Source organism: Haemaphysalis longicornis, unplaced genomic scaffold (genome assembly GCF_048455015.1).
Source record: "Haemaphysalis longicornis isolate Haplotype H1 unplaced genomic scaffold, Haemaphysalis longicornis Haplotype H1 scaffold_2, whole genome shotgun sequence".
NCBI lineage: Eukaryota > Metazoa > Arthropoda > Arachnida > Ixodida > Ixodidae > Haemaphysalis > Haemaphysalis longicornis.
Genome location: NW_027526295.1, coordinates 76,709,629 through 76,781,717, shown reverse-complemented (window position 1 = coordinate 76,781,717; position 72,089 = coordinate 76,709,629). Strand labels below are relative to the sequence as shown.

Genomic DNA, 72,089 nt, shown 5'->3' with positions numbered 1-72,089 from the left:
GGAAGATTCGGCTCGCACTTGGTTCGAGAACCACGAGAGCTCCTTGACAAACTGGGCTCAGTTCAAAAGCGAGTTCACTAAGACCTTCACTACCGTCGTGCGGAAAGAAAGAGCCGCCCTTTTGTTGGAAACGCGCACGCAACACCCCAATGAAGGCGTCTTGATCTTCGTTGAGGAGATGAAGCAGCTATTTCGCCGCGCGGATCCCGAAATGACGGAAGAAAAGAAGTTGCGTTTCTTAATGCGCGGAGTGAAGGAGGAACTGTTTGCCGGACTTGTCCGAAATCCGCCCAAAACCGTCGCCGAATTCGTGACCGAAGCCAGCACCATTGAGAAAGCCCTCGAAATGCGTGCTAAGCAGTATGACCGCAACTTTGTTGGCGCGGCCAATGCGAACGACTTTGGCAGCACGCGGATCCCGGCCGACAGCCTACGCGAGACTATCCGCGCAATAGTGAGAGAGGAGCTGCGGAAACTTCTCCCAACGCCGCCGCAGCCCCAAGTCGCTTCCCTCACCGACGTGATTAGAGAAGAAGTGCAACAAGCGTTGGGAACTTCTACGCCATCCGAGGTACCCCGAGAGCCACAAGCTATGACATACTCCGCGGCTGTTCGTCGACCCCGCCCTGCTCCAACACGCCGTCAAGAGGCCCCGCCGTACCGCCGCCCACTGTCACCCGCCCGACCCCCGGTAGCCCGAAACCAGACGCCGAGGAAGACGGACGTATGGCGAACTCCCGATAACCGTCCTCTGTGCTACCACTGCGGAGAGGCCGACCACATTTACCGTCGCTGCCCATACAAGAGACTCGGACTGCGTGGTTTCTCCAACGACGCACCTCGCCCTCTCCCTGGCCAACGACCACGTGAGATCGACGAGTATCTATCTGAAACCAGCCGTGGCCCAGCGCGTTTCAACCGTTCGCCGTCGCCCTACCCCTACCAATCGCCGAACCGCCGTAGCAACGCTGACTTCGCCCGTGGAAGGTCCCCCAGCCCACGCGGGGGAAACTAAAGGCGGCAACTTCTGGAGGTGAAGTTGCTCTACGGCGAAAAACTAGAAACCCTCCAACGACGCGAGGACGCGCTGAAGACAGTGATTCACGACATGCCCTCATCCCGACGACCCGACCTAACCCTGAAGAGACTCCCGAACACGACGACAGCTACACGGCGCGACGCGTACCCGACCTGACCGAGACGTCCGTTGAGAAGACGACGACAACGACGATGCACAGTGCCCGACCATCAACACGTACAAGCAGAGATACGACGCCCCGACGAACCCGGAACTCGAGGACGACTGCATCTGACGTCAAGGTGTCCATCGACGGCTTTGACGTAGTCGACCTCGTAGACACGGGAGCTGACTATTCGGTAATGAGCGGACCATTTGCGTCTAAACTGAAGAAAGTTATGACCAGATGGGACGGTCCGCACATACGCACAGCAGGAGGCCACCTCGTGACGCCAAGTGGAACGTGCACATCGCGCGCAACCATAGATGGCACAACGTACCCTGCGGCGTTCGTAGTTCTGCCTAACTGCTCCCGCGACGTGATTCTCGGAATGGACTTTTTGACGGACAACGGCGCAATAATTGATCTGCAGACCAAGTCGATAACATTTTCCTCCAATCACTCCACGACGCCGCAGCCGAACCCCGATCACCGTGCTGCTGTCAGGATCGCCGACGATCACATCACCCTGCCACCCCGCGCAAGCTTGATGATCGCCGTCTACTGTGAGGATGCTGCTTCTGACATCGACGCTATCGTAGACAGTGATCGAAGGTTGCTTCTCGACCGCGGTGTCTCCGTCGCAAGAGGCATTGCGCACTTTAAGCAACGCCAATCTCACGTTTTGGTCACTAATTTCACCGAAGAGTACCAGCATTTAAACAAGGGAGCTGCAATTGCGTTCCTCAAAGAAACGCAAGAAGCAAGTGATGTGATCGCAGTCGCCGACTTTGAACGCACACACGTAGAAACATTCAAGCTCCCGCAGCCATTCGACGTGAATCGGGCGCTACCGCAAGAACAACGGAAAAAATTATTGGCTTTGCTGCGTCGCTATAGCGAATGTTTTTCGTCGAGCGCAAAACTACGTCAGACCCCTCTAGCGAAGCACCGAATAATAACCGAAGATGGAGCCCGACCTACCCGACAGTCACCGTACCGCGTCTCTTCACACGAACGGGAAGCCATCCGGACTCAAGTCGACGACATGCTGAGCGATGACATTATACAGCCATCGAAAAGCCCCTGGGCTGCGCCCGTCGTACTCGTAAAGAAAAAAGACGGCACATTAAGGTTTTGCGTTGACTACCGGCGACTGAACAAAATCACGAAAAAGGACGTGTACCCCCTCCCCCGAATCGACGACGCCCTCGACCACCTCTGCCACGCGAAGTACTTCTCATCGATGGACCTGAAGACCGGCTACTGGCAAATAGAAGTGGACGAGAGAGACCGAGAGAAGACTGCATTTATAACCCCAGACGGCCTATACGAGTTCAAGGTGATGCCGTTTGGGCTGTGCACAGCACCAGCGACGTTTCAAAGAGTCATGGACACTGTGCTAGCTGGCCTTAAGTGGCACACCTGCCTCGTATACCTCGACGACGTAGTGGTATTCGCCCGGACTTTCGACGAACACCTTGCAAGGTTGGAGTCTGTACTCGAGGCCATTCGTACGTCGGGGTTGACGCTGAAGCCTGAAAAGTGCCGTTTCGCATACGAGGAACTCAAGTTCTTGGGCCACGTCGTCAACGCCGCGGGAGTCCTACCTGACCCGGCAAAAACTTCAGCTATCGCGAACTTCCCTAGGCCGAAAGACAAGAAGGGCGTGCGAAGATTTCTCGGGCTGTGCGCATACTACCGGCGCTTCGTCGCAAACTTTGCACGCATTGCAGAGCCACTCACGCGCTTGACGAAAGACAGCACCCCTTTCAGCTGGGGAAACGACCAAGAAAAAGCATTCTCCGAGCTGCAAAAACGCCTGCAAAGCCCGCCCGTGCTCGCTCATTTCGACGAAAATGCCGAAACGGAAATGCACACGGACGCCAGTGATGTAGGCTTGGGTGCCGTCCTTGTCCAAAAGCAAAGCGGCTGCGAAAGGGTAATCGCCTATGCCAGCCGTGGTCTGTCGAAGGAGGAGAAAAACTATTCTTCCTCTGAGAAAGAGTGCCTGGCTATTATATGGGCGATTTCAAAATTTCGCCCATACGTGTATGGAAGGCCATTCAAGGTTGTAACAGACCACCATGCGTTGTGTTGGCTCGCCAATTTGAAGGACCCCTCTGGCCGTCTTGGGCGGTGGAGCTTGCGCCTGCAGGAGTTCGACGTTACAGTCGTTTATAAATCCGGCAGGAAACACTCCGACGCCGACTGCCTGTCCCGCGCCCCCGTCGACCCACCACCAGAAGACTCTGATGAAGACAGCGCGTTCTTCGGGATCGTGACGGAGAGCGACCTAGCCGCCCAGCAGCGTGCCGACCCCGACTTACGCGTCATAATCGAGTACCTCGAGGGATGCAACGTTGCCGTTCCTAGGACCTTCAAACGCAGCTTACCAGCATTCAGCCTGAGAAACTCCGTCCTCGTGAAGAAGAATTTCAGCCCCGGAACAAGAGCGAATTACCTTCTCGTCATCCCCGCGGACCTTCGTGACGAAATTTTGGAAGCGTGCCACGACGACCCGTCTTCCGGACATCTCGGCACAGCCCGCACTATTGGAAAAATCAAGGCGAGGTACTACTGGCCCGGCCTTACCTCTGACGTCACCCACTACGTCCGGAGCTGCCGTGACTGCCAGCGACGAAAAACGCCGCCGACAAGACCCGCCGGACTTCTGCAACCGATCGCCGTCCCATCGAGACCATTTCAACAGATTGGAATGGACCTTTTAGGCCCGTTCCCTACGTCACGATCACAGAACAAGTGGATTGTCGTAGCGACAGACTACATGACGCGCTACGCAGAGACCGCCGCTCTTCCGAGGGGGACTGCACAAGAAGTGGCAAAGTTCTTTATAAGCCAAGTTGTGCTGCGACATGGAGCCCCGGAAGTCCTAATCACAGACCGCGGAACGGCATTTACTGCGGAGCTGATGCAAGGAGTATTGCGCTACAGCAACACGGATCACCGAAGAACGACGGCGTACCACCCCCAAACGAACGGACTAACAGAACGTCTGAACAAGACAATTGCAGATATGCTGTCAATGTACGTTGACGTTGAACATAAGACTTGGGACGAAGTGCTCCCGTATGTCACGTTTGCGTACAACACGGCTATCCAGGAGACGACGCAGCTGACGCCGTTCGAGCTTGTCTACGGTAGAAGGCCGACTACGATGCTCGACGCCATGCTTCCGCACGTAGAAGACGACGACCTCAACGCCGACGTCCACGGATATCTTCAACGTGCGGAGGAGGCCCGCCAGCTCGCTCGAGTTCGTATAACGGAGCAGCAGCTGGTGGATGCGGGCCGCTACAACCTCCGACGCCGAGACGCCGAGTACCAACCAGGGGATCGTGTGTGGGTTTGGACTCCCATTCGACGACGCGGACTCAGTGAGAAGCTCCTGCGACGCTATTTCGGACCCTACCAGATTCTACGACGTGTTGGCCAACTTACCTACGAAGTGATCCCTGATGGTGACTCCGGCACATCACGACAACGCAGGCGGCCTGAAGTCGTCCACGTGGTTCGCCTAAAACCTTTCTACGGACGATGACGAACTTTTATTTTCATTTGTTCGGACTGTCGCTTATATTAGCATCGGGTCGATGCACTCTTAGAGGGGGGGTAATGCCGCGAACCATACATTGGGTTTGCTTATTTGTGTTTTGCTTTTACCGCCCGGCTGCGCCGGTCTGCGTTATCTCTGCGCCAAGGGAAGCGCGTGTTCCATTCTTTCTTTCTGTGCCGCATGCGTTATCTGTTGTGATGGGGAGAGCGTTCCGATCTAACGTGAACGGCCCAGAATGATCTTCCTGGATCTACTATGTTCTCGATGCGAATCGACGTTTCGAGAACCACGCGCGCCGAAAGATAAAAGGCCTGCAGTGCGGACGCCGGGGCATTCGATTCGACGACACTCGCCTGTGCAAGTCACTTTGTTGACCGCTGCTTCGCCGCCTCTGTATTCTTTTGAGTTGTTAGGGGAGCAGAAGTTCGCTCCAATAAACGTGTTTCTCATTCAACACAACTGCATCGTCCTTGTCTTCGTGACAATATACATATACATATACATATATATATATATATATATATATATATATATATATATATATATATATATATATATATATGCCGACTGCAACAGGCATGCTGCAGGTTATAATGAGCCACTGCAACTCAGATCGCGTGGGATGATGTAAGTGAAAACCCAAGCGTAACACTTTAACGCAACTATTCCGTCGGATACTTTGTTTCTAACTGCACTGTTACACCATTTTAGTCTTATTTATAATACAGGTGTTTACTTAGTTCAGCAGCATGGAAGAGCGCTTAGTGCGTAAGAAATATTTTCCGCAGCAATCAGGCACGTCAAAGCATCATCCCCGAATACGAGCGACTTGGATCGCGGCTCATAGGTACAGTGGTGATCTCGCTAAGGGTGAACAGCGGAGCGCGTGGCCGCCGGTACTATCAGATCAGCCTACCGTTCCCAGCGCAAACCATCACGCACGCGCTGTGCGGGCCGGGCGATATTTTGCGTTCAGCGCGCACATCGCGTCTTCGGAGCGTCTGCTCGTCGTCTGCTATATTGCATCTCGTGTGGTAATGGTACCTTGCTTTGATCCGCGATTCCTGGGTTCTTGCATGAAAACGCCCAAATATAAAAATATAAAGGATGATTTTTTTCTCGCATATATTGAATGAAGGCCGTAGCGCCTGCGTCAACTCGCAAGCCTTGAATTGCGTGCTCCTATGTGCATTTAAATGACTTTATGTAAGCACTTGCAAAAATAACGTGCTGTTGAAATCTGCGTGATAATTTGATGGAGTCTGGTTGAAACAAGTGGGCGAGTTACGCTGCTGTGCCGAAATTGGATCTAAAGAGTGAATTACGACTCACACGGTAAGATTTTTCATGTGGATTCTAGTTTCCACTCATTCTCACAGTGTAGCTCCACCGCTACACGCGCGATAAACATAGCAGACGACGCGCAGACACTCCGATGACGCTGTGCGCGCAATGAAAGCATAGTCTTGCTCTGCACGCGCAGAGCATGCGTGATGGTTCACGCTGGGTATCGCAGGCTGCTCTGATAGTACCGGTGGCCACTCACTCCCGTGTTCACCCTTAGCGAGATGACCACTGTACCTCAGAAGTTTACATACGGTACTTTTGTGACAAAGAACTTCGCTACTCAGAAGAAAATTTAAAAGAATGTCTAAGTAATTGTATAATCAATTCAAAGAACAATTCTGCGCAAAGTAAACAAATGAAGGAGCATTGAGGAACTACCCACAAGAAATATTTACAGGAAAAATTGCTTGAAAAGTATGCGGATTTGTAAGTAGGCGTTAAAAAATTACAATAGGAGCTCAGAAGCTGTCTTTAAAAAAAATGAATCCTATAGTTCCTTTCATTTTTCTTTTGTTGTTTTTTTCTGTTCTCACTCGTTTCATTTTTCCCCTGACGTAGCATGTCAGGCTGTTTGCTGGACTGACCTCGTTGGTATATTAAAATATTATCTCTCTCTCTCTCTCTCTCTCTCTCTCTGAGCAATATCAAATCAAAACAAAAACGAAATAAACAAGTAATGCATATGTTCATGCACCGAAAACTCCTTAACACCGTAATTTTTGTCTTCTGGACCAATATTTTGGACCGCAGTGGCTGCGGAATCCCGATGGAGGTTCACCGTGGGGTCAGTCACCTGACTTCCCAGAATTTCTCTGGACGCAAGGGAAGTGGGGGAGGGGCGGGCTTGGCTCTTGCTTGCGCCGGATGTTGCCTAAAACGCTCGCCCTAAGATCGGGCTACCGCGACAATTCGTGCAGCTAATTGCACGCTGCAGCCTCAGCTAGCCAAGGCAACCTATTCGGGGCCCAAGGCTCGTTTTTTTTTTCTCTCAGAATGCGCCGAAGCACAAGCGAGCACGTGAGCGACGACGGGACGGGAATCGCGAGGATGCAAATAAAAAATAATTCCCTGCGAGACGAAGAATATTTAGTAGTTATGTATTTTTGTGTACGATGCGCAGCCTCAGCGGCTTCGACGAAGAGGGATTCGTTCCTTGGTAGTCAATCCCAGTTCTTCCCCCCTTGTTTGTTATTTTGCACGAATGTAAGTAAGTGCACACAAAATTCTTTAATATCGCTCTTTGCAGAGACTCTGGTGACGGCGCGCGGAATTCGTCCGAAGCCGCGAGACGGTGATCGGCTGCCGGGTCGTTCCGCCGGGGACGGCTAGTGGCAACCGTACGGCCTCGAAGAAACAACAGGAAAATAGTATAGTAATCGACAAGGCCGTAAAATAAACGAAAAATATATGCCAAATAATCTTCATATTCTCTCAACATTTTTGAAACCACAGAAACTGCGGCTAATTAAAAAGATGTGGACCCCATCGGTGTGTGCCTTTGAAAAAAGCGCCAGTCTTTTTGAAACACCCATGCGTACATGGGTTTTAAATTATTGTGTACTGAAATGAAGTTGCCACAATTAACAGCGTTTTGCTGGAAGGGCAGTGCTTTTCTAGGCTTTTTGTATAACCTTGTGATCTCCTCCTTCGGATAGGTTAACATTTGCGAATAGTGTGTCAACCTATCTCGGCGTATGAGTTGTTAAAATGGCTCAATCCGGGTGTAGGCTCATTCGGCACATGTCGTTCAGTCATAGCCCGGTTCGTAACAGCTAGGCCGTTTGCTCCCATAGAATCATTCTTCATAGGACATTTTCTCACTTAAGAAAGTTCGTGATAGGAATGCTAAAACAAAATGTGCGGTGTGTTTTTAGACGTAGGTGGTGACAAGACCTCCCTCATTATTGTTTCTACATGTTTCGTAATTGTTGCTGAGTAAGAAAGTGTAATTATAAGTAACTTGCTCATGTTGTTCTCACAAGTTACGTGTTTCTCGCAATATTGTTTTCAATGTGGAGTTAAGAAGTTTTGTTCTATGTAAGATAGGAAAGGCACAGCGTATTAAACCAAAAAATTGATTGCAACCATCACCTGCAAAAAAAGTAAAAGGGAAGACCCACCCACCAACTGCGCAAGGGTCACCCTGGTACAAATTATTAGTATTGAAGCCACCAACAGCCCACCATCCCCTCCCCCCGCCATTTCGACTTCCGCCTGAAGCGAAACTTCCAAAAATGTCAAAGAACGAGAAGATCGGTGCTGCCAGTTTCCCTAATTCAGGACCACTTGGAATCACATGCCTCTTTGATCAGTTTTCCAATGATGACTCAGCTTATACCCCTGTCACACGGGCACTGTCTATCGCAATTGAAGTGAATCGCGATCCAGTTTTCGAGCGCGCTCGACGCACTGCCGCTGCTCGCGATCGAGAAGTTGCACCGGTTGCACTCATCTACGCCAGATGGCGCTTACAACGTACTTGCGGCCGGCGTCTGGTCACTTCGCACGGTCGTAAGTATACGTAACTATGTAAATGTTACCGCACGCTTATTGGGGTCAAGTTATTTGACAGAATTTGTGGCGTTAGTTGAAGTTGTCACCTTTTGTGCCATTACTGATCGGGGACGAGAGTATCGTCACTTTCGTTCGATCACACTTGGAATCCTCGATCGCGCTTGAGGAACAAGGACTGAGTTCGAGAGGAATCGAGCCGGATCGCAATTGAAACTCCCGTGTAGCAGCGTTCTATCCGGATTGCGCTCGATCCGGATCGACTCAATCACGATTGAAAGTGCCCGTGTGACAGGGGTATTAGACGAGTGGGCCTGCTCCCATTGAAGGTGCCCAGGTCCGCCGCAATCCGCGCTTTCCAAACCCTACAGGTGGCGCTGTGGAAAACTGCAATGGCGGACGGGACGGTGATCGGGCCCCCGTAGAAGCATGGTCGTCAGCATCAGTAGCGGCCTGAAAGCCCGTAGTCCGGCTAGAAACAATTACTTTCTTGAAAAAGAAACAGAGGCATACGTTGCTGAATGCGAGACAACATTCGGTTCGTCTCGGGTGTACGGTGCGGTATAAAAAGCGCCGCGTGCGAGGCAAACCGCTGCGCACGGCTCAGGCCGCATGCATGGTAGTGGTTTGAGAACAATCCCACCTCGCTGCGCAAACTGCTATAGAATGTGCAACGCTACGTTTTGGGAAATTATTGCAGTGCACGTTATACTTCAGGTGAGTTTACCTTTTTCGTGTGAGTATGCTGAGAAGCCCATGCGCACCATATATGTGCGTGTAGCGGTGTTGTGCTTGGGTTTAGTAAAGCCTTGTGGTCCCTTTGGGCAGTAAAACCGCGAAGACGAGGCTTCCATTACGTCGCGTCAAGTGGCAGACAGATGAACATGTCAGCATTATATGAGAAAATATACATTCAAGCCTACGTATTTACCCGTGCGTGTCCTACACTGGCGTGCGATATTGAAGCAAACATTACAAACATTAATTTACAGTTGCGGTTTTGGCTTGTGATAATTGAAGAGAAATCTCCTGGATGAAATCACGTTATGCTGATTTGACTACCGGTAAGAAGTCCGTCGATGCTTTCACGAAAACCAAAACGGGAGTTACCATGCAAATGCATTCAAGAGCTCGCATTTAAACTACCAGACGCAAAGTCATTGTTATTGCTAAAAACTTGCTTCAACATATTTATACTATCCCGTCATTAATTAATAAGCGCATCACCACATTTGCTTCTCGCCTTCAAGTCGAAAATATTTTTGTCTGTTTCTTTACTGAAATAAAACCAAGAGGATTGGACAGCCTCTACTGCTTATATGTTTGAAAGCAGTGGAATTGAGTCAATTTAACAACACATAAGCTAAGCTCGGTTGACATTTAAGCGGCGATGAACGTAAATGGTACCGGAAAAGGCGATCACAAGGTTTTCAAAGAGCCTACAAAAGCGTCGCCCAGCAAAGCGCTATTAACTGCGGCAGCCCAAAAGACGCGTTTTTTCCCGCAGCAGTTACCAATGAGGTTCAAAACTTTTGTATTTACCCGAAGCTTTTACAGTTTCAAAAAAATTGGGAGAATACGAACGCTTGTTATTTCCAGATTATTTATGCGGCATTTTAGATTTGTAAACTTGCGATTACTATTTTCCTTTCGTTTTCCGACGCAACGCAGGCGATGAGGCGCGCCGTAGTGGAAGGCTCCGGATTAATTTCGACCACCAGGGGACCTTTAACGTGAGCCGAGATCTCGTACACACGGGCATTTTTGCTTCTCGCCTCCATCAGAAAAGCGGAGATCATTAGTGATGCTGGCGCGAATGTTGCTACGTGGCCCAATCACCCTCTCGTCCGCCATACTGTTTTCCTGAGAGACAACTGTACGGACTGGAAAGAGCGGATACTTCAAACGGGTGTAGGGCCGTCCGTCACGTGGCGATTCGTCATAGGCCGGTTCGTAGCAGGCCGTGTGGTCACATAGGCTCTTTCTTCAGAGGCCCGTTTGTCACTTAGAAAAGTTCGTCACAGGAACAGTAAAACAAAATTTGCGGTGTTTTATTGTTACACGTAAGGGGTGATAAGGCATCACTCATTATCGCTTGTGTGTGTAGTAGCAAATGGTCCCGAAACAAATGGTCGCAACTGGAAAGTAGGAAGAAATGGTCCCAGGTACCTCTTCAGGCAAAATGATTTTATAAAACTCGCGAGGGTTCTCTGTCGAAATTGTCGCGTCTTGCTGGAGTACAGTTTATAATATATTTAGTTTTTTTTTATATTTTTTTCTTTGTTTTTCAGATTCGTTAAACCGGTTATCTCAATGGACCTTAATCTAGTATCGCTCCCTCTAGCAGCGGCCACGGCGCACTAAAAATGGCAGTAAGGCATACCCTCGATATGGTTTGGCTTTCGGAGAACTCGTGCACAAACTATCCTGGTCCTGCTGCAGTCCCCCCAGCACCCACACCTTCCCGGTTGGTTTCACATGAATGTCAAGGTATCAGGCTAGAAAAGTTCTCGTGGCTAATCAACAGTGTTCTAAGCGCCCCTTCTCTCTTTTTTTTTTCATTTTCGTTACCAACTGGCAGGTTGGTTAGCACGTCTTTTCTCTTTTTCTTGGAAAGTCATTATTGTGTGCACGTACGAACCCACCACGAGGTGCCCAAAGGGCAAAAAATGAAAACGTGCAGGGATAGTGTGTATAGCCACTCCCTAAGCAGAAAACTCAGGGGCGCCCTTTTGTTTATTTTGCCCGAGGCGCCTGCCAAGAATGGAGGACCGGCAGCCCGCACATGCGCAGATTGCTACTGGAAAAAGGTCCATTTACGCTATTGTAACAATTAAACGCGGTATTTCGGGCAACCATGCATTTTTGTGCTAGTGCAGGGCATTACACGGTTGGCCCGTTTGGGGAATTTTTTTATTCGTACTTCCTCCGTTTTTCTCCGGACTTTTTTTGTTTTTGTCTTCGCGTTTTTTATACGTTGAAGACGAATATTTTTATTTATTTCTTCTTTCTCACTCTTCCGTTGTTGAATTTTCGTAATGTTTTTATTTTTTTGTTTTCGACTTTTTCGTTTATCAAAATATTGTTATTTCAATTGTCTGTCTTGTCACGCTATAACCAATGACTGTGCTACTAGAAAACACGGGGAGAAAAAAGAAGCCAGGTGGGAAACATGCGGCTCCATCCATGATTTACAGAATACATAGAGGCATGCCTCAGAAAGAAGCGCCATTAGTTTCTTGTGAGCAAACTCTTCAGGGGTGCGTGCGTAGTGATTTCTCTGCCCCCTCCCTCCTCTCGGAAGTTTTTAGTCACCGTAACTATTTCACGCACGGCCAGCCTTCCCGTTTAAACTTAGAATTTCTTAGTCCGGCCGTGTTCCAGGAAGCCGCACCTGTTCCGGGACGCCGCTAGTAAGCGAGGTTGGTGACAGGCACAGTCCCGAGACATGTGGACGTCTGATCGCGAGCATCAGCTAAGCCCCTGGTCAAGCCAGGCTGTCGCGACCGTGAGCACCATGGCAAATTTCGTCTAAAGAGGGCAATGAGGGCAATCTCAAGCAAAAAAATAGGTTACCGAAGCGAGTGCACTTACATCCACTACATGAGAAAATTATGGCAGCCCGTTAGTGTATTCGCTTCAAACACCGGCCCACGGCTTCCCAGTACACGCTGATTTTAATTGAAATGTATTTCACTGGTTTTCCTGGTATTCGGAATAACAAAAAAAAAGTCGAGCAAAGGAAGACGTGAGGACGTATATGTGCGAGAAAAAATTTTTATACCGCATTTCACTGAAGGAGATTCAGCCTCAGCAAATATATTATAATGCCGCGAACCATACATTGGGTTTGTTTATTTGTGTTTTGCTTTTACCGCCCGGCTGTGCCGGTCTGTGTTATCTCTGCGCCAAGGGAAGCGCGTGTTCCATTCTTTCTTTCTGTGCCGCATGTGTTATCTGTTGTGATAGGGAGAGCATTCCGATCTAACGTGAACAGCCCAGAATAATCTTCTTGGATCTACTATGTTCTCGATGCGAATCGACGTTTCGAGAACCACGCGCGCCAAAAGATAAAAAGCCTGCAGTGCGGATGCCGGGGCATTCGATTGGACGACACTCGCCTGTGCAAGTCACTTTGTTGACCGCTGCTTCGCCGCCTCTGTATTCTTTTGAGTTGTTAGGGGAGCACAAGTTCGCTCCAATAAACGTGTTTCTCATTCAACACAACTGCATCGTCCTTGTCTTCGTGACAATATATCAACAGATGCAAAATACATTGGGCACGAATATAGACATATAAACATAAATACATTGACCCCCTTCCTTCCCTCTTACAGGCTCTCACGCATAGGAGCAGTAGTGGTTGGACCATTTCTTCCTAGTTTGAAGTTGGGACCATTTGTTCCGGGACCCACCATTTGTACATGTTGCGTAATGGTAGCTGACTAAGACAGTGCAATTATAACTAATTTGCACTCGTGGTTCTCGGAAAACACGTGGTCGTCACAATTCTTTTTCAGCAACATGGAGTTAAGAAGTTTTGTACTGTACTTTTCCATACCCGTGTGAAATATTTCTTTTGTAAGTAGTAACAAAAGAAATAGAGAGGGAGTTAAACCAAAATAGTAATTTCAGCCACCACTTGCGAAAAAAGCAAAAGGAAAAGTTCGCGCACGAACTGAAAAGGGTCAACATGGGACGAACTATCAAGGTCAAAGACTAACAACCCCCTCCTGCCTTCTCGGCCTTCGCCAAAGTAAAACTTCCAGACGAAACTTCCAGGAAGGAGAAAGTCGGTGCTACAACTTTCCTCATTACGGGACCACTTATAACCAGATGCCAATTTGACCAGTTCTCCCATGATGAATAGGCTGTGACGAGTGGGCCTGTTCCCATGGAGGGTGCCCAAGCCGGCCCGCAACACTGAAAAGGGGGGCTGGCGTTCTTTGTGGCCCGTCTTCTAAAAACTTTATTACACCCTTAGAAAAAGACTTTAGTCGTTTGACGAAAGGAATTTTTGAGACTACCCATGTTTCACCATTGAAAATCTTTAGCATATAAACGAGATTATTTCTTATATTTAAAGAAAACGACCCTGCCATTTTCGCCTGCAGCCTGAAGCTACCTCCACGCCTCACTTTTCTGTCTAGTGTTGCTGAACTCGCATTTATATTCTAGATAAACCCAAGTCACCCTACTTGCCCACTCTGGCTTGTACATGTACGGCCGAAAAGAGAGAAAAAAGGGAAGCATGATGATGATGATGACGATGTTTGGATTTTAATGGGGCAAGGCCAACTAAGGGCAAACAGCGCCAAACAATAGTGATTACATCAGAGCGACATGAAAGTAAAAGCAGAACATTTCAGTAAAAATAAAGTAAAACATCACCTAATGAAGATGAATGGTGTAAAGGGCAGGTTGTCAAGATGCAAGATAAGAAATGAGGAGGAGGAGGCAAAAACTACTTGTCCCATCCGTTGAGTGCAGTAACTCTGGACCAGTAGGGTTGTCCTCAGTTCAGGACTCCCTGGCTGTAGGCGGCCTTCCGTGCCCTATTCACCAGCCGAAGCTGAAAGCTTGGGTCGGAGCTGGTCAGTGCCGCTGCCCTCTGTGAAGGGGTAGGGTTGGGATTGGGAGGGAGGTCCCGTGTGTCCGTGCATTCCCACACTATGTGGTATAGTGTTCCTGATGTGGTGCAGAAGATGGAGTTAGGGAAGAATTGGGTGGGCAATATTTTGCGCCAGAGCGTGTTGTGGGGGAAGGTATTAGTTTGTATCTGGCGAAGTATAACTCCTTCCTCTTTGGTGAGATGCTTATGTGGGGAGAAAACTGTTGGCGGGATAGTCGGTAGTGAGAGAGGATGTCGTTGTATGTTAGCAGGGGTTGGGGCGTATAGTTAAGGGGGGGGCGGGGGGTTTGCATAGGGTTGTGGCTGTTCGCAATGGCCTGGTGTACTGCTTCTCGAGCCGCGGTACGCACCGCTCCATTGCCAATTATGCCTGAATGACTTAGTGCCCAGATATTGCAGAGGTCAGGTAGATGAGTCTCGGTTTTGAGAATATTAAGGACTGCTGGGGAGAGAGTGCCTCACACGAAGTTGCGGCAAGCCTCCTGAGAATCGGTCAGTATGGTAACTTAGTCGCTCTGTGTTGTGGTGGCTGCCATGGCTATTGCTGCTTCCACTGCAATAGCGGTGTCCGTGGTGAGGACAGTGGCTGTGGCTACGGTCTGAAGTGCGTTATTCACAACCGAAATCGCATAGGCGTTTTTGTGTACGTAGGGAGAGGCATCTGTGTACACCACATCCTTTTGATTTTGAAATTGTGCCTGAAGATGTGAAAATTTTTCGTCGGTAAGAAACTCAAAAACACGTTTGATTGAAAACATGGGCTCGTCTCCTAAGAAGTGTGACGGGTGTGGAATATGGTAGCATTTCGGCTGGCGTACCCGCAAATTTTCCCGCCATTTTTTCGAGGAGCTACCTTGGTTGCCAGACCAGGAATGCCCTCCACGCTAAAAGAACGACGGTGGGTGTTTGCCAGTTTATGTGACACCTTCGCCTAATGTACACTTTTTTCTCTTAGTTTGGTTCCTTCGCTCCCCCCCCCCCCCCCCTTCTTTCTCTCATCCCGTCACTGCCGATTGCTCCCCGGCCGACTCGCCGCGCGGAATACGCGGCCGGTTGAGGCGAGCGTGCGCGCGGCATTCGCTGTGTGTATTGGGTTTTTTGTTGTTTGTTTTATTTTCATCACATTCCCGGACAGGAAATAGGCACGCGCGCCCGTTCCAGCAGCCGGTGCGTTGATTCGCTCGCCGTAAAGCCGTAAAGCCCGCGGATCTTTCCGTTCGCTCTGGTTACAAACCCCTGCGTGCTCGCGCCGCAGCTCGGCCTTTTTTTTCACTTTGTCGCCAGGGGAGGCAATTCAAACATGTTCGGGGCCGTAAAGGGCGCGGATCTTTCAGTCCACTATGGTTAGAAACCCCAGCGCGCTCGCGCTCGGGACCGAGTTCTATAAATCTTTTTTTTTTGCTTCGTCCCCAGGTGAGGTAGCGCGCTCTGACTGCCAATAAATACGTATTTTAATACCTATTTCAATATCGGCGCCTATGTGAACACTATTTTGTTTCAAGTTTCTGTTTCGGGGGTGGTTTGAGATTGTAATTTACGTTATTGTGCGACATAGATAGTTCGGAATTGTTAACCACTTCGTTAACTATTAACTAATCAGAACTCTATTAACCCTTACAACTATTAGCTAAGTTTCTTTTACTGTAAGCATCGAGTATATTACAGTTAGAACTATAATAGGCTGCTCGCAACAAAATGCAGTTTGCGGAGAGAATTTATACGGAGAGGAGAGCATTACGGGTGCTTCCGGCACAGCGAGCGCTACTCCGCCATCGAGCATTTTGGTAGCCCCAAAAAGGTCTGTTTGTGGAGGGACGTTTCACGACCCGATCGCAAATCCCACCATAAATTCTGCTGGGAAATAAGGTGGGCATCCTGGGAAATCAGGTGGGCATGGTGATCAATACTGGAAACTTACCTGGGCAACGTTTTTAAAGCTGGGAGTAGGTGGGAATAATGGCGGTAGGTTAGGTGGGCACCTCGGCTATCCTGGGCAATACTGGTGGCCTTACTGGTCAACGTGACCCACCACAACCATGCTGGCGTTAATAGTGTTGACTGATCGTCTGCGATGGGGACGCCCTTTTTTCTCCTTGGCAATGCCCACCGTCGTTTGCCGTTGAAATGCGCTAACAGTGAATAGCGCCATGAGCGTTCGAAAAAAGCGGTATAGACATCGACAGCGCCCATGCAATTTGTTGTGAGCGGAGCATGTTTATATTCGCACGTAAAGTATTTGGAAGCTTAGTCAGTGATATACCTCCAGGCCTAGAAAGGAAGCTTCACTTGAGTAAGCCGACCTGCGTGCGCACAGGCGTGCATAACGCGAACTTATCTAATATATGAACTACAAGATGATATGCCGGCCTCTGCATGTATATGAAAAGATGCAACACTACGAAGCCAGCGAGAGAACCGCCACCGTCGTTCCTAGCCGTTGTCGCCTGCAGCCCCCGTCACGCCATGAAATAGCTCATGGAACACGTACTGTTTGCTTACAGAACAGGCTCTCAACTCCTGCTGGATGTAAGTGGCACCTGACCTTACCGTTCACCGACAGCTTAGGCGTCCATGACAATGCTAGAGTTTTATTTATTTTTAACGCGTTTTGAACGGCGCGCGTCACTCGACTCAGTTGGCCGCCGGCAGGGGGGCAGCGCGACACAGACGACGGCGGCGACGTTTCGGCGGCTCGCTCGGCTCCCACCGTCATGGCTGCGTGCAGTGGTTCTACGATTCGGTAAATGCTCAGCGGCGCGAAATTTCTGGTTACGTGATGACTATGGATTTATTTACCGGACGAACAAGTATGGCTGGGCAGTTAAGGTAAGTGAAACGTCGTTTACTAGTCCAGTGTATTTAACGGAGCACTGTTGTCGAGCCGGTGCCGGCCCTTAGGACTGACGTTCTGTGTGTGCAACGTATCGCTCGCGTTGGTGTGCGATATCTATCATATCGGCGTTACGCAGATTTGGCATTTGACAAGCGACCTTTCCGTCTTGTCACGTATGTAAGCAGCACTTGCTCCAAAGCTTGCGCCTTGGGTTGTGCGAAGTAGAATCATGTCATTAGTCAAACTGACCGCACCGAAAACGCTACCGCCTTGTTCTTCGCTATAAGCCACCCAAAAATACCAAAAAATAATGCGTAGCTGTGTAATCGGCTGAGTACTCTCTTTAGGAGAACTGTACACTAACAAAAAAAAAGGTAAAACGCGGGGTGTGCCTTGAATTCAGTCTAGAGCAGGGTATCGGAGTATATTTAGGGCCCCCTAGCACGCTCCGCACTATGAATGTTTCAGTATTAATGTGTTCAATTATGAGCGTGAATAGTGTTGTGCGTCCGTCAGCCGCCTCGGGAATATGCATTTATACGAATTTTTATGCGACCACGTTGAAACATTGCGCGTATCGTGCCTCGTCTAGACGTTGGCGTGCTACGGACGGATAAACGGCGTTGTTGTAACCAGGTGGCCGCTGCCTTGCGCGCGCTGTAGAGGTCGAAGCTTTTTGTAAGTGGCAGTAAAATGTGCGTTCAGACTCTCCATGTCGAAAGGGGTTTGCCTTCTGGTTCTCCCATGCCCATCCAAAGTATCATATTCCCCGCGAGGCACTCCTTTCATTTCATTCCTAATTGTGAAAAGTTACCTTGCAGAAGCGCAAGTGCTTCAAAAGAGCATGATGATGATGATGGTTGGATGTTAATGGCGCAAGGCCAACTAGGGCAAAGAGCGCCAAAACAGTGGTTAAATATGAGAGGTGAGAACTTAGACACTGATATCACTAAGCAAGAACAAAAGTAAAATCAATAAAAGACAGTGAGGATGGCTGGTGTAAAGGGCCAGGTTGTGATGGTGCGTGGCATGAAATAAAGCTTTAAAAAACTACGCGTGATAGGAAATGAGATGTAAAAACTTGATGTCACTGAGGAACTTAAAAGTGCGTTGCACAGGAATCACGGGATCATCCGCTAGAAAGAGTGCTGGGTGTAGTGGAATGTGTTGTCTGTAGAGTTGAGGGAAGTGCTTGCGTCTTGTTGTCTGGAGTGCTTTGCATGTAATGAGGATGTGAAGTACGGATAGGCCCTCCCCACACCTGCTACACAGGGGTCTTGGAGATCCGGTGAGCAGATGGGAGTGTGTCGCGTGTGTGTGGCCTATCCGTAATCTACCTAGGGCAACTTCGATGAATCTGTTGTGTGAGTCACTAGTGTATTGTCCTAAGTGTGGCTTTACTATGTGTAACTTGTTGTCTGTCTGTGTATTCCAGTCGGCTTGCCATGTTTTGCGAAGGTGTTGTCGGATGTGTGGCTTGAGGTCAGTGTAGGGTATTGTTGTTATGTCCACTGTGCTTGCAAGTGCAGCAGTGGCGGCCATTTCATCAGCGGTCTCATTCCCCGCGATTCCAGCATGGCCTGGAACCCAGCACAGGATTACTTGAAAATTATTTGCATATATAGATATTATGAAATTAAAGACAAGATTGACAATGTGGTTTTTCTTGGGTCTCTGTGAAGACAATGCACGTACAATGCTCAAAGAGTCTGTGAAGATGACGGACTTAGGAATTCGTTTTTTAAGAATGTGCTGAACGATGAGTAAAATGCCATATGCTTCTGCAGAGAAAATAGTGGTGTGTACACTCATGGTTCTGCAAGCAATAAAGTTGGGGCCATGAGCGGCGCACGACACTGTAATTGAAGTTTTCGAGGCATCGCTATAGAATTCGGCACATTTATATTTATCCTGAAGCGACAAGAAATGCTGCAGAATCGCAGCTCTCGGAACCCTGTTTTTATCTATTTTCATAAATGAAACATCACAACAAACAGGCTGCAGTTGCCATGGTGGTATAACGTCAGAAAATGATGAAGATGTACAGACATCTAAAAACCCAACGGAAAGACCTGAAGCTTCCTCTCTCACCCTCAGAGAGTAGGGCAAAGGAACAGATGGACGATTTGAGAATAGCTGGGTTGTAGATGTATCGTTGAGGACAGGTTTAAAAGGATGGTTATTGAATGATGAGACCTTAAAAGCATATAATAAATCTATGTACATTCGTTGATGTTCCAGGCACCATTTGTTACTTTCAGCGTACAGACTCTGGGCCGGGCTAGTGCGGAAAGCCCCACACGCAAGGCGCAGGCCCAAATGGAGAACTGGGTCAAGCATTTTTAGTGCTGTTTTTGATGCCGACCCATACACAACACTACCGTAGTCTAGCCGAGACCCGACTAAGGCGGTAAAAACGCGAAGAAGGAGTTCTTTGTCTGCACCATAGGACTGGTGGGAGAGGACTTTGAGAATGTTTAGTGTTTTCAGGCATTTATGTTTAAGTTGTTTGATTTGTGAAATGAACGTTTTTCATCAAATATGACACCTAAAAACTTGTGCTCCTTTTTTACAGGGATAGAAGCGCGATGAAGGGTGATCTCCGGGTCTGCCTTAGTCCCGCGCTTGCGAGAGAACACAACACAAGTACTCTTTCCAGGGTTCAGTTTAAAACCGTTTGTGTCCGCCCAGCCAGCAAGTTGGTTCACCCAAAGCTGGACTTGTCTTTCCCAAACTGAAAAGTTCCAGGACTTGAAAGATATTTGAATGTCATCTACATATATAGAACAAGAAATGGTTGGTGGCAATGCCTTCCCAAGTGAGTTCATCTTAACAATAAACAGTGTGCAGCTCAAGACACCGCCTTGAGGGACGCCATTTTCCTGCACGTATACATTCGAAAGGGCACTGCCAACCCTCACTCGAAAGGTCCTTTCCGACATGTAGCTACTGAGCGTGTTCAGCATGTTGCCGGAAACACCAAACGACTTGAGGTCACACAAGATGCCGTACCGCCAGGCCGTGTCATAGGCCTTCTCCATATCGAAGAAGACTATTATACAATACTGCTTATGAATGAAGGCATCTTTTATATATGTTTCCAATGCAACCAGTTGATCATTGGTGGATCTCCCAGCCCTGAAGCCAGCCTGGCAGCTGTCGAGAAGACCATTGTACTCTAAGAAGTACATGAGTCTCCTATTGATCATCTTCTCGAACAGCTTACACAGGCAGCTTGTGAGGGCGATGGGACGATAACTTGCGGGAGAGGAAGGGTCCTTCCCTTCTTTCAGAAAGGCCACTACAATGGCCTCCCTCCATGACCCTGGGAGGTGCCCCGAAAGAAATATTTTGTTGTAGAGGTGAAGGAGGGTTTCAAGTGTGTCTGTGTGCAAGTGTTGAATCATAGTGTATGTAATGTTGTCTGCGCCTGGAGCTGAAGGTTTACAAGTACTAAGTGCGATCTTCAGCTCATGCAGTGAGAAGGGGGTGTTATAAGATGAGGTCGACTTATTACTGTCTCGTAAGGACTTCTTCTCACAGGATGTTTTGTGTTTTATGAAAGTGTTGGTGTAGTGCGCTGAACTGGACACATGTTGGAAGTGTTGTGCGAGCGCGTCAGCCTGGTCTTCCAGTGTGTCCCCTGTTGTACTAACCAGGGGCAGGCTGTGTGTCTGTTGTCCTTTTAGTTTATGTATTCGTGTCCATACTTTTCGCGTTTCAGTGTAGGAGTTGATGGAAGTGAGGAAGGTGCGCCAACTCTCCCTTTTCGCCTCACGGCGCACTCGCTTCCCAAAAGCCTTGGCCCGTTTAAACGAAATGAGATTATCTGATGTGGGGTACCGGCGAAGGACACCCCACGCCTTGTTCTGGGCCTCTCGCGCCCGCCTACAGTCCTCATTCCACCACGGCCTCCTTTGGTTGCGCGGAGCGCTGGAGGCGTGGGGAATGGATTTTTCGGCAGCGTCGCGGATCTGTGCCGTGATAAGTTGGGATGCTTCCTCCACGTGTAGGTGTTCTATGGTTGTGTGGTGTAGTTTAGATGTTTCTGTGAATATACTCCAGTTTGCTTTTGATTCATTAAACCTGTAATGGGAAGATGGACTGCATGGGCCTTTACCTATATATGTTAGGGAAGTGGGGAAATGATCACTACCATATGGGTCTGTGCCCACACCCCACTCAAGACATGGAAAGAGAACTGCGGAACCAATAGCCAAGTCGAGATGTGAGTATGTATTATGTCCTAAGTTATGGTATGTAGGCTGCTTTTTGTTGAAAAGGCATGCTCCTGAAGATGTAAGAAATTTCTCTATCAGGCGACCTCGGGCATCCGTTCTGGAGGAGCCCCAAAGAGAGTTGTGTGCATTAAGGTCGCCTGTTAGGATGTACGGTTCGGGCAGCTGGTCGACCAGCGCCTCGAAGTCAGAGCTGGAAAGTGCATAATCAGGACGAATGTAAATTGAGCATACCGTTACCAACCTATTAAAAATTATTGTGCGTATTGCTACAGCCTCAAGGACGGTGTTGAGAGTGATAGGGTGGCATGCTAGGGATTTCCCGGCTATTATGGCTACACCGCCCGAAGAGTGTGTGCAGCCAACCCTATCCTTTCTGAATACCGTGTACCTATTTAAGAAATTTGTGTGATTGGGATTCAAATGCGTCTCCTGAAGACACATCACACTTGGCTGGTTCGAATGCAATATCTCATGGACATCATCAAGATTTTTAATGAGGCCTCTACAGTTCCATTGACTAATATTTTCTCTTCCCATTATGGAGATTTAGAAGCTACTGAAGTATGTGTGTATTTGTGTTCATGTGTCTTTCGGGGCTGTTACTCTAGGATTTGGCTTTTTGGGCCTTTCTGCTGCTGGCTTGGGCGTCGGAGGCCGCTCCTTGCGCTGCGTTGCAGGCAGGAACGGCCCGACATCCATCTCGTCGTCGGATGTCCGAGGGGTGCCCGACGGACCGGGCCCCCCAGACTTGGCCCCCATTCGGGAGCCCTTCGTTTGAGCCGCCACCGCCGCGGGCGTCGGGGACGCCAAAAGTGGCACGGGCGGTGCGGTGGCGGTGGGAGCCGATGCGGGGCCCGTGGTGTCCATCACCTCGGTAGCCTCCAACGCACTGGAGGACGGGGAGGCGGAGGCGGGAGCGGCACCGGTCCCTACAGAAGAGGTTGTCACCACAACCGCTGCTGCCTCAGCAAGCGGCGTGGTGGCAGGTTGGGCTGCCTGAGGCACCGCAGGGGGGGGGCGGGGGAGGGACCAGGTCAGACTCGCTGAACTGGGTCCCTGTAGACACCAGACGCCGCTCCGCCCCCCGGCGAGCCGCGTCGGCGTACCTCCCCAGGGGGAAAGAGGCGAACCTCTTTCGCGCCTCTGGGAAGGTGATGTTCTCAGTTATCTTGATGTTGATGATCTTTTTCTCTGTGTGAAATTTTTCACATTTGCGGGAGTACGCTGCATGCGGCCCCCCGCAGTTCACACACGTGAGGGTGTTGGATGGGCAGTTGTCACTGGGGTGATCGTACGCGGCGCATTTTGCACAAGTCATTCGGCCACGGCAAGAGTTTGTACTGTGCCCGAACCGCTGGCACTTGAAGCAGCGGCGCGGGTTCGGAATGTAAGGTCGAATGGAGCATCGGATGAAGCCTGCATTTATATATTGTGGAAGTGCCGAGCGGTCAAAGGTCAGGATGATGTGTTTGGTGGGGATTATCTTGTCGTCCCTGCGCATCGTGATGCGCCGCACAGCTGTGACGCCCTGATCCTTTAAACCTTCGAGAAGGTCGGCATCTGTTTCCGTCAGGAGATCTGTCTCAGAAATCACACCCTGAGAGCTGTTCAGGCTCCTGTGTGGCGTGACCCTGATGTCGAGATCATGGATGCGGGTTTGTGCAAGAAGAGTGCGGGCTTGTTGTTCAACATTGACTTCTACCAGGATTTCTCCGGTCCTGAGCTTTTTAGCTTGATATTTGCCACCTATGGTGCTTTGCAGAAATTTAGAGATCAAGAATACGGACATGGATGCGACAGGTCGTGCTGAGTCAGCAGACTCAATCACAAGAAAGCGAGCATAGTTATTTGCGGTTGTTGACAAGACAGTTGTTGAAAGAGGTGGGTACGAAACTTCGGTGCGGCCCCTTTTCGGGGGCCGATCACGTTTGGGGGGGGGTTTGGAAAATGCCATATGACACATTGGAAAGCAGGGAGACGGGGGTACTTTCTCCTTTGACCTTACCCTGGTAGCCAAAGAGGTCCCGGAGCTCCCTGCCTGGTGAACAGACAGGGAGCCCATCCGCCGGAGCTTGACCTGGGCTCCGACGGCCACCGTTCACGGCTTCTAACCCTCCACCTATAAACACATTGCCACGGTTGGATCCAGCGTATGTTTGGGGGCTCGGGGTCCGCGGTATTGCCAGTACCGTCACCCAAGATTGCTCAAGGTGCCCCGTGCGGGGCTTCAAAAGAGCATGCCTGTTTTATCTACGCTGGCTTTTTCGGTAGTGATCCGCGGCCATTGCAGTTCTTCTGATAGATACAAAAAAAAAAAAAAACAGTAGTGTCGATATTTCAGTGCATTTTTACGAAACCAGGGTGGTTTAAATTGGGAGGATCCCTCAAATTCGCGCATCCCGTAGTCTGTGTGCAGATTCAGTGCGTGGAACCCCCAAACTAAAAAAGGGGTTCTCAGTTCTTTTTCATGTAAATAAATGAGCAGCTGCTAAATGTCTTGTGCATTCCATCTGGGAACGTTTTACCTTCAGACAAACTTCCCTGATATGTCAAGTCCAAGTTTTGCACCCCTGTATACAACACTTGTGTGAACAGACCACATTCCCGCATGCCTCTACACATCTTTCGAGTGGCGTAGCTTCTGAATGCACAGAGCGTCTATATTTCAAAATAAATGTTTGCCTTATCATTTTATTTTTTGTGCTATTATTGCGGTAAATGTTACTGTTCTTACCAATAATTCTCAGAGAAAAATTAGAAGGATCATTTGAAATATTGATTGCTGATATTCATGCCTCGTGGTTTTTGTCAGTTACGGCATGTTTACGCTCAGCCTAATGTTGTATAGGAGTGATTTTCATAATCTACCCTACAGTGGGCAAGGCAGCCTGGTGATCTCTGTGATTCTGCATTTGGGTGCACCAGGTTCGAGGAAAAATGACTGCGTCTGGCATGTTGGTTGATAAAATCTGCATTTTGCAGGCCATTGGCCGCTTGCAGGCAGAGAAGTTGCTTTGAAGATAAAGAACGGGCACGACGTACTCCCAGTCAATGGACGAGACTTCTCGTGGGACGTTGAGTGTGTTCGGGCCTAGTATAGTAAAAAAATGGTGACCACATTGCTTTTCCGCAGTTGTGAATTGTCTTGCATTATGTTCCTTCTTCAATTTCAGTAAGCTGAATTGGCCTATTTGAGTTTAAGGATTGTTTTAAAAAGCATTTGAGCCTTAGCAGTGTTACTACTTTGCTTATAATGTTGTGACACAGATAAGGTTGACCGATCAGATGGCTAGGTAACATAACGAAGTCTAATTTCCAAACTTGCACCATCTTTGCACGCATCTAGATAAGTTATCACTGCTTTCATCATATTGCTGCCTAGAACTGTTTCAGTTTGTAATTAAACGTAACGAGGCTTGGTGTTGGCTTTCGGCTAGCGTGATGGTGTCTGCTTATTTACTTCGGGGTTTGTTCTTATGTTTTGGCACATCTTACAGCTTTTTAAACCTGCAACACCGGTTGAGCAAAATAGTGAGCTTGATGTGCTCAATTTATTATTAGTTTTCTTACCCTGTGAACAGTTTTGTTCCACCATGAACATGCACATAATTTAACTGCATTTTGAAGCAGAAATATAAGATGTTACAAGTGTCAAGTAAAAAAAGATGGAGGTAGTCTTGTAATAGTTGGCTTTATCCAAAAAACGAGGAGGAGAGCCGTCACGATACCACAGCCCGAATTGGGAGGCTAAGAGGTGTTGACGTACCTAACTAGCTTGTAATTAATATGGAGCTATAACTGCAAATTAGTTTTATGCATGACTAGGATGGCATGCACTTAATGATGGCTAAACGAAGTTATCTTTAACCTTTTTCTTCATGTGAGTGACCGCAAGCCTTTGAACTATAGAGAACAAGTTGCCAGTGGGTTATTCAGGATTAAGTGTTGCAGGTTTCAGGTTTCACATTTGAGCTGATGGGAACTGAGGGGCTGTTGGCCATGGCACGTTTTTTTATTTTTTCAAAGCAAGGCTTCTTTGGGCTTCATAATCACCCACGGCAACTTAAATTACTAATGTGGATGTGTGCCCCCTCTCATTGAATGGTTAGTCTAGCAGCAGACATCACATCTGGAAGTGCGGTGAAGCATGATGATGGTGATGAACAGTAAAAAAGGAAAAAAAAAACATCAGATGGCCCACCATATTTTCTTTTTTCTACCGGGCCTCTCTTCATTAATGATCTCCACGTGTGCTCTGCTGGTTCGTTATGTCAGGGTGACGTGGGCATCGAAACAAACATGCTTATTCTCATCTTAGTGCTTAGAAAGCTTTTATTGCTTTCCAGCTCTGCACTTTTTCCTCCCACTTGTTTGGCAGTTCCAGTTAATTAGTACATGTGGACATAAAAAAAAGCTGGCGAAGAATCGGACAAACATATTTGACGCTGATCACGCTGCAAGCAAATGGCTACCAATGATGGAGTAGAGGAGAATAACCTTTGCCGGCTGCAGGCTAGTCTCGAGAATGTGCACCTGCTTCCAGGGCTTTCTCGTAAAACAAATTGGTGGCAGATGTGCGGTGACAGTAGAATATGCTACTAAGATCCACTGCACTTCTGTCCTGATAATTAGTGCCTTCTGGTGCACAATGCAACAATTATTGCCCATAATAGCATTGCTTGGAGCAGCCAGCTAACCACACGGCTGACCATTTTTCTTAGGAACCCACGTGGACTTTCAATGCATTACATTGGGCCTTTATGTTTGCATTTGAACTGTTTCAGTATATTGAGCCTGATCCTCATTTGTATCTGCTTTTAGCAGTTGCAGTGCCGGTGCGACCACCACCAGGTTCGCTTGCTGGAGGAAAGGTGTTGCTGGAGCTGTGGTGTCCCCTCTTCCCTTCCTCCCTGAGCCAGTTTTGAAAATGTTTGCAGCTGTAGATGGGCAGGTAAGCAGAATTTTTTCCCTTGTCGTTGCTGTACACTAATGAATCATAAGGAGCCAAAAAACCAGAATTTAGCCTGCAATTTAAATCTCGGCAGCACTTTTCTTTTAACTTACCACTTCAGCTGGATGCATGCACAGCACTCAAGAGCAAAGTTCTATGAACAGTTATTTCTTAGAAAATATTGGTTCTTAAAGTACAACTGCACTTGAATTTTTGGCCATGCAAGAATGCTGTCTAATAGTCGACATAAAAAAACGGTAGCGTCAGCAACTGGTTTAAAACCTGATTGCACACAGCACAGACGGTCCAATAAATTGGGGTTTGGGTTTTGGGAACCGATGCTGAGAACGGCAGCCGCTCCCGACAGCCTGCAGATACGTGCCGGAAGTGGCTTGTTTCGCACTTTTCTTTCTATGGAAGAACAATACTTTGTCGTGGCTAATTATGTCGTGAAAAAGCAGTGAAAAACGTGTACAGTAAGAAGTGTAACGTGTTCCTACCACACAAGTCGCAGTAGACAATGTGGCCTCTCTACTAGCCTTGGCGCTTCGAGTTTACGAATAGTGGCCTGATTGCAGCAGCTATTTGTAAAAGATGAATGACCTGGTTTCAACAGTGTACGCATAAAAATAACCCGCACGAAGCAGTGATACAGCACTCCAGAGTTTTACCGTCGCACATTTCAATAGCTGTCCTGCAATAAGCTATTCTATTAACACTGTTTTCTCAGTTGCATGTGCTCGGTTATGGCTTACTTGAAAAGCATTAAACAAAAATTTTGGGTAGATTAGAATTTATTTTAAGAAGCAGATTTGGTTGTTGCGGATGCGGCTTGCTACATTATTGTGTACGCGTAGGCCCGGCCAGAACTGGAAGCGCTGAAGACCAACCGCCCAGGTGGGCAGTCGTGTTTGATCAGCCATTTCATACTCGTGGTGATGATGGCACTGATGATGATGATGGTGCTGGTACAAGACTTCCCCCCTGGTGCGCAGTGTGATAAATAGAAATGAAAGCATGTTATGGTCAATCTGCCAGTATATACTCATAGACACTGGAATGCTGGACTACGGACTGGCTTTCATGCAGCATTTTTCTCCCATGCGCGCTGTTTGAACAGTGCAACTGTTGTAGCTGGCTGTAATGTGTGGCGCTAATGCGTTTAAAATACCCAAAAAATGCCGAGTGCTCGTGAGCGTGTGCCTCGAGTAACCGCCAACTGACCCCTGCATGCAGAGTGCCTTTAGCAAAAAAAAAAAAAGCAAAATGTTGGAGGAGTGCCTCGGGTTGCCTAGCGACCAGCAACGCCACAGTTGCTAAACACCTGCTCTATGAAACCTCGACGCAAATCGAGGAAAGCAGCGCATGCGTCGTGCATGTAAGCGCACCACTGCGCCCCAGCTGTTGTCAAGTGGCGCATGCAGTGCTCGTCAAAAGGACCACGACGATATTTTTGCATATGATGACTACTACTACCACAGTGCAAAGCATCGCGGAACATGTAAACAGACAATTTCAAACTTGTACAAACGTGTGCTGCTGGGTTCTGCAGCGTTTGCGTAGAAAGAAATCCTGCAGCTTCACACACTTCAATCCTTGCATGACTTAGTGCAGTGAAAGAAGCCAAATGTTGGTGAAACATTAACATTAATCAACTTAATTAGCATCCCAGACACCAGACCACACAGCCAAATGGTTGAGAGCAAAGGAGTTCAAAAAGTTCTTTAGCAAACGATTGTCCCTCTGTGCTCTCCATTACCCTTCGAGCTGCATTAATTGATTGTATGGTGTATTCGCCGACGCTACAAAGGCGATGAGGCACACTGTAGTGGAGGGCTCAAGATTAATTTTGACCACCTGGGGATCTTTAATGTGTGCCAAAATCTTGGAACATGCACGCACTTATGCTTTTCACCTCCAATTAAAAAAGTGGCCACCGCACACATTGGGCTTCATTGCAAAGTTGGTTGGCACGCATACGTTGTACATTCTTTCATCACTGAGTGGTCATTCTTCTTTTGGGGTCTAACGACGACACCGAGCAAAAAAAAATTGCTTCCAATCCACGCTTTAAAGGTGGTTGGAAAGCAAAGCTGTAAACGACACCCACAATTGCCCATGCCGTTTGTTGAATTCACAAACGTGGCAGTGCAAAGAGTGAAACCACATATTCTGCCAGCCATTATCTGGAATTCACGGGGGCGGCGTCCCGATTGCACCAGCGTTGGCCATGGCCGGGCTAGAGCGCCGGACGCCGCCGCTGTATCCCGGCCGTGCGTCAGCAAAAAGAAAATGGTGACGAGCGTTTTTCTAAGGGTGAGACAGCGGAACCTCGTCATTCTGATGAGCTAGCTAGGGGCTACACCACCGCACGACTCAAGCGCAGACACCGAAGCAATTCGGCATGTGAGCTTAGTGATTCCCATTTATACCGATAACTAGTTAGCTTAGTAAGGTTGAGAATTGCGAGAAAGCTGAGGGAACTTTTATAATCGCTATTTATCAGATCCTGTTGATTCTTTTGCCTTCTGTAATGCCTGTTAAAACATAACCAAATTTGTATTCAGTAATTTAGAAAACAGAGTCCCATTTGTGGCAAGCACTGCGCAAAAGGTAGCGTTTCTCTAGTGACCAGATGTCTGTAAAGGGGTCTGTACATTTTGTTTTCCTGCCCTCCAAACCAATCCTAAACATATCTTTGGTGTATGGCCACTTAATTCTGTCGGATCTGGGTTACCCAGGAGGTGCTGTAGAGCAAGTTAGAAACGTCGTGTGAAGGAAGCGTGCAATGTACGCGAAGCTGCACAAGAACAGGCCCAAACAACCGTCGCTAAAGCAAATGACAAAGCCAGCGGAATGGTTTAGCCAACGTGCCCGCCAGGGTGCACAGCTCCGAAAGCAACTCCTGCGTTTGGGGAACGCTGGGTAATAGCGCCCTTTGCCGCTCCATCTACACAGTGCTCCATGAGTGAAAAGAGCCCTCCTCTTCCTCCTCAGCCACGTTGGGAGTTTCTTGTTGTGCACTCCACGAAGAAACCGTTGGCTGGTAGAGGCAGAAAGCTTTCTTTTAAAACTTGTCCGCATTTCAAAACAACGACACATAATACTTGGCCGAGTTTCCAAGCATAACCAGGCATAATCTTAGTTGAACCAAAATTAAGCTAGGTGGGGCGGCCGGCTTTGCTCTTTGCCCATCTACGCGCCACTAGGGTAAAATTGGCCGGGAATCCAACCCATGCCCTTGTGCTCGGCAGCGCAACGCCTTAGCCACTGAGCCACTGCGGCGGGTGTGTGTTATCTTTTGGCCTACCAAAACTTCAATAGTATAGCAGCGCAGTGGTTCGCGGTGGTTCGCTTGCGAAACAGTGGGGACCCCACGATTGAGCATATGTTGATCGGTGTCATTATGTCAAACAGTTTGTACTTGTATGTACAAGTCTTTGAACAGTTATATGCTGCCTTAGGTAGGCCTTCTTATCTCTTGTCGTAGCTGGCATGTTGTGCGGAAAGAAGGTGTTAAAATATGCACTATGCAGAGAAACTAAACATACATGTAATGCAGCGAGGCCACCTTTTTGCATATCAAGAAAGTTCTGGCAAAATCGAGAAAACAGTGGCAGGGGAAAAGTTTTGAAAGAGGCTTCACGGACCCCTGAAGTGCTCTCGCGGACCCCCATTTGAGAACCAGTCGTATAGCATGTTGCAGAGCACGACAACATTTATTTGATCAAATCTTTGGATTTATGTGACCAGTAAAGTTTGGTTACATTATTTAGCTTTCTAATAAAGTAAGGTACAACCTCAACACAGGATATAGTACTTTATACCTGATTCAAAGAGCGCAAGTTGATCAGTTGGGATTTTAAAATTAATTGCTTTGTTTTCTAATTGCAAGTGCAGATTGGTCCAAATGTGGATGTGCCTGACGAAAAATGGACGTGGCTGATGCGGAACACATCCTATGGAGACTTCTGCCTCGATCTGGCAACCCTACAGAAGCGGCGGTACAGGATGGACGGGGCAGACCTTCTACAGCATGGCATGGGCGATAGAGAAGACAGCATCTTTCATCAATGTGGAACTTGAAAAAGTATGTGAACATCTATATTATCGTGCGCTTTTTAAAAAAATAGGTCAAGATTATATTGTCAATTCATGTAATATTTAGAGCATATAAGATGTTTCCAACTGGCTGACACGCCGGTTTTGAGTTGGTATTTTTACTGGGGAATAGGTATTAATTACAGAAAAAGAACCTGTTCCCAGCTCTTCAACTTGAGTTCAGGCTGAGGGGTAGTTTCTAGTTAAAAAATGGGAGGGGACTTCAGACATTTGTGATTGTGGGAAACAACACGCTGGAAAAGAACAGGACAACAAAAAGGGGAAGAACACTAGTCCTGACTCGAACTAGTGTTTATTAGGCAACAGAAAGAATGCGCATATACATGCAACTACGCACCTGCACAGAGGGAGAAGAAAAGACGGATGCAGCTTTGCATAGGATAATGCGCTAAAAAGACAAGAAGTTGGAAGAAAAGGGGTGTGGAGAGGGGCTGACAAGTCAAGTGAGCATATGGCCAACTAGCTTGGCTTTTTTTTTTGTGGGACGTAATCGAGGTCTGGCTTACGCAGTCACCTTTATAGACCATAATTGCCTGGCTCTCCCTGGGCGCAGCATTTTTCCGTGATCAATGTGCTGCCATGCAAGCACTTTGTGGGGGAATGTGGGCACGCCAGCTGCCGCCCCCGCAGCGTGGCATCGCTCGCATCGTGGACTGCATATCGTGCGTCTCGTGCGGCTTGAAAATTGGTAAGCGCCTTCCCATTTGATGTATCATGCCACAGTTAGCTTGTTCACCAGAGAGCACTTTCAAGGGAAACGAGAACTAATTCTTATGTGAGGCTTGACCATGCTGCACAGACTGTGAATGCAGTGTGTGGCATGTTGTTTTCGACAAAATCATGACTTGTGTGGCTCTATTTTGTAGTGCCAGACTTCTTGATGCCCACTGTTGTACCCGGGTTATTACAGCCGCTTGCTTTCTTTTTAAATCCCACCTCCAAGTCACCATGCCTTGCGTGAAATACACCATGTATGGAAGCTACCCGTTCAAGCATGACTGCGCTGCTGTTGACTGCACTAACAACCAACACAACTGCAAAGTCTTCATGCAAGAACTAATCCACAGAAATAGGCGTATAGATATCGTACGATGGTGCAAACACACAGAAGCATAAGGAAGAAAAGACACAGAGCTTGCATGTTTTTTCTTCCTTCTGTCTGTGTGTTTGCACTGTTGTACGAAATGAACTTAGCCAACTCCCCCAATTTAATACTTTACTCAAGCGTATACATGTGCGAAGTCTATAAATTTTCTGGAGGCTTGCAGCGCTGCGCAAATGGGTCTTCATGTTGAACCGAAAGTACTTCCTATCCAGCAGCTTGGCACGAGCAGCAAAAAAGAAAAGGTGTGGCACGCCAGTTTAGAAAGCCCGTTTATTGACCTAAATGCAGTTGCTGTCAGAAACTCAGTTTTTCTAGAAGTTAGCTGTGTTTATTTTACGAGGCCAAGGTCTGCGAAAATCAACCCTTTGCTTGCGTTGCAGCACGGGTATGTGAGAAGGGCGAGTGTGCAGCTAATCCCTCGAGTATGGCAAAGTCACCTACAACAATTGACCACAAAAGGGTAGTGCAGCAAAATAGATCCTCACAGGCCACAATTTGAGCGAGAATGATTGACAGCGCGCTTGTAAATACCCAAAGTCAGCAATGGACGTCAAGGGGGTCAGTAACAGGTTTCTAGAAGAAACATGCAGCCACACTTTTTTGCTCTTTGTGCCAAACTGCTTGATTCAGTGTTTTCAGTTCAGCGTGATGACCCATTTGCACAGCACCGTGAGCCCCAGGAAAATTTATAGGGTGACTAGACTTCATGTAGGAGTAAAGCAGTGAATGACACACTTGGAGTGAAGTAAGGAAAAATACGCAAGCGATGTGTGTCTTTCTATTATGCTTCTGTGGGTTTGTCTCATTGTATATCTATACGCCTATTTCTTCAGGATATTTTTGCACTAATATTTTGTGCTTGCATTGCTTGTTAGTGCAGTCAACAGCGGCGCTGTCACACTTGAATGGATGGCCTCTGTGCATGTGAATTTCTGTCTGAGCACGGGACTTGAACGTGGGAATTAAAAAGACGGCAAGTAGCTGTAAACACCTGGGTATAACAATGCACATTAGAAAGACTGGCACTACAAATTGTGGGCTAACGTACGGGATAGCAGAGGACCCCGGCTAGCTTCGCTAGAGAAAGTGCTACGAGCCGTACACTAGCCCTGAGGAATCCGAAGACTCGCGCACGGGTTCGGGTTCGGCGCATCGCATGGGGTCACGAAGAGGTCATGGCTCACGCGATGCGCCGGCCGCCCAAAACGGCGGCTCCTGGTTCGCGAAAGCATGTGCAGAAGAAGCGTAGGGAAACACAGGTCCCCACAAAATCGAACCACATAGTTCGTGATTTTGACGAGAACGCGCAACACCCTTCATTCACGACATGCGACACGCTGTGACACACTGCATCTGTGTGCAGCGTGGTCAAGCCTGGCATAAGAATTAGTTCTCGTTTTCCTTGAATGTGCTTTCAGGCAGTAAGCTGTGGCATGATGACACATCAAATGAAAAGGCATTTTCACGCCATATGAGACGCACAAAATGCATTCCAACGTGAGCGGTGGCATTCGGCTGGGGCAGCGGCTGGTCTGCCCGCAGTACCCACAGGAAGCAGCCGGACGGTGCAGCCCAAGGAGTGCCGGAATATTTTGATTTATAAACTGTAATGTTTAAGGCTTCTACTATATTCCTAAGCATCCGATTTCTATGCTCGAAGAGCCCCTCATTATCACCGAATCGAGGTTTGCATGCACACTTTTCTTCACTGTGCGGGTAAATTTGCATACGTGTGATGTTTTATCGTCTGTGGGTGCTCTTTTCAGCAGCTCCCATATGCCCCACGTACACTGTTATGCAAGAGAGCAGTATCTGGTAAACGACACGCATTTTACAAGGCACAAAAGCACGCGTGTGCTTGACTTTGGAAGTTGTAAAACTGGCGTTATGTGGACGCTTTTTGTTCACCAACGAACAAAGCCTGCCGATTTTGTTCTTAGCTGAGAAAAGGATTTGCACGCCATATCGAGACCCCACATTTTTCAGCCCATGTGCCATCTTGTGCATGTAGGGCATGACCGCACGTTTCACGAGTTCCTTTGCTGAGTTGTCTTGCTATACATGCACAAAACGGCACGCAGGCAAAAAATGTGCGGTCCCTATATAGTATGCAACCCTTTTACTCATTTAAGAACAGAATAGGCCGGCTTTATTTTTTTCATTGGTGAACAACAAAAAAACGTTCACATGGTGTAAACACATGTGTGCTTGTTGCCTTGTAAAATGTGTGCCGTTTACCCAATACCGCTGTCTTGTGAAGGAGAGTACATGGGGCAGGCGGAGCCCTTCTTAAATGTAAGACTAGAAGCGCACTCGGGGACGATAAAAGATCGCACGCACGCAATTTCACCTGCAACTTGCAATAAGTGTGGGTGCAAACCCTGTTTCGATGATAGCAAGGGGCACTTCGAGCTTAGAAATGGAATGGTTAGGGAGATACTAGAAGCCTTTTACGTGAACATTTAAAAAGCTGACTGCGTAAGCCACACCTTTATTACGCTCCACAAAAAAGAAGCCAAGATTGTCGGCCATATGCTCTAGTGATTTCTCAACCCCCTCTACACACGCTTTATCCTGTGTTTTCTTGTTTTTCAGTGCAATATTGTTTGCAAAGGTGCATCAATATTTTCTTCTCCCTCTGCGCATGTGCGCACCTGCATGTGTTTTTCCATTTTGCTAATACAGGTTGCGGGTCAACGCTTATGTTAGGCCTCTTACTGTTATACTATTCCTTTCCACGCCCTGTGGTTTCAGTATGTTAATGAAAGGCAGAAAATATTTTTGGTGAGAACTATATTTCCCGTAGTTTTTTTTTTTTTTGTCAATGGTTTTCATTCGTTCATCCTTAAACCAGGCGGAGTTCATATATCAGAATAAGAAGGCGACTTAAAATGTTAATAAGAAGGAAAGAGCACGTTTTATTGCAAACAAACAAAACATGGAAGGCCTGTGTGAGTTTCCTTGACCAGATATGTGGCCTGCCTTCTACTTTCAGAATCCCCTGGTGAAATGTGCGTCAACTATGCCCTCAAGTACCTGTGGAGGTTATTTACAGAGGCGAGCCCCCGTGAAAAGAGGGTCTGTGCACAATAAAATGAAGCTGTGGTGTGAGCGCACGGTTTCGCATTACTTTTTCCACATTAAGCAGCAAAAGTGTCCCGGCAGCCACGCATTCTATGCATATTCTGTCAAGACGGCTGCCATTCCAGAAAAATTCACAACCCACTATTCTCCCTGTGACGCCTATGCCCGCTAGACGGGTATGCCGCCATCTGTACCACCATGCCCCCCAAGTGACGCCTAAGCCCGCTAGACGGGTATGCCACCATCTGTACCACCATGCCCCCCAATAGTGCCCGCCAATGCCCGCCAGCGGCGTGCCCGATAGTGCCCGCCATTTGGCATGGCGGGGTCTCCACTACAATAATCCACTATTTTGACCGGCAGCAGCTTCCGCTATGCCCGGCGTGGCGGGATTTCGGACAGGGGACTGAGGGAACTGCCGGGCGATGGCGTCGACGATCCTCAGGAAGGGGTTCATGCAGCGGTAGTGGCCGTTCAGGGATTCCCAAGAAAACCACCGCAGCCATGAGCGGAGGGTGGAACTTCGGCAGCCGCCTTCATGCACAAAGCGCTTGTTCTGGCGCCACTGCTGCTCAATCATTTGAGTGTTGGCGCCGGTGACGGGATCCACGAAGTTTTCCTCATGGTTCACCGTTTGGTGTGTCAGCCTCATGGGCCCGGCGCCGTCGCTCAGCAGTGGGACGCAGAGGTAGGCACCCCACCGGTCGGTCCACACCGTGGTTCCTGGCAGCACGTTCTGTTGGATGAGCCGCCCCAGGGTCGCGCTGTCCCGCTTCTTTACCTTGAACAGGCGGCACTCCCCGGTACTCATCCAGACGATGCCGACCACCCACGGACCCCGGACGCCTTCTCGGTCGACGCTGTCGCCTGTCAGCTGGCGACCCTTGTTCGCCCTCCTGCGGCACCGGTACACGGTCTCGTCCACCTGGACAACCTCACCGGGGCCACCCATCCGTGGTCGCAGCTTGAGTTCCTCGGCTGCCACCTTGCGAATGCGGCTTCGCCAATACACCAGCGCCTCCGATCGGAGCTTGTAGTGCTCGTGCGCCAAACGTGCCGTCGCCGCGCCGGAAAAGCCTTGGATCATGCAGTACATCACCCAAAGAATTTCCGCACGCGACAGCTTCACGTTTGGGCGGTCGCACTTGTCCCGGGAAGCGAAGAAGCTTGGCTTGGCATTTGGGTTGCCAATCACAGCTGCTCCGTTTTCTTGGGACAGCTCCTTTCGGCAGGCGCCGCATCGAAAGGTGGGCCGAGGACCTTTGGGCTGCTGCCGCATCCGGGTGACCACGCGGCCGGTGCACGCAGGCTTCACCGGGTTAAACCCCAGGACGCCGCAGATGCCCCACAACTGTGAGGAGACGTTGTGGCCGCCAGCGCGAGACGTCCGGGGGGAAGAGGTGCGGGCTCCTGTGGTAGCAGGCCGTGGTCCCGGCAGAACTTGTCCCTGGCCTTATCGTCCTGGATCATCGAGCAAAACGACATGAAGTCGGGGTCCTTTCTGGTTGCTCCTGTCGCCATGGCGTGCAGTCACAGTGACGGTTCGGTGCAAGCAGCGAATCTTTTAAATTTCAAGACTCTGCCCTCATCAGGCCCTCAATCCTACTCACCCACTCGTACAGCACATTTCCTCTTTCCTCTGCGCACCACACCCACCGAAGGGGGCTTGGTACGGAGGGTACGGCCCGACACTCCCAGTTGCGGCTATTGCACTTTTAGATTTTTTTTTCACATTCCCAGCTAACCGCCACGTGCTTTTTTTCCTCACTAAATATATGCAGTGGCGTCTGCAGGAGTGGTGGTGGGCGGCTTCCACGCTTCGCCAGAATTCGAGTGCTCGAAGGGCAATCATTCGTGGAACTTCTGCAGAAAATATCCTTGTCCTACAGTAGCTCTCACACCCACCCATCACCCTTACCTTTCACTGAATTTCGAGTAGCAAGCTTAAGTTCTCATGAAATGTGCAGTGGTCGAAGAACCCTTTCCTTACTTTTTTTCATTTTCGTTACTCCCCCCCCCCCCCTGACAGCAAAGTGCGTGCAGCGTGGTCAGCCTCAACGAACTAAACTGATCAAGTGGGACTTAATAGGAACAGGCCCATTCGTCGCAGCCAATTCGTCCTTAGAAAAGTGATCATAGAGAAACTAGGCCAACAGGGCCTCTCGTTCTAGGTGATCCCGTACAAGGAAATGTTGTAGCGCTGACCTTATCCTTCTTGGAAATGTTGCCTCGCAGTTCCATTTTTGCCGGATGTCGAGGAGAAGCGGGAAGCGAGTTAGTGGCTTCTACCCTGATAATTATTCAAGGTTGACCTCGTCAGTGTTCGTTTGGTCCTCTCCTTTTCTTTGTTTTAACACAAATTTTAACACAAATTCCCCTGCCCTTTTCTCATTTCCCATCTTGTCGAAAAAAAAATGCTCACAGTTTTTGACCGGGTCCAGCCTTGCCTTTCGATGGCGTATATAGGTCATAGTAAAAAAGACAATAATGAAACGAAAGTTAGTTGAATCGAACAAAAGTTAACCAGCAATTATTCGCTGGTCAGTAGAAAAAAACAAAAGATCAAAGCATTACAAACCGAAAATGCATACCCAAACCGCAAAGGTATACCCAATACAGCCCGGGCTCTGAATTACTAAAATTGAAAATTAAAAAAAAAAACAGGCAAACAAACTCTGATATAAAGTACTCACATGATTAGCTGCGCAAAACAAAAAAATAAGACAGTAAGACGCTCTGCCTGGTATGGCGTGTTCCCCGAAAGTTGTTGAAGAGGAGTGTAAGAATGTTTATGCATATGTAGAGAATTATACGAGTTTTTGTACTCTTTCATTTCAACATGATAGACAAAAATGTAAATGGGGACGAGTTGGCCGAGTTTCCAGTTGCGATGGGTTACGAGTTTCCCTAGTGCGAGATGGCCTATGACGACTTGTCCTATGTGACGAGTTCACCTACGACGAGTTGGCTGTGACGAGTTCACTTACACTCTGAATTATTTTCGCACATGTTAAAAATCAACCCAATAAATTTTGACGCCACCTGAACTCTAAAAATCGAAACGAAGACTGGAATGAATTCACATAGGCGAAAACGTCGTTCTTAAGAAGTTGAAACTGCAAATGAATTTAATGATGACAATTTTTTAATATAAATTACAATTACTCTGATTCCCGCCCTGCAATTTTCAGCGTCGCGCGATGAAGCGCACTCGGGCAGTTATTTCCCCGCTTACATTAATCACGTAACGACTCGTATGGACCAGGATGTAAATACTTGCCTACTTGCAGACCACCGATCGCTTTTCAAAATATTGCACAGTTCAAACAATAACGCCCAGCATAAAATTGTTGGCTGATAGCGCTCTGATCAGGTCGCACCTTCACTACGCTTTCGTGGCCTGAAACCCGGATATAAAAAAAGAATCATTACAAATTCGAGCTAATTCGAATGCAAGCTGTTGCGCTTATCCATAATATTGTTACGGGACTCCGAAGACTCTCGAAGACTGCGATCACTCCCCCCTCCACCAACTCATACAGAATAAAAAAGAATCCAACGCTGAAATCCTGAATGAAAGCGACAGGTTTCGATTCATTGCTATCGTAAAACCCGGTTAATTGGGCCCCCGTTAATTCGGAATTTCAGTTAACTAGGCCTGGGCGTCCTGTTTGTTCAACTTCTGTTTCAACTTCAAGTTCTGTTTGTTCAATGGGTGAAAACTCTCATTAATGTCTGACAGATTCGGCCGCAATTGGGTTGATTGGAACACACACACACACACACACACACACACACACACACACACACACACACACACACGCACACACACACACGCACACACACACGCACACACACACACACACACACACACACACACACACACGCTGCAAATGTTATGTTCATTTTTTTTTTCAGGCATGTGTCATGTGTTATTGCGTCGGCAAACGGTAATGACTAATTTTTAATTAAAAATTAAGAGTTTGGTGGTGTTGAAAGCCTCTTTCAGTTGTTATGACTGTACTGGCAATGTTTCCAACAGTCGTTTAATTCGCACATTCTCTGCGGTCCGTGCAATCCGAAATATAAAGATTGTGCAGTATTTGTCGTAGCCACCTTTTATTGCCTGTGGGCGTTTCAAAATTTCTGATTCGCGAAGTTTCTCTCCACAATTTTTTTTGTTCTGGTCATTGCTCAGTTAGAACTCTATAAAGAGCATCCGTTTCCCTCTAGTCCTCAATCTTACCCGCAGCATACACCACGTTATTATATACGCAAGAATGCTGTCATACGCTTGTCAGTTTTCCGTACTGTCCTTTCGTATCGGCAGATAAATAATCATTTTGCCGTGTAGGTTTATGTAAGTCCGGAACTTCTTGGCCCTTGTGCGTATCCCGCCATGGTGGCGCACTGGCTAAGGCACTGTTAGTGGTTCTACATTGTGCTGATTAGCGCTAGGTCTTGGGTTCGATCCCGCCTGTGGTGGCCGCTTTTCAGATGAAACCAAAAAGCGAAAACCTCTGTGTGCTTGGTCCGTGATTTCGGCGCACGTCAAAGATCCCCAGGTGGGGGTCCGGACAGTTTATCGAACGCCGTTTTATCGAACACCATATTATCGAAGTCGTTTTATCGAATGCCGTTTTATCGAACGCCGTTTTATCGAACGCCGTTTTATCGACGGACGTTTTATCGAAGCCGTTTTATCGAAAATGTTTTTCTCGGCCTTTTCATTTGAGAATTCTGCAGTATATTTTTTTCGTTTCCTCTATGCGGTTTCTTATTATTTACCAAAATTTGTAGTATATATAGTAGACGAATTTTATTTCCTGTATGCTTTTAATGTTTTTGGGTTCATTTCTTATTCGGTTCATTGTGCAGGCGGAACTTCTATAACGGCTCTCCGTCTCTGTATTCTCCTCCATTTGATCCGCCGCATACACGACATTATAGCGTATAGGCTATAATGCCCTGATATTCTTCTCAGTTTTTCATACTCCGCCTTTGTATCGCCGCCTAATTTTTTTCCCACGTGTGTTTACGTAACACACTTCTTGGCGCTTGAGCAACCCCGTCGCGGTGGCTCAAGAGCTAAGGCGGTGTTAGTTACTATACCATGTGCCGCTGAGCCCAAGGTTGTGGGTTCGATCCCGGCCGCGGTGGGCGCTTGTCGGGTGAAGGCGAAAAGCGAAAACCCCCGTGTGCCAAAATTTTGGCGCGCGTCAAAGATTTCGAAGTGGTCAAAATTATTCCGGAGCCTGCAACTACGGCGCGCCTCGTTGCCGAGGTTTTTCTTGGACGCGTTAAACCTCAAAATCAATCAAATCAGCGCTTGTGCGTCCAGTGTCAAAACTTTAAACTGGACAGCTAGTAAAAGCCCGCTCCGACATTTCTAGCTCTTTTGATGAGTTCACTAATGACGAGTTGGCTGTGAAGGGTTCGCTTGTGAGTTCTCTGGACTCCGCACCTAGCTCTGTTGGGGCCTCACTTTCACTGTCGGACCCCCTAACCCCCCCCCTCTTCTATTCATATAACACTAATCCTTCAGAAGTTCTTAGAAAGATATTTCTCCAGATGCAAACAATGTGACCGTATGGTCCGCGTAGGAGTTGCGTGCAAACCACATGACTAGAAAAATTGGGAGAGAACGAGAGTTGTTACCACCACGTAATGAAGAATCATGGCGCAAAGGATATATTTTGCGATAACAACCTAAATAAACATCCAAAGTATATTGGTTCAGAAGAACGTGTCGTTGGGCGAGTTGGTGCATCTTGGTCAATGAACACGGGCTTTGCGCGAAAAAATTACGCCCACCTCCCCTCGCGGAAACACTGGTGTGATGCGACGCTGAAGGGGGTCCCATTGGCGTCGCATCAAGCAATCGTCGGGTACGGCAAGAGAGCAAGCGCAAGCGCAAGCGTGGACGACCGTCCACTGAGAGACCGGCCGGAGCGCGGCAGGCACTCCGCTTCTATGCGCAGCGCACCCGAAGGAGAGGAGACGGCGGAGAGAGAGAGTGCTGCACATGCGCACAGTGCGCAGCCGCGCGCAGCGCGACCGCAGATGTTGGGAGAGAGTGTTATCGGAGAGAGGAGAGGGGGTGAGTGGAGGAGAGACGCAGCTGTGCGGACGCAGACGACGGACGCACGCAGGACAGGGCCGCCGGCAAGAGATGCTCCTCTCAGCATCGCATCTATAAGACACCACACACAGGACGGAAGGGACGAGCGCAAACTCTCAACTAAACTTTCGTTCAGTTGATAGCGCTTGTCCCGTCCGTACTGTGTGTGGTGTGTTTTTCGCGCAAAGCCCGTGTTCATTCACCAAAGTACATTGCTCTCGGGGTTAGGTTTGCTCTCATAGTACAGTGTCAAATTCTGTAAGGGGGCATTCATGCTTGAGTGCAATCAATGAAGACCAAAAATTTAAAAAAAATCTAATAAAACAAAGGTGATCGAAAACTCAGAACAGATACGTCGGTATATATAAGCAGGTTTTTGTAGGTAACGCACGGCAGAGACAATGTAGATTAAAGCTAACTGCAGGTTAGGTAATGCGATGGCCAGTTAAAGAAAATAAAACCCCGAAAATACAATGAAAGCCGCCAAACTACACTTTCGATAAAACGGATGTAGGTGGTTTGATAAAGCGGCATTCTATAAAACGGCGTTCGAAGAAACTGGCATTGTTTGATAAAACGGAACCGCAAACGAACCAACCTGTAGTATGGTGACTAATTTTGTAACTAACTTTTTTCTCGTCAGTTCTAACCAAGGCATCGAGAACAGTAGGACAAGGCTTGATAACCCCTTAGTACCTGCACACAGTGCCCACGAAGAATTAGGAATGCAGAAATCGGGAAAGATTTTTGCTAGCGTTCCAGTTCGGTTTTGACATTGAGCTCACAAGCACCAAGAAGTGCCTTACTTATGTAGGACATATGCGGCGAAATCATTAGATTTGATTAAATACAAAAGCGGTTTATACAAAAAAGTACAAAGGTCATCGAGGCATTCTCGTCCATACGCCACAATGCCGTGATATACATCGGATCAGAGGGTGAAATAGAGATATAAGGTGATTCGTTATCGCAGTACCACCAGCGCAATGAACAGAAAAAAAATAGTGATGGCAAATTTCGCTCATTACAACAACAAAATGGACGAAGGAAATAAAAGACAACTATAAAGACTACAAATACTGTTAAATAGACTCGCTGTGCAATTTGCAAAAAATATAGCGAAGAGGAAACTAAAAAAACGTACTGCAAGGTTTGTCACACAAAAAAGACGGAAAAACACTTTCGATAAAACGGCTTTGACAAAACTTCCGTTGATAAAAATGCGTTCGATAAAATGGCGTTCGATAAAGTTTCCAGACCACATGGGGCAGTAGACTTGTAAACAGTGAATTAGCTCTTCTTGATTTTCGATAACAGGAATTAGAGTGCTTCGTGCTCATGAGGTACTTGAGTCGGGGATATGGCCCGTTCGTCACATGGCCTTTCGTCATAGGCCAGTTCGTAATAGGCCGTTTGGTCACATAGGGTCATTCGTCATAGGCCGGTTTGTCACATGGGGAAGTTTGTCATAGGTGCAAAAAACGAATGTCCACGTGCTTTTTTTGTATACATGTGGGTACAGCGAAGTAGGTAAGGCGGTCTTTCCAAAAGTAAGAAGCGAGGCACACATGATTTCTTTTTTCTATCTTTTCGGCCGTACATCTGAGAAACTCAAGCAACGAATGCAAGCCAGAGGGGGCAAGTAGGGTGACCTGGGTTGATCAAGAATATAGATAGAGTTCAACAACCTTAGACAGAAAAGTCGGGCAGGGACGCAGCCATAAAGTTCTGGGAAGACGAGCTACATGAACGCACGTCCCCATTTTCAGTGCTGCGGCCGGCTTCGGCACCCTCCACCGGAACAGGCCACTCGTCATGAGAAAACTGGTCAAAGAGGCATCTGGTTTTAAGTAGTCCCGTAATAGGGAAAGTGGCAGCACCGACCTTCTCGTTCTTGGAAATTTCGTCTGGAAGTTTCATTTTGGGCGGATGTCGAGAAGGGGTAAAGGGGACGTGTTAGCGGCTTCAACTCTGATAATTCGCACCAGGTTGTGCCTTTGGCAATTGGTGGCCTGGTCTTCCCTTTTGCTTTTTTGCAGGTGGTGGTTAAAATTATTTTTTAGTTTAACACGCTGTCTCTTCCTTGTCTTACTTCTCTTTCCAAAAAAATGTGTCACACGGGTCGGGAAAGATATAGTACAAAATTTCTTAGCTCCTCATTGCTGAAAAGGACTGCGAGAATCATGTTTTTGTGAGAACAACGTGTGCAAATTACTTATAATTACACTTTCTTACCCAGTAACCAATACGCAAGAATGTACAAACAATAATTAGTGATGCCTTATCACCGCTTACGTCTAAACACCGCAAATGTTTTACCTTTCCTGTGACGAACTTTCCTAAGTGACAAAACGTCCTATGACGAATGGGAACGAGCCCACTCGTCACAAGTCCACTCGTCACCGGAAAACTCGTCGTAGGCCAACTCGTCACTCCGGCCTTATGGTCAGGGCTGCCAACCTGCGGAGCCACTTTTCCCCTAGCTCAGATAAAAAAATTCCGTAGATTTCCCCACATTTTTGATGAATGTGGTTATCAGATGTTTTCTCTCAGATATTGGGCTCTAGCTATGCGATATGACTGCCTAATTTACTTTTAAGGCATAATTATGAATTTGTTTGAACCGTTTTTGAAGTAACAGAGATGAAGGTGAAAAAAATGTTCGAGCACAATTCGTATTGCTTTAAATATTTTATTGCACCCCTTCCACCCCTCCCGATCCTCGTGGAAGAGCCAAATTGCATCGCCAACAGCGCCTCGACCTTACCCCTCCAGGGAAAGCTCTCCAACAATGGGACCACCAAATCAGCCACACAGATATCTCCAATACGCCGCCCGCTCTTCCGCCATGGGAACGTCCGGCACTCAGCCTACTTCGTCGCCGCCCCATAGAGAGACGTCGAAGAACTGTACGGGAGCAGTACATTGCCCAGTTGGCCCACGACAAAGGCCCTGAGGAGTTAGACATCTTTACAGATGCGGCTATTAGCGGCGTGAGCGCAGCAATAGCCTGGACTTGCCCCGAAGACCCAATCCTGAATGTATCTCGGCAGATCAGCAACACGTACGGCCTTACTGACGATGTCGAGCTATTTGCCATTCTTGGAGAACTCCAACAAATTAAAACCTCCTAGCAACCCGACTATCACCATTACCGCATCATTACCGATTCACACGTTGCCCTCGAGGAACTCAAAAAGGCTTATACACAATCTCACCGCCAACCACATTATAAGCGCAATTCAATCCTTGCGCGGACAAGGCATTAATATTCGTCTGGCTTGGACACCTGGTCACACAGCTGGAGCGATTGGAAACCAGCAAGCACACAACGCTGTTAGGGAGTACCCTCTTTCGACTCCTCCCCTGCTACCACGCCCGCTCACGAAACTTCACCTACATATTGAGCCTGGTATCAAAAAAGACGACAACTGCGGCAACAAAGTCAACGGCGGCTCAAAGAAGCTACCCCCCCCCCCCGGGCTTTCTCCTTGCTTCGATATCCCTCTCTCGGCAGGGCGAAATCTTTATTAACAAGGCATGTGCGGACGCCGCCTACACTCCGGACATTGTCGCAAATGGTACCAGGGCAGCACACCCCTTTCATACGCACCTACGTGCCATTTCTGCGGTGCCGCTAATACCCTCTCGAACTTGTTTCACGTAATATGGTCTTTTCCCACATTCGAAAGCGGCCGAGAACAGCTGGTAGCCAATTGCCCACCACCACGTACGAATGCGCAGCACCTGGAGCGCTTGCGTTCCGATGACAGTGTTCTCGAACGCGTAGGAATTTATTCACTTGCCAGTGGTCTTTACACAGCAGTGTAGAGCTGTCTGACAGCCCTAGTAGGGCCTGCAAACGAACAATTTGTGTTTAATAGCGTACATGACATTTTCATTAAGGCTTTCCACTCCCCTTCCCTCATCTTCCAATAACCCCCAGGGCCTCAGGCCTATTTCTAAATAAAGTCGTTAATTCATTCATTTCATCAAACCACAAAACCAATAGAGGGTCATTACGTGGGGTGGGGCATCTAATAGTGAATAATACATATGAAAATTACCTAGAAAGTAAAAGCAATCGCTCAGCGCACACACAACGATACGACATTGCAAGAAGCACTACGTGTTACATCGCCTTGTATATAAGCCGAAGACGTGTTAAATAATAAAAATAACATAATCAAGAGAACCGCAATTCAATGCAAAACACAAAAATCTTGTACTACGACACAGAGCACTTGTAATAGCATCCAAGTATCTATGAAAGAAGGATAATAGGGACGATCACAGCCGATGCGCAGTGCATGACATATTCGAGCAAGTAAGTTTATGAACTTCATCAATCATGTTCTTTTGCTATTTTAAACCAGCAGTGTCAAACGTAGGAGCGATAGCGTCGCTCGATGCACATTAACGGGAAATAAATATCTGCGCTTCATCCAGAAACTCAAAGGCATAGGTACATAAACAATAATAAATGGTAAACTTCCCCATTACACGACTGAAGGCATAAGTCCACGTGGACGCAAAACATTTCCCTAGATTTTGACCAATTTCCTCTTTTCTCTAGAGACAACCCAAATCCCCTAGATCTAGGGAAATTTCCCTATAGGTGGCAGCCCTGCTTATGGTACTGTGCCATCTCGAGATAGGAACTCTCGTGCAAGGCGCCTTTTCGTCCCATGGATTTCGTTACACCGCGGCCGGGCGAACAAAAGCCTACAAGCCCTGACCGGAAATTGGTGTAGAAAGCCTGTCTGAGGATGGTTTCTACAATGGTAAATTCGTTAAGGCTGTTTAGGAGGGCGTGGGGAGGTCTGTGCGAACAGCAGGTGTGCGTAAAGAGCTCTTTTTTTCTTTGGGAGGAAGAAGGGGAGTGGGCGCGAGGTCAGCGCGACGTGCACTTCTTCAAGTGCTGATCGTCAGGGGTGTTGTGTTGGTGTACTTCCGTATTTTCGCACGTATAACCTGCCCTTGCACACAACCCACGCCCACACTAGCTGGAGGATTTCTTTCTATGTAAACACTGAAGGACACACCACCACGCATTGAATTAGTTTTGAAATTGTTGTTTTTGTTAAGTTTATGAATTGTGGGGGATTAACGCGCCGGCGCTACACGTGATGAGGCGCGCCGTAGTGGAGGGCTCCGAATTCATTTTGACCACCTGGAGATCTTTTAGGTGAGTGCGCTGAAATCTCGAACACACGGGCCTTTTCGCTTTTCGTCTCCATCTGAAAAGCGGCAGCCGTGACCGGGAATCGAACCATCTCCTTAGGCTCAACAGCACAACGTTTATCCAGTGCGCCACAGTGGCGGGTAATTGTTTGTTAACATGTTCCGTTGTCGCTTTCCACGATGGTAGTACTAGTCATCGCCATATCCAGCTATATCGTCGTATTCCTCATGCAAGAATGGCGGGTCCGGATTGTTTCGTCCGGGCCCGCCATCCCCAGCTCTCTCGCTAAAAATTACGACCTCTCAGGAACCTAGAAATACCATTTCAGGAAAGTGATATTTCGCATAGACCAAGAACGTTGCTTTGACATCAAACTCTAAAAATACTTTCGAGGATTCTGAGTTTGTTGCGTTATTCGCTGTCAAAAGTTACTCCCAATGCATTTCTATGGAATAGTTTTCATGGCTCTAAACTTAGGTCGCGCAACTTGATAAACTTGAAACTACACACGAAGCAAGTTTTTGTCCCCAATATTATTTGTGCGAAAATATATTACATTTCCCTGAATAACTACCGAGTAATCACTACTGAAAGGACTGCCATGAGCCAGAAAGTTGCACCTGCCTATATTTTGCATATTGAATACATTTTCTGCAGGGTAAAAGCCACAATCACTCATTGTCACTCATCTCACTGGAACTACGGCTTGGGCCGCAGTCGTCACTGTCATAGAGAATGTCACCTTCAGTTCAGCTCGGGCTGTTAGTAAGCAGCATTTCTTAAATCTCCAGCGAACCATCTCCCTTGGAATCTACTTCCATGCCTTGGCGATCCATTACAAAACAGTGCAATAACAGGCCTACAGGCGAGGCCTGTCGGTGTTAAGTCATGGAGACCTTCAGCCGCCCATTCAGTGTAAAAATTGGTTTAATCACGGAAACATCAATACGCTGAATGGTCTATTCAATCAAACATCAAGAGGCATCGCCACCTTCCATTGTTCAATTAATGAATAATAGAATAATTGTAATGCAAGAATATGTAATTTTGAAACAGCTTACATTAAATTAAGCATCTAAAATAGATCAGTATTGCGGCGAAAGCCACCGCCTCATTTCAAGGAAAATGCAGCTGATACCTATATTCATCATAGAAGTTGTTTTTGAGTATTAGCACGCACACTTTATACTCTTGAAACGCGCTTTTCTTTTGCGGCAAACTCTAACTTACTTGACCAATATTTTTTTAGGGGGTTATATTATTTAGCTGTGTGTAAAAAAACTGGCGGTATCAGTGGGATAGCAGTAGCTTAATTAGATGCTATTGCTGCTGCAGGGGCCTCACGGCATAATGCGCGAAGCTGCACCGAAGAAAAACCTCGCATATCCGCACCTCTACTTTACCCCTGCAATGTTTCCATTTTTTGTTGCGGGTTATACGAGCCGAAAGTATCGTATCGACGATGGTACTTTAGTTACCATTGGACAGGATGGTGGACAGGTGTGTGTGACCACGTGATTGAACACGCAGCTGAAGCGCCGTTCGGGGGGAGGGCGAGAAGCGCGCTTGTGTTTTCAATGCTGCGCTGACACATCCATAGAAATTTGGGTAAGGAAAATATTTCTACGGAAATACCTAATCACTAGCTAAAAAGGGCGAGGAAGATGGGACACGGTCAAATCACGGGACCGCTAACAAAGAAGCACCAGGCTATAAAAGCTCCCGTTCCAGGATGAATATATTATCCTTGGGATCGTATGTCATCTTTTGGCCGGAGAAATATGGAGGTCGCGAAAACTCAGCGAGGCGCCCCTATGTCATTGTATGAGGGATACTCATATACGATCAGTAGGCAGAACAGATCGGGCACTTACTGTGTATGTAGGGAGCGAAAGCTCTGCAAGGAAAAGGTTACAACAGACGACTCCATAAGATCAGTAGTGGCGATCAGTGGATGCCACACTCATGCAGCGGACCCGACCGACATCAACATCCCGAAAGTGCGACAGGGCATGAAGAGACAAGATGGTAAGATGCCATCTGTTTTTCAATTTATGCGCATGTTTAAAAAATTCTTTCCTTTTTTTGTGCTTTGCTGACTGATTTTTTATTGGCGTAACATTCGTGCATATGCCTTTTACACTACCAGAGAATGGGAGCGAGCCAGCGCATCGCATTTTGCTTGAGACCACTGCATCGTTAAGCGAGCATACGGCTTCCCAGATGCCTTCGCCCAGCACACTCAAAAGAACTGTGGCGGCGCCCCAGCAGCTTGCGTCGTCTGCTGCCGCAAACTGGCACGCTCCAGGAACGATGACGCTGGGGCTAAGCCACGAGTGGCGAGTGCTGACCACGCGCTTGCGGTGCGCGCTGGGCACGAGCGTGGAATAAAGCGGGGCCTCGAGTTTGGGTCCACGGCGCTGTAGCGTGCAGACGTGTGTCTTCTCGTCTCTCTGTCGCCGTCGCGACAGAACCATTCGTAAGCAGCGGCAGAAGCACCAGAACCCTTACGTTCTGCCGAAAGCCCGAGAGGATATCATTATTCCACAGGAGTTCAAGGTATACCCGCTTAACTAAGAGTTGCCATTTCCAGCAGCTGCTGTTGGTGACATCTATAATATCCTTGTATTTTGCAGGTACCTGGGAGCGACGATTCACTTTTCTTGGCGTACGACAGTGGTGCTGGGGACAACGACCGCATTCTGGTCATCGGCACCGCAAAAAAATTTTTAACGTCCCTCTACTGCCTAGTGTTGGTTTATTGAGGGAACTTTCAAAGTGACGCCGTCACTGTTCTACCAGATTTACACAGTCCATGGTCTGTATCATGGTGCAGTGATCCTCCTTATGTATGCGTTGATTCCAAACAAGAAGGAGGAAACGTACCAGCGGTAAGTGTTACTGTAGCCTAATTTCAGCGGTCCGCTTCACTGCATGTGCATACTAATGACGCTATTATTCATTTGATTTTTTTTTCAGGCTCTTCTCTGTTCTGGCTGGTATGGTTTATAACGTGGCATGTGAGGTCATGTACAACGACTTTTAGGCGGCAGCCATTACAGCGTGTGCACGGCATTTTCCCCAGACACGGATACAGGGATGTTTTTTCCATCTTTGCCAGTCGGTTTACCGGAAGCTGTGCAAGTTTGGCATGCAAGCACGGCACAGAAATGACGAAGAATTCGCCATTCAGGTAATTTTAATAAGCGCACTCGTCATGGCTGTTAGCGCTCCATCCAAAAAAGCGGTATATTTTAAATCTAGATTGTTATGAAGTTGAAATAACGCTGCTGCCGTGTTTTCTACACGCACATTGGTATTGGGAAATTGCGAATTATATAAACTCGCGGTTAACCGCAACTTTGAGATAAGTTCCCATTGTTTCGTTTTTTAGATGCGCATGCTACCGGCATTGGAATTCCTGCCGGTGTCAGAGGTTGCGGACGCGTTCGACGACCTTCTTGAAGTCTGGCCAAGCTGCGCCTCAGATTTGGCCATGTACTTTGAAGACCCCTACATTGGTCGTCGGCGGCGCAACGGAATACAAAGTGTCCTGTTCGCGCCTCACCTGTGGTCCGTGCATGAAGCCGTGCAGCAAGATTTGCCACGCACGAACAACTCTGTGGAGGCCTGGCATCGCGGCTTTCATGTCTGTTATTGCACTGTGCCTGCAACGTATTCTGGTTATTATTTAAGTGCGCTCGTCAGATAAATGGAATAATTTTAATTACTACTGTTTCGTTTCAGTCAAACGTCGAGTGCTGTTTCCCACACCTGTGGGCTTTCTGAACTGCCTGAAGGATGTGCAAGGGCTGCAGGAGCTTAAGATGGCCCAGTCAGATGTCGGACAGCACCCTCTACGCCTCGCACGCAAATACCAGGATGTAAACGATCGCATCGCAAGAATCCTGGTTGTATACGACAGCGGAGCCCCAGTCAACACGCTTCGGAATATTGCCCGCAACATCCGCTTCTCAACTGATGCAGTGAACAACGTCGGAACCCAGCGTTGAAGACGCCTACACAACGAGACCGCGAGACAACAGTGCAATAGTACAAATAGCATAATAATACAAAGCGAGTGCTATAAACATTTGTTTTTTTCATGCACAACTTGTCTGCGTCATTTATAACCATTTGTTTACTTTTTCCGCCTGCCATTTAATACAATTGTGCATGCAATTATCAATTTATTTTAATTAACTCGGCATTACGGCACATTCACCTAACTGCCTACGTCATAAACTTTGAAGGAACACTTGCTCGCCTACATCCTTTTCAAATGGGCTACGTATAGAAGGCGGAAACATCACTTTTTTTTCATTTGTTTTTTTCATGCACAACTTGTCTGCGTCATTTATAACCATTTGTTTACTTTTTCCGCCTGCCATTTAATACAATTGTGCATGCAATTATCAATTTATTTTAATTAACTCGGCATTACGGCACATTCACCTAACTGCCTACGTCATAAACTTTGAAGGAACGCTTGCTCGCCTACATCCTTTTCAAATGGGCTACGTATAGAAGGCGGAAACATCACTTCAACGTTCCAAAACAAGCTCGTAATGCGAGTTTTCCGTGTGACGAATATCCCGATGATAGGAGAATTCATCGCACGAAATGCCCTGTGACGAGTAGACATTCCTGACCAGTTTACCTGTGACGAGTTGGCCTATGACGAGTGGACTTGTGGCGAGTGGGCCTAGACCCATGACGAATAATTCTATGTGACGAAACGGCCTATTATGAACTGGCGGTTCCCAGACAGTTTAGCGAACGCCGTTTTATCGAACGCCGTTTTATCGAATGCCGTTTTATCGAATGCCGTTTTATCGAACCACCTACGTCCGTTTTATCGAAAGGGTGGTTTTACGGCTTTCATTGTAACTTTCTGGGTTTATTTTGTTTAACTGGCCATCGCATTACCCTAACCTTGAGTTAGCTTCTTCCTACATTGCCCCTGCCTTACTTTACACACCAAAAAGCTGCCTATATAAGTTTACGCCTCTTTCGCGTGTTTTCTATCACCTTTGTATTAGTGAAACTTTTTTATTTTTATCATCTTCAACGATGGCACTCATCCATGAATGTCGACCTTGGTTACCTTACAGAACTTGCCACTATAGGAGCGACCCTAACTGCGTGCGGAATATTCCTTAGATGTGTGTCGGTGTATCTACGTTGGTGTTGCCAAATATATATCCCTTGCGCCAGGGTTCATCATTGTGTAACCCAAATTCTTCTCTTCCCCCAATTTTTATAGTCACATGAGGTGCACGGGACTCCTACTCGGACCATGTGTTCCCATTGTTTGCATCTCGAGAAATGTCGTCCCAAGAACTTTGGAATGATAATTGCTGTATGAGTGGAACAGGGGGGTCGGACAGCGAAAGTGAGTCCCCAGCAGAGGCGCTGGAGTCTACGAGAACTCGTCACAAGTGAACTCTTGATAGGTGAACTCGTCAAGTAGGAGAAGTCGTCATAGGTCTTCTCGCACTAGGCAAACTGGTAACCTAGGGCAACTCGAGAATTGCCCTTGCCGTCGCAATTTGCGTTTTTCGTTATGCATGCTCAAATTAAAAAAATGCAGGATTTCGTATAATTCTCAACGTATGCGTCAACACACTTACGCCCGTCCTTCGATTCACCAACCTTACGTTTCCTTTGTTGTCTTGGAGGAACACGCCAGACCAGACAGCGCATTTTGTTGGTTATTGTGTGATTTGTTCAGCTAGTCGCACGGGCCATATTAATTTTGTTCGCTCGTTCTCTTTTTTTTTCAATTTTAGATTTTTATTTTTAGGTAATTTCGTGACGGCGCTGTATTGAGTAGACCTTCACGATTTCTCTATTTTTGGCGTTTACTATTTTGATCTGACTTTTTTATGCCTTATGATAAAAATGTTTAAGAGTATGGGGTAAAAACCCCAGACATGCTGGGGTGCAATGAGGGAGGGAGAGATGAAAATGAATCATATGGTAACTTTTTCCTTGTTAGTAATTGATTGATTGTGGGGTTCAACGCGCCGACGCAACGCAGGTGATGAGGCGCGCCGTAGTGGAGGTCTCCGGATTAATTTTGACCACCTGGGGATCTTTATCGTGCGCCGAAATCTCGTACATACGGGCGTTTTTGCTTTTCGCCTCCATCAGAAAAGCGGCCGCCGCGGCCGGGAATCGAACCCGCGACCTCGTGCTCAGCAGCGCAACGCCTTAGCCACTAAGCCACCGCGGTGGGTTGTTGTTAGTAATAAGCAAAGCATCGAAAACAGTAAGAGAAGGCTTGGTAACCTCTTACCAAATGAACTCAGTGCCCATTAAGAATTAGGAATGCAGAAATCGGGAGGGAGTTTTGCTAGCATTCCAGTTAGGTTTGAGACATTGGACCCACGAGCGCCAAGAAGTCGCTTACTTATGTAGAACATACACGGCGAAATAATTAGGTTCTGTGTCGACACGAAAGCGGTGTATTCGCCCCGAGCGCGAACAGAGTCGGCCCCTGGCGGAGGCGGGACGAACCGCTCGTAGTGTGGATGGCGCTCTCGCGTCGTCTGCTTTTTCACGTTGCATGCGGCGCAAGACGCGTGCTGCACACGACAAAACAACCAATATGTGTGCTCGTTCGGCAGTAAGCAATGACATAGTTACCTCTGCTTGCGCATTTCCTCTAGAAACGCAATAATCAGCGGCCGTTGTGGGTTAATGCACTGGTTTAATTCCACGAAACATCTTCGCCGTGGTCACCGCTTGAGTGTGAACATTGCTTCCACACATTGCACTTTTCCTATTGTTGAGTGCAGTCGTCTGCCGTTTCGGGAACGTCGAAGGGTGCTTTTTGAAGGTGGCGTGGTGATTATTTAAAGCCTAAAAGTTTAGTACGCGAAACGGGTAAGAAGCGACAAGACCTGCGTACGCGTGCAAATTCCACACCCTTGTAAAACTGCGCTGTGTCCTTATAGAAAGAAGAAACAAACAAAAACATTTACACTGCACACGACCCCTGAGCTATCGCCCATACATTACCGGACACGTATTTTACACCAGCAAGCGCCTGTATGATCGTGTCCTTCCCGTATATTTCTAAAATAAATACCATTTTTGGACAGTCGTTGTTTATACTCAGGAGGAGGAATAAACATTTATTCAGCTGTGTTGAGTTGCTAATTTTACGTATTATTTAAAATACGTTTCGGATGCGCAAGAGTATTTAGGGGGGATTTTTCGGTAAATTAAATTAAGCAGTTGTGAGTTTGCGTCTGTCATGTGGCATTTCGTGTGTCATTTTCATATATTTCAAATCCGACATGAATCACCTTGTCCAGAAACGTGTCTCTCTCAGCATAACGAAATGCCTAGTATGGTCACGTCTTAACCTCTTAAGGTGGACCTAAGTTTAAAGAAAGAGGAGAAAACGCGTAATATAATGCACGTTGTTGCCCACATGTGTGAGGGGCGTGTGTGCCTTCACTCGCTGATTTTTTTTTTAATTTTTTTCCCACAATGCTTGCTTTCAATACATTTTTGAAAAAGGCGAGCCACAATTCCTGGACAATCTCGGATCAAAGGGGGGTTAATTAATTTTGAAAATACGTGTTAAAGTACTGCTTTTTCACCGCTACAGAACACAACGCCTAGTGTAGTTTCGATTATAAGTAATACTGATAACCATAGTTTGGCTTTTCGCGTTACGTGCGTTCTGTTCTCTCTGCTCTTGCACCGTTGGCAGGACCTCCCCCCTCTTCACGAAAAAAAAAGGAAATGCACAGAATTTCATTTTTTAACCAATCCTCAAGAAATAAAAGACAAAGGCGATATTCAGTTTACAAAACAAAGTAGTTACCGGGAACCCGTTGCGCTGATTCGCAACGAGAAATAAAAAGGAAATGTTTTACTACATCTGCAACAGCGCAACTTCATTTATTGCCACCTTTAGGGTTCGTAAGCGACCTTATACGCAAGAATGTAAACACATCTCAGTGTTGCAGGCACCTGTTAGGTTTTAAAAGGAACGCAATTGGTCAACAGAGCAGCCGTAACAGAAAATTTGTGCTCACTGTGAGGTCCCAGAAGCTTGGTTTGCACACTGTAAACCTGCTTGTCACTTTGCTAAAACCTAGCTAAACATGAGATGTTGATTGTACTGCGTGCGTTGACAATTCAATTCGCAAGTTTACTTGCGACGAAAGCCGTAAATAAGTGATCCGAAACCGTTATTCATCAAACCTTCCTTCAGAGTCGCTAAAATTTCATTTAAATAACCCGTTAGAGCGGTTACATTTATATCTCTGCGCTGATCAAAATTCAGTAATTTTATGTTGCCTTTTGAACACACAAAAAATATCGTAAGCTCTTAGAAAGAATTTCGGGGCAGTTAAGTAGTGTTACCATTTCAGGGCATCCCACAAATGCAAGAATGCGTCATGCTACCAGTGAAAGCGATTGAGATTGCCGTTGTAAACTGAATTTCAAAGATCGAGGCTTCCTGATTTGTTTCTATTTATGCTGTTATTGAAGGCTCAAAGCCATAGTCGGGAAAGATCGAGCTTGCTACGAGCCACAGCGTACAAGTTCATTGTCACAATTACGGCCATTCTGAGATTCCCGATGAGCCGTCGCTTTTTTTGGCGTAGTAATAAAAACTGACTGCCGCTTCCATGCTATACATTGAACGTTGAGGAACCGAACTACAGCATACCACTCTTGTTTGCACCTTTCGTGCGCTCATACTGCGAGAAAAAAGCACGAAGCGCGCCCACAGTGTGCATTCCTACGGGCCGCTCTGCGGAGCATCCACACTAGCAGCGCGACGGTGTCGCCACCTACATGTCGAGCTCGCGGCGAATACAAAAAAGTATGAAGCATATCGAGGCATTCGAGTGTATACACTACATTGCGGAGATATGCTTCGGATCAGAGGGGGGTCTAGAGTTAAGGAGATTCGTCATGGCAGTACCACCTGCGCAATGAACAGAGCAAAAAAATTGTGGATACAAATTTCGCGCATCACAAAAACAAAAAGCATGCAGAAAATAAACGGAAACTACTACAATGACTACAAATGCTGTTACATAGGCTCGCTGTAGACAAAACGTTTGCAAATTTCATAGCGAAGAGGTAACTAAACAAAATGTACTGAAAATTTTGTTGCACAAAAAGGCCGGGAAAAACACTTTCGATAAAACGGCTTCGACAAAACGTCCGTCGATAAAACGGCGTTCGATAAAATGTCCGTACCCCCGAACCGGCCTATGACGAAACGCCATGTGACGAACGGGCCTAAACCCTTTTAATCGACGCTTGTTGAATGTCATTTGTATTACGTTTCACATTTATTAAAAGTCACGACGCGTTATAAAAAAAGGCCGCAGACAAGTTACAGAATTTATGCTCCAGCCACTTTCTTTAAATTATTCCGACGTGAAATTTTTTGCTGTTCGTCTGTCACCAGCCATCGCTGAACTCGGCGACGTTTCGCTCGCATGAGTCAATACGGCAGCTCTTTAATTCGCTGTGTGTATCGCCTAACAGCAAGCAAAAGATATACAAACGTATCGGGTAATGAGAAATAGCAGCCCTTTTAAGGCTCTAGGAGAACTCGTCCAAAGTGAACTCGTCGCATAGGGCAAGTCATCGTAGGCCATCTCGCACTAGGAAAACTCGTAACCTAGGGCAACTGGACACTTGACCAACTCGTCACCATTTATGTTTTTTGTTATCATGTTGAAATGAAGGAGTACAGAAACTCTACAGAAATGACAATTCTCTACATAAGCGTAAACATTCGTCGACACCCCTCCTTTAATTCACCAACTTTAATTCTTCTTTTGTGGCCTTCGAGGAACACGTCCGACGAGACAGCGTATCTCATTCCTTTTTTTTTTCTTTGTGCAGATAAGCACGGGAGTTCTTTATATTAGATATCGTTGGCCCGTTCTGTTTTTAAATACCAATTTTTGTTTCTAGATAACTGGGTGACTGCGCTGTATTGGGTATACCTGCGTGATTTGGTTCTGCATTTTCGGTTTTTAATATTTTGATCTTTTGTTGTAACGTCTTCTGACCAACAGTGATTGTCAAGCTGGTTACCTTTCATACCATTATATTTTTTTTGTTACTGTGACCTATATACAGGCGCGAAAGTCAAGGCTGGACTTAAAAGTTGGCACCTCTCCCCCCCTCCCTCACTAAAGTGTGACGAATAATTTTTGGAAGGAGAAAAAAAGCAAGGAAAAGAAACCGGAATGTATGCAAACAAACAAGAGGCCCACACAGGAACTACGAGAGGTCAACGTGGGTCAAACTCTCAGGTTGAAGGCAGTAAAGTGCCCTCTACCGCCCCCTCCGCGATATCCATGAAAAAGGAACAGTAGAAGATAAAGTAAAGTAAGAAAATATGATCTCTGGGGCAAAATAGCGACAACAACAAAAGCAGCGAAAATCATCGAATTACCAAGAAGATCTTACAATATTTTGGCATTCCGTATTTGTGGGCGTTGCTTTCTCCTGATAACGCAATGCACATACTGATTCATTATCAATTCATTACCGAAGGCGCCTGTTGTACATTGTCGCACGCTTCCATGCCGACCTTATTTTTGTTATCAGTTACAATGCTGGGTTTACTGATTTTTCTAAATTGGAAGTTGAAAGGCTCTTGTTTAATATTCAAACCTATCTGCAATGTTTTCTGCAACCTACATAGATGTATTCTTTGCAAGGACTGGTCATTTGTGATTTCCAGACGGTTCTTCCGGAAATTACACTTGTCATAATTTGGTCGTGTTTTATACTTATCAGAGATAAATGGCACCTGGAGCTCCCCACCATCAGTATTTTTCAAAGGCGATAGTTTTTCTTGGGCTCATTACACGCTAAAAATTTGGCTTCTCTGTGCGTCACTTTGTTTGCCCGCCTGCATGTCCCTCGATACAGCCACCCGGCCAAAGTTATTGCAGAGGTTGAACGATACGTTTATAGGTAGCATTTTATAAACGCGTTGTCGATTAACGTGTTGTTACGGTGTTGGTTAGCTCGCATCATACATTCGCGGGTACTTCAAACGTATCGGGGCCCGTAAAGGCCGCGGATCTGTCAGTCCGCTCTTGTTATAGGCTTCTTTAAACAGTGAATCACGAAATTTTCACAAATCAGGGCAAGAAGCTTCTCTTTTTAGTATTTTTTGAACCTTCTCTGCCCCTCCCAAGATATACAAAAAAAAACTGTTCACCTAAAATAACCACCCCTAAGATTTTAATGATTAAAATTTGCGTGTTGGTTTTTCAAAATTTATTTTAGTTGAACTTTTTAAAATTTCATTATTGAAATAAACAGCCTGAATCTTTTATTCTCAGTGTTGCTGAAAAGTTTGAATGAGTGGTTGTTCGTTGATTTTCCGCATTGCATGTCTTTGCGCTTTTCCGGGCACGAGGCTTTCCGTCGACAAAGTAACATTGGGGCCATGAAGACCGAAGTTTGAAGTACAGCAAGAAACTCTGTGCGTTCGTACAAAATAACAAAAAAGGGGCAAACCATTGGGATTGACTACCACGAAACGAATGAATCCCTCTTCGGCGAAGCCGATGGGGCAGCACACCATACACAAAAATACGGAATGCTAAATATTCGCGTCTCGCGGGGAAGTAAATTTTATTTGCACCCTCGCGTTTCCTACCCGTCGTCGCTCACGTGATCGCTTTCGCTTCGGCTTATTCTGCGAAACAAACATCCTTGGCACCCCGAATGGTTGCCTTGGCTAGCTGAAGCTGCAGCGCGTAATTAGGGGCGCGAGTGGCAGGGGTTGCCCCATCTAAGGGCGATCATTTTAGGCAATCTCCGGCGATAGCGAGCGTTATGCACGCTCATCCCCCATTTCCCGTGCGTCCAGAGAAATTCGGGGAAGACAGGTGACTGACCCCACCGCGAACGTCCATCGGGATTCCGCTGCCCCTTCGATCTAAAATTTTGGTACGGAATAAAAAAATTACGGGTTTAAGGAGTTTTTGGGGCAGGAACAGATTAGTTTGTTCTTTATTTTGTTTTGTTTTGATTTGTTTTTGCACAGGATCTCCAGGATCTTTCCTTAAAAAACAGCATCTGAGCTCTTACTGTGAATATTAAACGCTTATACTTATGAATCCGCGTACTTTTCAAGCCATATCGCTTGTAAATAATTGTTGTGGACAGTTCGCCGATCCTCTTTCATTTGTTTACTTGTCTCATAAATGCTTTTTGAAATGATTTTCCAATTACTTAACGTTCTTTGTCTTTTTTATATCGTGCGTTTTTTACACCATAATGTCGCACGGACACCTGCTTCTGAAAACATCGTATATTCGGTGATATTGTGCGGCTCAAAAAAGTACTGATGCAGGTGACATAGGTCTCACAAAATGTCACGACCATAATATGGCAATTATACTCTGCAACAAAACGCTAACAATTCGTAATGAGCAGCCCTCGCGAAGATCAATATTTATATGTATGTTGCAGAAAACATTGCAGAGTTCTTTTAACGTCACTGCACAGCATTTCCAAATTTTGGTTCACAAACACAATAAATCCGCCGCAGTCCCTGCTAACTACGAACAAGTCGGGACGGAAGCTTGCGGCAAAATGCAATAGGTGTTTTCCGTAATGCATTGCTAATAACGACTTAAGTACTTGCGTTACCAGAAGGAACCAACGCACACAAATGCAGTTTTCCGAAAAATTGCCACTCCTTGGTCATTACGTTATAAAGGCACAGGTTCCTTTCCCCGAGTGTTGGGACTCCCAGCCATAGGGACTCTGCAAAGTACAAAAAGAGAATAGTTATTCTCACTAATTTTCAAAAAAAAAAACAGGTGATAATAAGTCGTCAAAAAACGACTGAAAAAACACGATGATGCTGTCACTGATTTGTTATATAAAATACTTGTGATAAAAAGTCGCTTTAAAAAATAAGGAACTCTAATAGGTTGTCTCAGTGCTACAAATATCGCAACTAATAGTCAACAAATCAACAGAGGTTCTTTTGACAAGGCCGCATAACCAAATGGTGGCATTAAATAACGCAGAATTTCGAGCAAGAACATCTGCAATAAATACGTACGAAATACGTGCTTGTAACAATCCGCTAAAAAACCGCGCAGCCTATAGGGCTCGCCGAAATTCGTCTTTGTACTGCAACACCCGTGTCCCGAAAGGTTGGTGTCCCGAAACGCCCTTGTCCTGAAGCGCCCGTGTCCCGAAACGCCTGTTTCCCGAAACGCCCGTGCACCGAAACGACCGTACCGAAACGCCCTGTCCTGAAACGTCCTGTACCGAAAAGACCGGAGCCGCCCCGCGAACAGCAACCAGGTCAACCAGGAAATAATCATCAGGGAAGAAGCCACTAGCTCCCTCTCCACTTCCCCTTGACATCCGCCATAAATGGAACTGCGAGACGACATTTTTAAGAACGAGTAGGTCAGAGCTACCACTTTTCCTAGTACGGGATCACCTGGAACGAGATGCCCTCTTTGACCAGCTTCCCTATTACCAGTTTTCCTAGGACGAGTTAGCTGCGACGAGTGGGCCTGTTTCCACTTCAAAATACGTCGCACATGGCCACACTGTGGGGAAAGTATTTTTCAAATCGAGTTAACTCCCTTAATCTGAACAGGAGCAGCCGTGGCGTAAGCGCGGGGAGGGGGGATGCTGCGTGCATACATTTCTGAAAAAAGCTTGGAGAAAAGCTCGGAGCGCAGCCCGCGCTCTCCTTAATAACAATCGCATAAAAACCAACATAATTTATTCTTCGGCGATGTTCCAGACTTGTTTTTGTAACTGTAGAGCCATCGGCAAACATAAAATTAGCAGAATTGCTTATTTTTCGCCCGTAAAGACGTCGTTCTGTGATACCTCCGCCGCTGGGGGCGGCTGACCGCGCCGGCCCAGTACGAGCAAATTATGCCGCCGCGGCTGCCAGGAGGCGCTAACTGTGCCGTTCAAGTAGCAGCGCACTAGCCCTATAAAACACTACAGTCATGTCGGGCCACACAGTGCTCCTCCCCTCCTCTCCACCGCCCACCCTACCGGCAGGCGGAGGCGGTGGCAACGGAAATGCGATTAATCAACGTGTTCGAAATTTTTACTAAGGCTCAACGCTCACATTGCTGTTTTGTGAAAGGAAACGTACAAAGTTATCAATATTTGCCATGTTCATTTTTCATCTATTACCATCTATTATTATGCGCTACACTGACAACGCTGAAAAAGCCAGTGAAAGCACGTGTTTCGGTAAATACTTCGGCAAAATCCGTGCGGAAAGCTCAGAAAACCGGGATATGGCCCGTTTGTGACATGGCGTTTCGTCATAGGCCGGTTCGTAATATGCCGTTTGGTAGCATAGGATCATTTGTCATAGGCCGGTTCGTAATAGGCCGTTTGGTCACATAGGATCATTCGTCATTGGCCAGTTTGTCACAGGTGCACAAAATTAATGTACACGGGTTTTTATCGACTCGAAAGACAGGAGCGAGGCACAGGTTTCGTTACTTTTTTGTACTTTGGGCCGTGCATCTTGCAAAGCTCAACAAAGAATGCAAGCCAGAATGGGCAAGTAGGGTGACGTGTTCGGACAAGATTATAGATACGAGTTCAACAACCCAAGACAGAAAAATGAGAGAGGGACGTAGCCCAACGAAGTTCTTCGCTGCTGAGCACGAGGTCGCGGGTTATATTCCCGGCCGCGGTGGCCGCTTTTCTGATGGAGGCGAAAAGCAAAAACGCCCGTGTGTACGAGATTTCGGCGTACGTTAAAGATCCCCAGGTGGTCGAAATTAATCCGGTGCCCTCCACTACGGCGCGCCTCATCGCCTGCGTTGCGTCGGCGCGTTAAACCGTACAATCAATCAATCAATCAATCAATCAATCAATCAATCAATCAATCAATCAATCAATCAATCAATCAATCAATCAATCAATCAATCAATCAATCAATCAATCAATCAATCAATCAATCAATCAATCAATCAATCAATCAATCAACGAAGTTCTTGAAAGACAGTCCAGGCGTCTGGTTCTAAGTGGTCCCGTAATAAGGAAAGTGGTAGCACCCACCGACTCTCCCGTCCTTGGGAATTTCGTCTGGGAGTGTCATTTCTTCGGATGTAGCGAGCAAGTAATAGGCACTACGAGAGGGGGTGCGATGCTTTTACATGATGGGTATTCATATACTCGTATCAAAGTCAATGAATCTACACTGTACTGGACCTGCCGGCAAAGAGATGATGATGATGGTTCGTGTTTAATGGCGCAAGGCCGACGAGGGCAAAGAGCGCCAGAGAAGTTATTTAATGAAAAGAAGTGATTACCACAAAGGATAGGTATAAAAAGAGTAAACTGGACATTGTAAGATCGATAAAGATAATGGTGATGGCTGGTGTATAGGGCCAGATTTGATTATGCATGATAGGAGATGAGGTTTAAAAACTTAACATCAGACAAATACTTAAACACGCGTTTCACAGAAACCATGGCATCGTCACCCAGAAACAACGATGGGTGTAGGGGAATATGTTGTCTGTAGAGTTCTCTGAAGTGTTTGTGTCGTGTTGTGTCAAGTGCCTTGCATTGTATGAGTATGTGGACTACGGATAGGCCCTCCCCACACCTGCTACACAGGGGTCTTGGAGATCCCGTGAGCAGGTGCGAGTGCGTTACATGCGTATGGCCTATCCGTAACCTAGCTAAGGTAACTTCAATGTGCCTGTTGTGTGAGTCAGTAGTGTATTGTCCCAAGTGTGGTTTTATTACGTGTAGTTTGTTGTCTGTCTGTTCGCTCCAGTCTGCTTGCCAAGTTTTACGGAGTTGTTGTCTAATGTGTGGCTTGAGGTCTGTGTACGGTAGTGTTGCATGGTCGACTGTGTTTCGGAGTGCAGCATTGGCGGCCATTTCATCCGCCACTTCATTACCGCCAATGCCAAAGTGGCCTGACACCCAACACACAGTCACCCCAAGGTTTGAAGAATAAGCTACCATAATCGTTTTGAAGACAAGATTAATGACATGGTTTTTTGATGACTTTCTGGATGATAATGCACGGACGACGCTCAACGAATCTGTATAAATGACGGATGTAGGAATATGATGTTCAACTACGTGACTTACAACCAGAAATATGCCATATGCCTCTGCCGTAAAAATACTTGTATTAACATTCATTGTTCTACATGCTTCAAAATTGGGCCCATGCGCAGCACAAGACACCGCAGTTGACGTTTTAGATGCATCGCTGAAAAACTCTGCAGCTCTGTATTTATTCTGCAGATGCATGAAATGCTGCAAAATCCCACTTCTTGGTGTCCTGTTCTTATTGTATTGTACGAAAGAGAAGTCACATGCCACAGGACGAAGATGCCATGGTGCTACAAGATCAGTGTGAGATGATTTGAATGTGTCTAAGAGGGAGACGTCATGAATAGTCACCTCGTCCCTCACTCTCTGCGAGAAAGGAACAGCAATGGATGGGCGGTTTAAAAAGAGTTTAGTTGTGGACGTATCATTAAAAACCGGTTTAAAGGGATGGTTATTCATTGATGAGATTTTGGAGGCATATAGGAGGTCAACATAAGTTCGCTGGTACGCTAAGCACCATTTGTCGCACTCTGCATAAAGACTGTGGACAGGACTGGTACGGAACGCCCCACAAGACAGGCGAAGCCCCAAGTGAAGCACTGGGTCGAGCATTTTAAAGGGACACTGAAGTGATATGTAAACATTGCGGGATTACTAGCGCAAATTGTAGTCCGGAGTCCCCAGGCCATGTTTCGACCACTCTAGGCGCGTTTACGCGATTTTATTTAGTAGAAAAACTAATTCGAAAACGCTGTCCTCCTCTCTTTACGCTCGCCCATTTTCTGTGGCGTTTTCGTGTGACGTCAAGAGGGGATGAGCTGGCAATTGGCTGCGCCACGGCTGCGCTACTGCACGGCTCCCCGGCCGACAGAGTCAGTCGGCCCAGCGTTTCGTCCGCCGGCCGCCGGCGGGTCGTCGCAATCAAGGAGGTTAAAAAAAAATTGCTTGGTCGCAATTCGTTCGCTTAGTTGAAACGAAGCCAGGACACGTTTGTGAATGGAAGAATGTGCCTTTCTTTACTTGGTTTGTTTGTACACTGTATCTAGCTCCAAGTCAAAGTCGCTTCTCACAAGCGCTGCACATGCGACGCTTCGCTGACTGGTACGCCAGTAGGAAAATATAAGGCCTCTTGAAGGCGGGAGAAGAGTCAGCGAAGTCAATATAGGTACTAAGCAAATAAAATCAACTGATATTTTTACCATACAGCGTAAAACTAGGGCGCGGGAAGCACTTTTTTGAGCTGGGCGAACAAGCACAGCGGTCAGCAGCACGACTACGCATCTGCGAACGCTTTTCCGTCTACGAAATGCAATTGCTAGACGTGAGCTACTGTGGAAACTCGGGCGACGCTTACTGCACGATCGCAGTACAACAAATAGTCACCTAAGCGGCTTGAAATGCCAAAACTAAATAAAAGTGTAAACCGGTTGTACAATATATACCCTATATTAGCAATCCATCCGCGTCCCGCTCCGTGGCCTAGCAGTCTGGGGCGCAAGGAATTCACCGCAGATGTTTTGCGAGTCACGAGTTCGAATAACCGCGGGTACGTGCTTTTTGTTTTTGTAAGTTAACTTTTTTGTTTTCCGCCGATGTTTTCTATATTGAGTTCACCTTTTTTGGGGCCGCAACGTTCATGGCTACACGAACTAGTTCACAAAACGCGCGCAGGCTGGCACTGGCGCGCTAGCGAGTTCTCGTTGGCGGGCTGTTGCCATAAGCACCGACTGCTTGCAGGCAGTGGGCACAGGCCAGAATGAACAGACCCTTGGCCTGGTGCGAACACGCTTTTTACGATACAGGCATGAGGGAGGCAAGCTCCAAATATGGGGGAAAAGCGCATGACATTTGGGCGTCTGCGGGTACTCGGAGGGCATTCATGCACTGCGTAGGTCTCGGCTAGTGAACGCTACGACTACAAGCCGTCCTGGGAGGCTTATCTTGTGCATTTTACAGCCGACAACATGGCAGAAGCGCGGTACGATGATTACTGAGATATTGAGAATGCCCATCCAACAAAGCCATTGGTTATGTTTTACAGAACCGAAACCGAAACCGAAACTTGTGTGATTGCTAACCTTGGGCATCGTCCAATCACGGCGCCCCTCCTCTCAACGTCACAGCCTTAGTTGGTGCGGCCGCCGCAAACCGCGCATGGTAGTTTTTCTTCTTTCGCGCTTTGTAAAATAATTACCGATTTGTCAACCTGATAAACGATGAAAAGTGTGCTAATTTGAGCCAGTCTACGCAGTGCAAGCAAAAACGGGAGCTTGACAAATTCACTTCAGTGTCCCTTTAAGTGCTGTTTTTGTGGCTGACCCATACACAACGCTTCCGTAGTCCAACCGTGACCCCACCAACGCGGCATAAAGTCGAAGCAGGAGTTGTTTGTCTGCACCGTACGATTGGTGAGACAGGACTTTTAGAATATTCATTGTTTTTAGGCATTTTTGTTTAAGTCGTTTTATGTGGGGTATGAATGAGAGTTTCTCGTCAAACACCACACCCAAAAGCTTCTGCTCTCTTTTTAGTGGAATCGAGTCACCAAAGAGTTTTAAGTCGGGATCGGGCAGGATGCCCCGCCTTTTTGAGAATACAACGCAGGTACTTTTAGAAGGATTAAGTTTAAACCCATTTTCATCTGCCCAGCGAGAAAGTTTATTTACTGCAAGCTGGACCTGACGTTCACAAATGGATATGTTACATGATTTGAAAGATATTTGAACGTCATCTACATACATCAAGCAGGATATGGTTGGCGGCAGTGCCTTTCGGAGAGAGTTCATCTTAACTATAAACAAGGTGCAGCTCAATACGCCACCTTGAGGCACGCCATTCTCCTGCACGTGAACGTTTGAAAGTGCCGAACCGACCCTGACACGAAATGTTCGTTCAGACAGGTAACTTGAAAGAGTATTCAGCATGTTACCTGTCACACCATAGGATTTTAGGTCTGCAAGAATGCCATAACGCCATGCCGTATCATAAGCTTTCTCGATATCAAAAAATACGGTCATGCAGTACTGTCTGTGTATAAAGGCATCCTTAATGTAAGATTCCAGTGCAACTAACTGATCGTTAGTGGATCGCCCTGCCCGGAAGCCTGCCTGGCAGCTCTCGAGAAGACCATTGTACTCAAGAAAGTACACGAGCCTACGGTTTATCATCTTCTCGAGGAGCTTGCACAGGCAGCTTGTCAAAGCAATGGGCCGGTAACTGGAAGGAGAGGAAGAGTCCTTCCCTTCTTTTAGGAAAGCCACTACTATGGCCTCCCTCCAAAAGCGAGGAATGTGCCCCGAAAGCCAAATCTTGTTATATAGGTGGAGGAGTGTTAGAAGAGTGTCTGAGTGTAGGTGCTGTATCATTGTATATGTGATGTTGTCTGGGCCTGGAGCTGAGGGTTTACAAGTGCTCAGAGCGGTCCTCAGCTCATGAAGTGAAAACTCCGAGTTATAAGAGGAGGTTGACTTATCATTATCACGTAAAGACTTCTTTTCAGCCAATTGTTTGTGTTTCATGAAAGTGCTAGTGTAGTGTGCTGAACTGGACACGTGTTGGAAGTGTTGTGCGAGTGTGTTAGCATGGTCTTCCAGTTTGTCCCCTGTTGTACTGACCAGGGGCAGGCTGTGTGTCTGTTGTCCTTTTAGTTTGCGTATTCGTGTCCAGACTTTGCGAGAGTCAGTGTAAGAGTTTATGGATGTTACGAATGAGCGCCAACTCTCTCGTTTTGCCTCACGGCGCACACGTTTTCCCATCGCCTTAGCCCTTTTGAACAATAAAAGGTTTCCCGACGTGGGGTACCGACGAAGGATACCCCCGCCTTGTTTTGGGCCTCTCGCGCCCGCCTACAGTCCTCATTCCACCACGGCCTCCGCTGGTTGCGCAGGGCACCAGAGGCGTGGGGAATGGACTTTTCGGCGGCGTCGAGGATGTGCGCCGTGAGGAGTTGGGTAGCTTCTTCGACGTGTAGGTGTCCTATGGATGTGTGGTGTAGTTTGGATGTTTCTGTAAATGTATTCCAGTTAGCTCGCGCTTCATTGAACCTATTATGGGAAGATGGACTGCATGGGCCTTTACCTATGTATGTGAGTGAGGTGGGGAAGTGGTCACTACCGTATGGGTCAGTGCCCACACCCCACTCGAGAAGAGGAAAGAGAACTGCGGAGCCAATCGACAAGTCAAGACATGAGTGTGTTGTGTCGTATGTTATGGTATGTAGGCTGTTTATTGTTGAAAAGGCATGCTCCTGAAGATGTAAGGAATTTCTCTATAAGGCGACCTCGGGCATCCGTGCGAGAAGAGCCCCATAAGGTCGCCTGTCAGGATGTATGGTTCGGGCAGCTGGTCAACCAGCGCCTCGAAGTCAGAGCTCAAAAGTGAAACATCAGGAGGAATGTATATGGAGCATACCGTTATCAATCTATTAAATATTATTGTTCGAATTGCCACAGCCTCAACGACAGTGTTCAGAGTGACAGGGTGGCATGCTAAAGATTTCCGGGCAATTATGGCCACACCCCCAGAAGAGTGCGTGCAGCCATCCCTGTCCTTTCTGTATATCAAATAACTATTCAAGAAATTTGTGTTCTTGTAATTCAGGTGTGTTTCCTGAACACACATTACACTTGGCTGATTGGCATGCAGAATCTCATACACGTCGTCAAGATTATTCAGAAGGCCTCTGCAGTTCCATTGAACAATATTTTCTCTTCCCATTATTATGTGTTCAGAGCTACTGGAGTGTGATTATTTATGTAGGGTCTTTCGGGGCTTGCACTCTTGGAAGGGGTTTTCTGGCCTTCTCTACTGACCTGGACGTCGCAGCCCGTTCCTTCCGCTGCGATGGAAGCCGGAAGGGCTCGACGTCCATGTCGTCATCTGAAGGCAAGGGGGTGCCCAGCGGACTGGGCCCCCTTGACATTGTACCCTTACGGGTGTTCTTTGCCTGCGCTGCCAGTGCCGAAGGTGTGGGGAGCACCACAGATGGCACCGGCAGTGAGGCGGAGGAGGGGGTCGCTGCGACTGCCTCCGTCTCCATCTCCGTGCCCTTGCATGTGCTTTGGGCCGGTGGAGAGGAAGCAGTGGATGCAGCGGCATCCCCAACAGACGTTGTTGCCTCCACAGCCGCTGCTGGGTGAGCTAGCGGTGCAGAGGCTGGTTGGGCTGCCTGGGGCAACCCTGGGGGGGGCGGGGGCGGGACCAAGTCCGACTCGCGGTACTGGGTCCCCGCCGAAACTAGACGCCGCTCCGCCCCCCGGCGAGCTGCGTCGGCGTACCTCCCCAGGGGGAAAGAGGCGAACCTCTTTCGCGCCTCCGGGAAGGTGATGTTTTCCGTGACTTTGACGTTGATGATTTTCTTTTCAATTTTGAATGTCTCGCAGGCTCGCGAATACGCGCCGTGAGGTCCTTTGCAATTGACACAAAGCAATTGGTTAGAGGGACAATTATCAGAGTGATGACCTTGTTGCGCGCACTTGGCGCAGGTTAGTTGGCCCCGACACGAGTTGGTACCATGCCCGAACCGCTGGCACTTGTAACAGCGCCGCGGATTCGGGATGTACGCTCGGACAGAGCACCGGATGAATCCTGCATTGATATGGCCTGGAAGAGTTACACGGTCGAAAGTGAGAATTATGTGCCTGGTAGGTATTTCCTTATTGTCTCGTCTTATCGATATCCGCCTGACTGCCGTCACACCCTGATTTCTCAGGCCTTCTAGAAGATCGGCTTCCGTCTCGTTTGCCAGATCTGACTCTGAGATCACGCCCTGCGAGCTGTTGAGGCTGCGGTGGGGCGTGACCTTGATGCCAAGATCGGCAATACGGGTCTGGCTCAGGAGGCTTGTGGCCTGTTGCTGGGTGGTGACTTCTACCAGCAACTCTCCAGTTCTTTGCTTTTTGGCTTTGTAGTGTTTACCGATTATTCCTTCTATGAATTTTGTAGTCAGAAAAACGGACATTGAGGCAACTGGCTTGTCTTTTTCAAGGGATTCGATAATCAAGAATCGGGGATAGTTATCAGGTTTCGGGAGAGTGAGAGTTGGAAGGGGTGGGTACGTAACATCGGTGCGGCCCCTTTTCAGGGACCGATCGGGTTTGCGGGGGGGTTTTGATTTATCCATGTGGCATTGGAAAAAAGTAGGGGACGGGGGTACTTTCGTCTCAAACCTTACCCTAATAGCTTGAGAGGTCCCGGAGCTCTCTGCCTGGTGAACAGACAGAGAGCCCATCCGCCGGAGCTTGACCTGGGCTCCGACGGCCACCGTTCGTGGTTTCTAACCCTCCACTTATAAACACATCGCCACGGTTAGGATCCAGCTTATGTTTGGGGGCTCGGGGTCCGCGGTATCGCCAGTACCGTCACCAAGATTGCTCAAGGTGCCCCGTGAGGGGGCCGGCAAAGAGGCCTTTGTAAAGCGAAAGTCACGACTGATCTCGCCACAAGTCGGATCGTAGCGTTTTCTAGCAAACATACACAAGCGGGAGACCCAAGCAAATTAAACGCCCTGCGAGTTCTACATGAGATGAAGAGGAAGGCAGGTAAGTGCTCTGAAAGTGATCCTGTATTTTTTTTATCTTTGAACAAGTAATAACTGCGCCTGCTCTTTATTTTTGTTTTGCAGTAGAAGGCCGATTGCCCCCACATCAAATATTTCTAGATGCCGCTGCATCTGTCTCTGACGACACCGCATGCCAGTTGCCTGCTCTTTCCACGCTTCAGCGCACAATCCGAAAGCAGAGGCAACGTGCGAATTTCGTTTACAGCGTCCCTTCCTGCAGGGCTGACATACAACTCCCTCCAGAGTTTAAGGTACTGTAGAAGCTCGCAAACTTTTACTTGGCGAACATAAAATTGTGGTGGCGTTTTTCCAACTGCGACGACCTATGCCTTCCGCAGTTTGCCGTTCGCCCTTTTTTCTCCTTGTTATCTTAAACGGTTTTGGGGGGTTGCTCTGATAAAGCCTATGCCTCGCCCACAAACGCCCGGAATCTGTGTTACGTCTTTACATCGGGTTTTGTGGCTGATCTTCGTCGAACAGGTGTTGTCTAGAAGCGCACTATGTGCCTGCGCAAAACGTCTGCGATGTGTGACCAGAGCATGCGAAGTTTTAATACTTTGCTTATTTCGTAGCTTATATACTTTACCGCATGCTCAGTTGGTTTTTATCATAAAATAGATTGTCCTGTAAGTAGTACTTAATTTCAATTTTCACTTTTATTTAAGTCACAGCCAAAGGAGACGCATTCCTCTTATACAAAAGCGGTGAGGGTGACAGCGAACGGCTTCTAATTTTTGCCACTCAGCAAAATTTAAAGTGCTTAGCTGAAGCAACTTCATGGTTTGCTGACGGAACCTTTAAAGTCACCCCCGATGAATTTTACCAGCCGTACACTCTGCATGCGGCCATCAAAGGCATTGTGGTGCCCTTGGCCTAGGGCCTACTCTCCAGCAAGTCTGAGGCAACCCACAAACGGTAATTACTGAAGTCCACTTCCAGAGAGGTCTCTTGTTCATTGTGTCTGATGTTAAGTGATTATATTGTTTTGATTTGGCCAGGTTTTCCGATATCCTTTTGCGTGCATGGGTACAAACCACGTAGAAGTGGTCCACACGGACTTTGAGATTGCGGCTGTCAACGTGATTGGTGCGACTATTCCTGTAGCAAGGATCCAAGGATGCTTGTTTCATTTATCTCAATCAGTATACCGGAAGGTTTGGTTCTCCGGCCATCAAGGTCGCTACAACACGGACGAAGAGTTTGCAGTCAAGGTACACAGTGTTATACTTTTTGCTTCAGTAACGTTATCGGGCAATAATCCAGGAGTTTATTGTACCACTGTCCACTTGCAGATGAGAATGCTGCCGGTTCTGGCATTCTTGCCGATAGCTGATATCCCTGATGCCTTCGAGGACTTGCTACAAGTTTTCCCTACAGAGGCTGCGTCGGTAGCCTACTACTTCGAGGATGTTTGTATTGGCAGGCGCCGCAGAAACGGCATGTCCACGGCCATGTTCAAGGAAAAGTCATCAAGGAAAAGTATAAAACCCCCGGACCTGGTCTCCGTCTTTAGTGGGATAGGCAGCGGCAGCGCCGGCAGTATGCTTAACAGCTTCGCCTTTATTCTGCCGGTTTTCGGATTCCTGACGACCCTGAATACACACTCCTGGGTATCAACCTGCTTCGAGCATGTTACGACCACCGCTGCGTTATCGTTCTTTGGGAACGTCATGCTCAGCATCAACCGTTACCACATGGACTGCTCTGTCACGCGCGCGTGCGCTTACCGTGGTGTGCCCTGCAGCTGCTTGACCGGAGTAGTACATGCGCAAGACCACCTCGACCAGGCAAACATCGACCGTCAACATTCTGTTACGTCATCAAGAAAAAGTATAAAACCCTCGGAGCTGGTCTCCGTCGTCAGTGGGATAGGCAGCGGCAGCGCCGGCAGTATGCTTAACCGCTTCGCCTTTATTCTGCAGGTTTTCGGATTCCTGACCACCCTGAATCAACAATCCTGTGTATCAACCTGCTTCGAGCATGTGCCGACCACCGCTGAGTTATCGTTCTGTGGGAACGTCACGCTCAGCATCAACCGTTACCACAGGGACTGCTCTGTCACGCGCGCGTGTGCTTACCGTGGTGTTCCCTGCAGCTGCTTGACCGGAGTGTTACATGCGCAAGACCACCTCGACCAGCCAATCATCGACCGTCATCATTCTGTTACGTCATCAAGGAAAAGTCTAAAACCGTCGGACCTGGTCTCCGTCATCAGTGGGCTAGACAGCGGCAGCGCCGGCAGTATACTTAACCGCTTCGCCTTTAACCGTGATTGAGAGTGTTCTGTGTCAGAAAGGATGATTTGTTGTGTGTGACCTTTCGGGAGTTGCATGAAGCTTTTGTATATTCTGTGTACATTATTCTATGAAGGTCAAAGAGAGGTTGGACTTTTAATGCGGAGCATTTCTTAGGCTAGCCTGGTCCTCCGTCGTTGATGGCGGCGCCGTCCACACGCTCACTCCGCATGCGCGTCGCGTCGAGGCGCAGGTGCGCGTCTCTCCCCCGTACCCTCCTCGCTCTCAACAACAGGTGCGACGGTGCGGGAGGAGCGCGTGTATCTCGCGCGATCCGTCGCTCTCAACAACAGCTGCGGCGGTGCGGGGGGAGCGCGTCTGTGCGCGCATGTGTCGTAGCTACCCGTGTGCTGTGTCGCGCTCGACAGTAACGGCGGCAGGGCGTGTACTCGTGATAACGGCGTGATGGGTGCGTGAAAAGTTCGCGCGCTTGTGTACGGAAGTGTGCGAATGCGCGTCTCTTCCCCGTACTCCTCTCCCTCTAACGCGGGCGGTGTGTATATAAGCGGCGGAGCGCGCGTTCGGAATTCAGTCAAGGGCGTCTTTGCTTGTCTTTCGTTTGACTTGACGCTTTGCTTGACTCGAGTAGATGCGATAGAAGCAACGTATTCACCAGTTACGCAATCGCACGACCGCTCCTCAAAGACCCCTCGACAGTGCACTTTAGCGACCACAAAGCAGTCATACGCTCCGTCCAATAGGACGGCGTCAAGCAATAAAGACAGAATAACTTTACACTCCTTGCCTTCGCTTCTCCCTCATTCAATAAATAAGAATAATAAAGACGAAATAACAATTAGGCATTCCCAAAACATACCCAATTACGCAACATTCACGCGATACCCCCACCACTCTGCGACGCATTTACTCGAGTTCCCCCCGTGGGAAGGTGCGGGCGGGTTTTTTTCGTGACATTGAGCTTCTTATAGGGTGTGCAAAGAAGTTATTTGGTCCGGGGATTTTAACTGTGTGTGGGAAACCGAAGACCGTCTAGGGGTGATAAAGTGTCGGGATGCGAGCGCGGACTTTCTTAGAGGAGTAGTAGGTTGTTTAGATTTGTTCGACGCTGCGCACTTAACAGCGACCCTAGGGCACCGTCTGTTCAACAGTACTTTGTTGAAAGCACGACGAGAATACGTGAAGTGATGGAGAGGGAAAAGAGGGACGAAGTGTTGTTGTTTCGTGAACTGATTAAGATTACACTGCACTGGCTCTCCATATAATACCTGCTTCAGTGCGTGTTGGTAT

General features: G+C 47.5%; 1 protein-coding gene and 1 long non-coding RNA gene across 2 annotated transcripts; one reads left to right on the top strand and one right to left on the bottom strand.

Annotated features, from left to right (window-relative positions):
- The first annotated feature begins 17,063 nt into the window (after positions 1–17,063).
- Positions 17,064–34,631, top strand: LOC144169000 (uncharacterized). Its single transcript, XR_013322330.1, has 4 exons — positions 17,064–17,071; positions 26,141–26,270; positions 30,171–30,360; positions 34,493–34,631. It is a non-coding gene; the product is annotated as an uncharacterized LOC144169000 (long non-coding RNA).
- Positions 34,632–34,915: 284 nt separating this feature from the next.
- LOC144168092 (uncharacterized) lies at positions 34,916–35,573 on the bottom strand. The gene has a single exon (XM_077697163.1). The coding sequence runs from the start codon at positions 35,531–35,533 to the stop codon at positions 34,916–34,918; it is 618 nt and encodes a 205-aa protein (XP_077553289.1). The 5' UTR covers positions 35,534–35,573.
- Positions 35,574–72,089: the final 36,516 nt, after the last annotated feature.

Coding starts and splice junctions, on each gene's coding strand:
- LOC144168092 (XM_077697163.1), bottom strand. CDS start 35,533: ATGGGTGGCCCCGGTGAGGTTGTCCAGGTGGACGAGACCGTGTACCGG.